Below are 72,089 nucleotides of genomic sequence, written 5' to 3' on the forward strand. Positions count from 1 at the left end.
ACTGCACCAGCTGCACACTTGGGCTTCACCACAAGAAGGACTTTGCCTGGCTTCAACTGGTTCAAGGAGGGACTCCCTGTTTGCTACAGGTGAAGAATTGCTAAACCAGAGTCCCCTGCACCAACTCCTGAAGAAAGCGACCAGCTGACCACTGTCCGGTGGCCAAAAAGGAGTTTGCGCCAGGTGCATTCTGGGAGTTGAAGTCCGCACCCCCCAAGGACCATCACAGAACTTCTGGACCCTTGGGGTGAGCTGTGGACCCCAAAAGAACCTTAAAAGAACATCTGGGTGAAGCCCCAGAAGTTTGGAAAAGATTTGAGAATTTTTGGAAAAAAGCTCCAGAGAGGGACCGACCCGCCGCGGAAATTCTAGCCGGCTTGCCTCAACCGCGACCGGCCTGACTTCGTGGTTCGTCCCGGTAAAGAAAAACATCCAAAAAAGAGACTAAGTCCGAACGTAAAAAGTTGACCGGGACCTCCCAGCCATCGTATCCGAGAAGGGCTCCATGGACGTCGGATCAAGATCCAGGTTTATCCCGGTCGAAGGATTTTCATCTCGAAAAAACGACTACGTCCGAAGGTAAAAGTCTCCACTGAGGAAACCCACATCGCGTATCCGGACAAGGGCTCCAGGAGGTCGGATTCAACTGGCAGGTTCGTCCCGGTGAAGAAAAACTTCAAAATAAAGACTAAGTCAGAAGGTAACTTTTTAACCGAGGCCTCCCGCGACCTGTAGCCGAGCAGGGCTCCATCGCGGTCGGCCTGAAAGTTTGACTTTGCCCCGGTCGAGGTGCAACCAGATGACCCGATTGGCGCTTTTTGTTTCTAAGCGCTAGAAAAGTAATAATTCTTTAAAAATTCATATCTCCGGTTCCCCTGAACCGATTTTTATCGTTTTTGTGTCATTTTAAAGATAAAAATATAAACTATTTTTATAAATTGGTTTTGGATTTTTAAACTGTTTCCTGTGTTTTATTTAATTACTGTTTTGTGATATTTGAATGCTTTACACTTTGTCTCCTAAGTTAAGCCTTGACGCTCGTTGCCAAGCTACCAAGGGTTGAGCTGGGATTAATGTACTGAGACCTAACTGTACCTAGGTGGAGGTTAGTGGCTTGTTGCTAGGTGTAGGTACCTACCTGCCCTACCAATAACCCATTTTCCAACATAATTGGAAGCAGCGACGGGATCCTGTACTTGTGTTCAATATCACGTTACAGTTTTGAGTAAAACAAATTAAAAATCCTTTAAATTGTCCTAGTGCAAAAATTGTTTTTAATTTTTTTTGGATTAATTTCAATTATTGAATTTTTGTAATTTTTCTAAATTCTTGTTTCCAATTTTTGCAAAAAGTTTTTGTTGACACAAAACTAGGGAACCATGGAGCTTGATCTGGCTAGCCTACCCACACTGACAGTAGTCCAGCTTAGGGGGTTGTGTATTGAAAGAGGGTTGCCTGCAACCACTGATCTCAGGAAGCAAATCCTGATCACATCCCTGACAGCATGGGCTGAGGCCCAAGAGGTAGAGTCAGAAGAAGCTCCAGAGGAGGGAGAAAGAAGGGAAGATGCAAGCTCTAACCACTCAGGGGAGGGAAGGCATCTGAGCCCAAGTGAGGATGAGGAAGAACGGTCCTCAGTAAACACAGTCACTAGGGTCAGATCCAAAGCTAGTGGTGGGAAGGGGGTCCTTTCAGGAGGAGAGAACCCATCCATCAGAGAAAGAGAGCTGGAGGCCCAGCTAGCATACATAGCTTTGGAAGCAGAGAAGCTGGCCCTAGAAAAGAAAAAGTGGGCATACAAAGAGAAAAGAGATGGAAGCAGCGATAAAGAAGCTGAGGTGTCCATGGGTGGGCGAGTTTGCCCCATATTACCCAAGGGGGTGGTTCCTGCTTTTATAGAGGGGGATGACATAGATAAGTGGCTGGGGGCCTTTGAGAGGGCACTCCAAATGAGAAGGGTTAGGCCTCAATACTGGGGTTCCCTTTTGTGGGAGTTGGTCCCCAACTCAGGGAGGGATAGGCTTCTGACCTTAAGGGGGGAGGAGGCAGATTCATACCCTAGTATGAAGAGGTGCTTAGCCAAGAAGTTTGGTCTGACCCCAGAGCAATATAGAATGAAGTTCAGGGACACCCAGAAGGTCAGTACCCAGTCTTGGGTTGACTTTGTGGACATTTCACTAAAGGCACTAGAGGGCTGGATTATTGGTAACAAAGTAGATACTTATGAGGGGTTATACAATCTGATCATGAGAGAGCACATCTTGACCAATTGTACCCAAGAAAGGTTACGCCAGCATCTAGTGGACTCTAAGCAGACCAACCCTAGAGAGCTAGGGGAGGCAGCTGATGAGTGGTTGAGAACCAGGGTGGTTGTCAAGTCCCAGGGGGGAGACTCCAAGAAGGGGGGGACAGGTCCCCAAAAACCTAAGGAGGGAGGTGGTAAGCCCACCACAGAGACTCCCTCTGTACCCCAGAACCCTAAGAAGGAGGAGAGTAAATCCCACTCTGACCAGCAGAGACAGTTAGACCCAGGGTTAAAAAAGCTCTTGGACAGTAGGGCTTGCTTTGACTGTCAGCAGACAGGTCACTTCAGAGGAGATGCAGCCTGTCCAAAGAAGGTGGTTAGCACTGGGCTGTCCAGTGTAGCCATAGAGGAGGATTCCTCAGATGATGAAGTCCTCCTAGCATTGTGCTGGGAGACAGGACCAGATGGTAAGCTGGTGATCCCTGAGGGTGGGAGTAGGCACTTCCACCACATTCAAGTGAATGGGATCCCTACCACTGGCCTGAGGGACACCTGTGCCAGTCACACTATAGTGAGTGACCGGTTAGTGACGCCAGACATGTATGTCCCAGGAAAGACAAAGAAAGTCAGGATAGCCACAGGGGAGGTCACCTCCAAACCTGTAGCCATAGTGCCCCTAGAGAGGGAGGGTATCCTTGACTGGATTAGGGTGGTAGTCAGTGCTGACCTCCCCCTAGACTGTATCCTGGGCAATGACCTCCCAGAGGTGAGTCTGGTCACAGATGGGGTGGTCGCCCAGGGCGCCCCCCCAACCCAAAGTCCTGGGGAGTCAGTCCCTACAGTTAGGAGACAGGGGTCCCCAAGAAAAGGAAAGAAGAAAAGGAAGGGTAGGCCACTCTTAAAGAGAGTTCCAGGGAGCCAAGGGCCCTCTGCCCCAGTAAGGGGGGAGCCCAGAGTTGGCACTGGTGAGGCCTCACCTGACCCCAAGGAAGTCCTGAGTAGTCAGGCAGCTGTCCAGATGCAAGGTGTTGCCCCTGCACTGACAGAAGGGAGAGTGGAAAGAGGATGTCTGCCACAGGAGGTGGTAGCCCCCCACTCTAGACAGCAAGAGGGGTGCCAGGACCCCAAAGATGCCCCTAAAGCAGCTCAGCCACCTGTCAGTGGAGAGCTTAGGGTGTGGTTCTGGGTACTGACAGCTGTCAGTAGCCTCTGCTGGGTGCTAGCCTTCCTGGCAGCACTGTACTTGGCCTGGGAGGCAGACCCCAGGGCCAATAGCAAAGTAGGCCCCCTGACCCTGTTGGTCATGGTGGGGTTCCTCAAGTGTTGGGTGACCTCTTTGGGTAAGCTAGGTGTTGCCCTAGCTAAGTTAGGAGTAGGGGAGGTGGGCACCTGACTACCCAAGTTGGCAGAGAGAGAGGAGGAAGACCCCCCTAGAGGAAAGTTTCAGTTTGAGTTGGGTCCTTTTACTGTTGGGATGGCTTCACTACCCATAGGGAGTGACCCTGACAGGAGGATATAAGGCAGAGTAGGCCCTGCAAAGGGACAGCCAGTTTTCTTCACTGTCTTCCTCGCCTAACAAGCCAGGAAGACTCTCCCAGGGTTGGGCTGAGTCTCCTGGGCGTGTGGGCTGGGGGGGGTTGTGTGAGAAAACAGGGCTGATTGCAGAGGCCCCATAACTTTTTGCCCCCATTTTCCTCTTTTTGCTGGTGTTTTCCTGACTTTGATGGTGCCCTGGGTACTGCTAACCAGTCCCAGGGCCTGTGCTCTGTGTAAAATGGATATGCAAATTAGGCTAATTATAATTGGCTAAGTTAACCTACCTATAAGTCCCTAGTATATGGTAGGGCATGTAGGTTTAGGGACCACAGCATAGGTGGTGCACACCTAGGTGCACTGCTGAGGTGCCCAGTGTCATTTTAAAAGCAAGCCTGCCTTGCTGGCTGCTTTTAAATTAAAGTTATATGCAAATTCGACTTTGGAATTAAAGGTACTTCCAAAGTCTTAAACTACCTTATTTTTACATATAAGTCACCCCTAAGGTGTGCCCTATGTGCCCCTAGGGCTGGGTGCCATGTAACTATAAGCAGGGACTTTATTAGAATAGATTTATAAGCCCTGGTGAGGTAAAAACAGCCAAATTCGTTTTTCCCTCATTGAAGTAAATGGCCTTCATAGGCTAGAATGGGCAGACTTTATTTTAAATTTTAAAGTCTCCTTAAATGTTACATACCAAGAATATGGTATCAAATTGATTGTTGTAATAAATCCCACAACTTCCAGTTGTTGGATTTAATATAACTTGTTCAGGTAAAAAGTTTAGACTTTACCTAAAAAGTTGCCAATTTCAGCTCTGCATTGTTTTTGCTGCTGTGCTCTGATTGGCCAGCCTGCAGCAGCTTCTGCCAGGCTGCCTTGATTAGGTGTGAAGTGGCCTGGCTTCACACAAAGGAATGTGCTTGGGGGAGAGAATCTCCCCTCAGCAGATGGTGAGGCAGGAAGGGGGAGGGCTGCCAAACTGGTCTTCAAAGGCAGAGAAGGACATTTGCAGCACCCAGCAACACCCCCACATCCTGCAACCCCAGACAGCTAGGTGCCCCCTTGATTAGATTAGGAGAAGGCAGGAGAGGGGTGTGTTTATGATTTTTAGCCACACCAGTGGGTGGGCTCAGCCAGATGTAACCTCCAAAAATCAGATTCATCCATGTTGGATTTTTAGAGACTGTTGCCTTCTGGGATGGATTTTTGCCACACTTCCCAGGAAGTGGTCATCACAGGGGGACGACCCTGTCCCTGATTGGAGAACCAGGGCCCCCCTGCTTTTCACCCAGGAGCAAGGATAAAACTGGCAGACCTGCACCCACACCTCAGATCCCCTCCAGAATTCAACAAGAAAGGAACTAAATAAGAAGGACTGCCCTGCTGGACCCCTGGCCTGCACCTGGACACTGCACTCAGAAGGACTGCACCAGCTGCACACTTGGGCTTCACCACAAGAAGGACTTTGCCTGGCTTCAACTGGTTCAAGGAGGGACTCCCTGTTTGCTACAGGTGAAAAATTGCTAAACCAGAGTCCCCTGCACCAACTCCTGAAGAAAGCGACCAGCTGACCACTGTCCAGTGGCCAAAAAGGAGTTTGCGCCAGGTGCATTCTGGGAGTTGAAGTCCGCACCCCCCAAGGACCATCACAGAACTTCTGGACCCTTGGGGTGAGCTGTGGACCCCAAAAGAACCTTAAAAGAACATCTGGGTGAAGCCCCAGAAGTTTGGAAAAGATTTGAGAATTTTTGGAAAAAAGCTCCAGAGAGGGACCGACCCGCCGCGGAAATTCTAGCCGGCTTGCCTCAACCGCGACCCGGCCTGACTTCGTGGTTCGTCCCGGTAAAGAAAAACATCCAAAAAAGAGACTAAGTCCGAACGTAAAAAGTTGACCGGGACCTCCCAGCCATCGTATCCGAGAAGGGCTCCATGGACGTCGGATCAAGATCCAGGTTTACCCCGGTCGAAGGATTTTCATCTCGAAAAAATGACTAAGTCCGAAGGTAAAAGTCTCCACCGAGGAAACCCACATCGCGTATCCGGACAAGGGCTCCAGGAGGTCGGATTCAACTGGCAGGTTCGTCCTGGTGAAGAAAAACTTCAAAATAAAGACTAAGGTGGTCATTCTGACCTCGGCGGTAAAAGGCGCCTACCGCCGGTCAGAAATCCTCCATAATCCCGCCGCGGTCGCAGAAACCCGCCACGGTCATTCTGACCCGCAGAAGGCAAACCTCCGAAAATCCGACCGCCACAACAGACCGCCAGACCAGCGGTCGGCGGAAAGGTGGAGGTGACCAAACCTCCACCGTCACGCCAACAGAAATACGCCCATGCCATTACGACCCACGAATCCACGCGGCGGTCATTCAAACGCGGTATTCCATTGGCGGGACACACCGGCGCGGTCAGAATACACACAAACGAACAAAACTCAGCCACATTGGACGATTTGAATCCCACACACCTGATACACATACACACACCACTCCCACACACACAATACAATATAAAACACACACCCACATCACCCACAAACCCCTACGCTTAAAAATTCGTAAAGAAGACAAGAGCGAGACACCAGCATCCAAAACATACCAGCCACAGCCACTCAACACCATCACCCACACACTATCCACACACAAAACAACACACACCACCACACTCAACTCACTTAAATACACATACTCCACCCCACACATCATACACACCACCCCATGGCACCCCAAAGACAACCCCGCTTCACAGACGAAGAACTCATGGTCATGGTGGAGGAAATCGTTCGGGTAGAGCCCCAGCTGTTCGGCACACAGATACAATACACCAGCATTGCCCGGAGGACGGAGCTATGGCAGAGGATTGTCGACAGGGTGAACGCAGTGGGACAGCACCCCAGAAATCGGGAAGACATCAGGAAGCGATGGAACGACCTACGGGGGAAGGTGCGTTCCATGGTATCCAGGCACAACATCGCCGTGCAGAAGACTGGCGGAGGACCCCCACCTCAACCCCCACAATTCACATCATGGGAGGAGGAAGTCTTGAACATCCTGCATCCTGACGGCCTCGCAGGAGTCGGCGGAGGAATGGATACTGGTAAGTTGAAGCTTCAATACTGCTTCCCCCCCACCTGCATGCCAAATCAGACCCCAACGCTCACCCCCATCCTCGAACCCCACCCTCACCCCCACCCCCATCCTCACCCCCACCCTCACCCCCACCACCATCCTCACCCCCACCACCATCCTCACCCCCACCACCATCCTCACCCCCACCCCCAGCACACCTATTCCCCGCCAATGTCTCACCATCACAACCCACACATCCCAAAACCTAGGCCTGCATGCGTCCACTAAGCATGGACACCCATCACCAAAGCATGCCCAATGCATATACACATCCCCCCCACAAGCCACCCTCACCAAAGCCCCCACACACGAATGCCAGCACTTGGGGACACGAGAACCCACAGATACACCCATATGCCACACATTGAAACTATAACCATACCTCTATACCCCTGCAGGACCCGACCGTCAACGCACCGCGGCGGAGGGGCCAGAATTATCCACACCCCCCACCCAAGAGGCCGTCAGCGATGACAGCAGCTCTGTCGATCTGGACACCGATGACCAGCCCGGACCATCGGGGACCTCTGGACAGTCGGTTCCCCTCACACAGGCACAGGCCACTACAGACCCTAACCCCTCTGGGAACACCAGCACAGCTCCCACCCAGCGGGCCCATGCCTCTGTCTCCAGGGCGCGTCAATCTGCGGTGTGTCTACCACTACAGGGCACCCAGGATAACCCACCACCCCAACAACAACAGGGACCTGGGGGCAGTGGTAGTGGGCACACCGGCCAGGGGGCAGAGGCCCAGGGAAACAGGGCAACTCGGCGGGCAGCTGTGCGACCGGGGGGGGAGGAGAGGCCCAGGGAACCCACTCTCCACGAGGTCCTCACCACCATCATGGGAGCATACAACCGCTCCCAGGAGACGATGGCGACGGTACTGGCCCGGTTCCAGGAGATCCAGGTGCTGCAGGTGGAACACTATCGGGGGTACAGGGAGGACATCAGAGCCATCAACACCACCCTGGTTACCATGGTAGGGCTGCTGCAGGACCTCGTAAACAGCAGGGCGGACACTGAACAACACCCAAGGGCCCCTGCCACTAGCCTGGACCAAGAACAGCCATCCACCTCCGCCGGCGCTAGTGGACAGGAGGCCCCCGCACAGCAGCAGCCCACCAGACCCCCACCTCCTGCAGGAGAAGAACCACCCCGCAAGAGGGCCCTGAGATCTCGCAAGAAGACAGAGTAGGATGTCAAGACCCCCGCCAGCAAAGGATACCAACTGATGTCATCCCACTGCCCCACATTGTCACCCTGTCCATCCTTGAACTGCCCATGCTCCATCTCTCCACAGGCCTCTGGACAATGCACCTGTGTGACTGTTACTCTGGACTCTGCCATGGACATTCCTTCACCATAGCCCCCACCCACTTGAAACCACCCATCCCATTTTGAGCACTTCAATAAACACCTATTTTGCACCAAAATATCAGGAGTCTGGCTGTGATTTCAATAGATTGTAATTGACATGACAGTGCAAATATGTCCTTGTACATGGTGAAGTCAACAAACAGCTGCCACAAAGCTGTAGTCCATGGGGAAACGAAGCACAGGACTCGTAGTGGGGACCCCAGATCTGAAATCGGGAGGGAAAAGCCAAAACTCAGTCATCATACACTGGGGCAAATAGACAGGCAGCAGAGATGCTGCAGAGTAGTTAACATTTACTAAATTATCTTTGAAATGTTACCTGTGTCCTATTGGAAGTACTGTTCAATGATTCTGTCCCTGTTGTCTGTTTCAGCCCCGTCGTCTTCCTCCTCGTCACTCTCCTCAGGTTCCACCGCTGCCACAACACCACCGTCTCGACCATCCTCCTGCAGGAAAGGCACCTGGCGGCGCAAAGCCAGGTTGTGAAGCATGCAGCAGGCCACGATGATGTGACACACCTTCTTAGGTGAGTACATTAGGGATCCACCGGTCATATGCAGGCACCTAAACCTGGCCTTTAGGAGGCCAAAGGTGCGTTCGATCACCCTCCTAGTACGCCCATGGGCCTCATTGTACCGTTCCTCTGCCCTGGTCCGGGGATTCCTTACTGGGGTCAGTAGCCACGACAGGTTGGGGTACCCAGAGTCCCCCAATAGCCATACACGGTGTCTCTGTAGCTGTTCCATCACGTAAGGGATGCTGCTATTCCTGAGGATGTAGGCGTCATGCACTGACCCTGGGAATTTGGCATTTACATGCGAGATGTACTGGTCAGCCAAACACACCACCTGGATGTTCATTGAATGGTAATTTTTTCTGTTCCTGTACACCTGCTCCCTGTCTCTTGGGGGAACCAAAGCCACATGGGTCCCATCAATGGCACCAATTACGTTGGGAATATGTCCAAGGGCGTAGAAATCACCCTTCACTGTAGCCAATTCGCCCACCTCAGGGAAAATGATGTAGTTCCTCACGGATTTCATCAGGGCAGACAACACTCTGGATAACACCTTCGAAAACATGGGCTGAGACATCCCGGAAGCAATTCCCACGGTTGTCTGAAATGACCCACTTGCCAAGAAATGTAGTACTGACATGACCTGCACCAGAGGGGGAATCCCTGTGGGTTGGCAGATGGGGGACATCAGGTCGGGCTCCAGCTGGGCACACAGTTCATGGATAGTGGCACGGTTAAGACAGTAGGTCAGGATAATGTGGCGTTCTTCCATTGTCGACAGGTCCACCAGCGGTCGGTACACGGGAGGATTCATACGTCTCCTGCTCAACCCAGCGGACGGTGCCTAGGAAGGACAACATGGAGCACACAGTCAGGCAACCCACAGGTACGTACTCACAGCTAGCACAGTATACGATTCTCTATGCAGTGAATGGCGTGTCTAAGTGGCTATGCAAGGCCTAGGCCTGTGTGACGCAGTTGAAATTGAGCCATGTGGGCCCTGGAAATGGCGGCTGCCTGACCTGTGAAGTGTGACAATGGGATGTGAGGTCAATGCGCAGGACCCCTGTGATCCACGGACAGTGGTTGGACTACATTTAGTAGCTGTATATATTTTGTACATAGTTTATTTATTTATTGGGATTAATGGTGTACATATTTCAATATATCTGCCCGTTTATGATCTCTTCTTTTGGTCTTTGCATTATTTCGGAGGGGGGTGGTTTGTGGGTTGTGACAGTGATCTGTGGGAATGCATTGATGTGTGTGTTGTAGTGGGTGTGGGTGGGTGGGTGTGTGCCGGTAATCTTTTCCCTCCCCTGTGTCGTAGGTGCCGTACTCACCGATGTCTTCCGCGCCGCCGGGCGTGCTCCTGGTATATGAGGAGGAATAGGAGTGCGGGGATGACCTGCAACTCTGGCTCCATACTGCCGGAATCTCGCGTGGAGTGCGTAGAGGTGAGCGTTTTCCCGTTCGTAGTCTGTTTCCGCCGTGTTCTTATCGGCGGTGCTCCCGCCCCGGAAAAGGTGGCAGATTGGTGGGTCGTAATAGGGTGGGCGGTACTTTGTCTGCCGCCGGGCTGTTTGCGGGAACCGCCGCGCTGTTTGTTTGTACCGCTGTGGCGGTCGGAGTGTTAAGTTGGCGGGCTGTGTTGGCGGTTCCCGCCAGGGTCCGAATTGCATATTTTAGACCGCCGGCCTGTTGGCGGCTTGGCCGCCGCTTTATCACCGACCGCCAGGGTCAGAATGAGGGCCTAAGTCAGAAGGTAACTTTTTAACCGAGGCCTCCCGCGACCTGTAGCCGAGCAGGGCTCCATCGCGGTCGGCCTGAAAGTTTGACTTTGCCCCGGTCGAGGTGCAACCAGATGACCCGATTGGCGCTTTTTGTTTCTAAGCGCTAGAAAAGTAATAATTCTTTAAAAATTCATATCTCCGGTTCCCCTCAACCGATTTTAATCGTTTTTGTGTCATTTTAAAGATAAAAATATAAACTATTTTTATAAATTGGTTTTGGATTTTTAAACTGTTTCCTGTGTTTTATTTAATTACTGTTTTGTGATATTTGAATGCTTTACACTTTGTCTCCTAAGTTAAGCCTTGACGCTCGTTGCCAAGCTACCAAGGGTTGAGCTGGGATTAATGTACTGAGACCTAACTGTACCTAGGTGGAGGTTAGTGGCTTGTTGCTAGGTGTAGGTACCTACCTGCCCTACCAATAACCCATTTTCCAACAGAGGGTGCAAAAGAGGATTCTCCGGTTAGAAGAAGTCTTCAGAAGAGCACCAAAGAAGATGGCTGCGGGTTCCTGCATTGTGCAGGAGATGTCCCTCGTTCAGAAGTTGGATGCAGGCTGTTTGCGTCGCTGGATTTGTCCAACAAGCCTTGGTTCAAGCAAGGTTGCGGTTTGCTTCAAAATGACACTGCCTGGACCCAGGCGGGACCTGGGGGTCTCAACTCAGACTGAGTAGGCAGAGGGGGTTCCCAACATTGGAGAGAGCCCACAGATGACCAGGCAGCACCCACGGGAGACTCAGGACATGGGGACAAAGAAGGTGCAAATTGAGGTTGATGCAGCACAACAAAAGAAGGTCCCACGCAACCGGAGAACAACTCAGCAAGTTGTGCGTCATAGGGTGGAGTGCTGGGCTACACTGTGCACAAAGGATTTTTGGAAGAAGTGCTCAGAAGCCCAGGGAGCTAGAGATGACAGGGTGCACAGGTGCACAGCTGTACTTTTGCAATCCGGGAAGGCAAGCTCCTACCTCCTCCAAATTTGGACAGCTGGACCTTAGGACAGTCTGGTTCGTGTTGGTCCACCGCCTGTGTTCCTGGGAGCACGCTTGTCATCAGGAGAGGCATCCAAGAGAACCGATCGTTGTCTTGGAAGGTGCCTGCAGGATAAGGGAAGTGACTCCGTCACTCCACGGGTGATACCTTTGGTTCTTCTGGTGCAGGGTGAAGACAGGGAGTCCTCAGAGCATGCACACCTTAGAAACTGTTGCAAATGCTGGCTGGAGCTGAAGTTGCAGGTCACAGGAGTCGTCTCGGATACTTTGTTGCAGTTATAGCAGTTACTGGAGCAGTCTATGGTTGAGCTGAGAGTCAGAAGCTGAAGCAGAGGATGCAGAGTGTTCCTGCAGGAGTCTTGCAAGCTGCATCTGAAGAGGAACCCACAGGAGAGGCCCTAAATAGCCCTGAGAGGGGGATTGTCTACCTACCCAGGTATGCACCTATCAGGAGGGATCTCTGATGTCACCTGCTGGCACTGACCACTCAGAGATCTCCAGAGTGTCCCCACACCTTGGAAAACAAGATGGCTAATGCCAGGGACACACTGGAGGAGCTCTGGGCACCACCCCTGGGGTGGTGATGGAAAGGGGAGTGGTTACTCCCCTTTCCTTTGCCCAGTTTCACACCAGGGCAGGGACTGGGGGTCCCTGAATGGGTGTGGACTGGCTTATGCATGGAGGGCACCATTTGTGCCCTTCAAAGCATTATCAGAGGCTCTGGGAGGCTACCCCTCCCAAACCTATAACACCTATTTCCAAAGGGAGAGGGTGTAACACCCTCCTCTCAAAGAAAATGCATTGTTCTGCCTTCCTGGGACTGAGCGGCTAAGACCCCAGGAGGGCAGAACCCTGTCTGTGAGGTGGCCTATATGTAGTGCACACGTGTAATAGTATCCTTGCACTCACAAAGTCTGGGGAATTGGCCCTGGACAGCGTGGGGGTACCTTTGCTAGTGCAAGGGTGCCCTCACAGTTAGTAACTTTGCACCTAGCCTTCAGTAAATGAAGGTTAGACATATAGGTGACTCATAAGTTACTTAAGAGCCGTGAAAATGGCTGTGAAATAGTGTGTGTACTATTTCACTCATGCTGCAGTGGCAGTCCTAAAGAAGGGTTTGCCTGAGCTCTTAATGGGTGGCGAAAGAAATGCTGCACCCCATAGGGATCTCCTGGAACCCCAATTCCCTGGGTATCTAGGAACCATATACTAGGGACTTGTAAGGGGTGTCCAGTGTGCCAATTGGAATTGGAACATGAAGTCACTAAACTATAGTGACTAATTTGGAAGCAGAGAGCTCATAAGCAGTGGAGTTCTGGTTAGCAGAACGTCAGTGACACAGTTAAGCACTACTGACAACACACACATTAGGAGGCAACAAACTATGAGCACCGGGGTCCTGGCTAGCCGGATCCCAGTGAGAAAGGCAAAGCATTCTGACAAACAGGCAGAAATTGGGGGTAACATGCAGAGAAAGATGGTACTTTCCTACATTTAGTGCCTATGGAACTGTAATGATAAATCCTCTTTAATGGTAACAACAGATTTACCACTATTACAGTTTTGAATATGCCATTTTTAGAAAGTTGGCATTTTCCTGCTCTTACCCTGTGTGCCTGCAGTGTGTCTCTAATACACGTCTGGGCTGGGGTGACAGCTGTTTTCCTGCATTCTGTCTAGACAGCCTCACACAAAGGAAGGTTAGATGTAACTGAATGGCCATCTGCACATTGGTGGATCATCTAGGGCAGGATGGGAGGGAAGAGCTCACTTACAACTGAATGGGCAGTGTCCTGCTACCCCACAAAGGACTGCTTATCCCCCTGTAGTAAGCCTGAAGCAAGGGCAGGAAGGTAGAACCTCTGTGCACTTCAAACCCCTTCTTTGCTGTCACTCACACTTTAAAGGCACCACTGGGTATAAGAACTGGACATCTGACCCTACCAAATCAGAACACTTCTGGCCTGTGAAGAATTCTGTCAGGAAGAAGGACTGCTCTGCTGTTACAAGGACTGCCAATCAGGAGTGCTGGTCTGGAAGAACTGTTTTTTGTTGTGCTGTTCTGCTGCCTGCTGTCCTGCTGCGGAAGGACTGGATCCATCTCATGTGAACCCAGAGTGACTTAAAGGGCTTGCTGGCTTGCCTCCTGTTCTTCTGAAGTTTCAGGGACACAAAAAACTTCAACCCATCATCACCTCCAGCACCTTCACTTTGCTTGCTGTAAGACTTGCCATGGCAAGTGGTGCCAATCCAGTGCCCTTGGAAGTTGGTATAAAGTGCTGTAACTGCCAAAATCTGAACCAAAGCATCTCCTTCAACACCATATTTTTGCTGGTTGAGGACTCCGTATCACCAGGTGTGAGCTTGATGATGCTGCATTGCTTGCATTACAAATGGTTCACTGATAATGCTTTTCTCCAACTGCACAGATTGGAACTGATGCATTACATGCATCCGAACATAACACTGTTGATGAATTGCCTCCTCTACTCCTCGCATCAAGTCTTCTACGTCAACGCATCCTCCATTCATTGGTACTTTTGCAGCGGGACAAGGTTGGACCCTGTATTCAACCCATGCTCCACCGCGGTCAGCCTATACTTTTAGATTTGACCTGGTCAAGCGTGGCCAGATAGCCTTGGTTGAAGCTTTAAGTTTCTAAGCACTATATTTGCAGATAATCTTTAAAAATTCATATCTCAGCTTCTACCTATTAGATTTTTGGCATCTTGATCTTGTTTTAGTTATAAGAATATAATCAATTTTTCTAACTTAGTGTGGAGTCTTTTGTGGTGTTTTTACTGTGTTACAGTTTGAAGTGTTGCACACATACTTTACAGATTGCCTCTTAAGTTAAGCCTGCCTGCTCTGTGGCAAGCTAACAGAGGGTGAGCACAAGTTAATTTATGCTGTGTGACATGCCCTGACTAGGATTGTGATTCCTGCTTGGACAGTGTGCATATCTCCGTCAACCAGAGACCCAATCTGTAACAGTTTGTAAATTGGTTATGAATTAAAAAAAGATTTTGTGATGTTTGCCACATAACTTTAAAATATTGTCAATAGTGATAAACCCACAAGTGGCGTATCTAGAGAAGTGAGGCTTTTTGTTCCTGTTTGATTCTCCATGACCCCAACAATACAGTATGCTAGAATGTGGGATTTAAAGTCTCTCTGTCAGTCGATATGTCAAAACTATGCTCTGAGAATTTACAGTTTCCTCTCACTTGCCATGGTGAATGGTTGCACAATTTGGTCTCTAGATCGGCCAGCAAAAGTGTAGCCCTTCCAACCTCACGAATGTTTGAAACCTAGACACAAAAGGAAAACTAGGATTTTCTCAATTGAATGAATCCATTACTTTTTATACCTAAAATATCCTGCACATGTCAAGAAATTGAAATTGATTAAATAAGGCTAGCTAATGTTACCACATTTATGTGACAGGAATATTCAGCTTATCTTCTCTTCATTCCTACACTCCTCCCAAATCAAAATGCTGTCTATCATATGGGTGGGATTGACACATGTCTTTAAAATGACTAAAAACTGTAACCATGTGAAAACCCCATTAATAGTTAATTGACTGTACACGGTCCAAGTGTTGATAGGAAAATCTGTGATTGCATTCAAAGTTTAATGTTTGAAGCATATTCTGGACAAGAATATATATATGAATCCAAATATATCTCACCACCCTGAAATTCCATGGGTTTTTAATACTTAGAAATGTCTAGGATTGAAAAGCTTTTCTGGATGCTGGTCGAGTCGGCCTAAGAAGCGCACCTACCCATATCACCTGAAAGTTTGCACGTGAACAACAAAATCTTGATGTTTCCTTGCTGTGATTTGGGGTTTCTCCATTTAAGGGTGTTGATTCAAGTCACACAAATGGAGTACTGTTTTAAACAAAAAAAATGTGGTAATTCTGGTTGGTAGTAATTTGTGGTTCCCCACACATTACTAAATCTTCTCTCACAGAAAGGTAAGACAAATATCTGATTTTAGCCAAGATTTCATGTTTGCATTGCATTCTGACTAAGAAAACTTAGTGGGATTCATGTAAGTCATACCACCCTCGAGTCCCCTGGGTGTCTAAGTTCCCAAGAGTGCCTCAGGCCCAAATAACACTGCTACCCACATCACAATAATGAATGGATTTAAAAGGCAAAATCTTTATGTTTCCCTGTTTTGTTTTGGGGCCTTTCTTGCCACGCCACAATTGTTTGATATTATTTTATGAGGAGCAGTGTGGGAATGCTGGGTTGTGTAGAAACGGTGTGGCTCTCTGAGGATTCCAGAACGTTTCTTCACACAAATGTGAGGAAAGTCTCTGATAATGAACAAAGGGTGACTTCTGAAGTACATTCTGCAGCAGAAAAATAAATAAGATCAGTTTTTATCATAACAAGCGTGGGAACATACAATATTAAAAAAAAATTATTACTAAATTAATTTCTCTCCATTTGTTGGGGTCTAAATGTAAATCAGTGTTCAAGACAGAATACATTTTGGAAAATGCCCTCTGAATCACATGCTATCACATGTAATGTAAAATTCAAAATTGTTTAATAGCTGCATTTTCCTTAGAGCTGGAAGAGAAGTATTTCAGCACAACAAACCTTTTGTTGAAGGTATTTTTAGAAACAAAAAAAACATTTTTTCACATCCTTTATTATTTTTAAAAAAACAAACAAATGTGTTGCATTTTGAATGTGGTATTAGTTCTATGGAGGTGAATCCACAACCCTTGTTACCATTGGAATCCTCAACATACAGGGAAAAGGGACGCAAATTTGGCCTGGATACCATTTGAGAAGAAAAGGTTATGAAGGATTAAGTGCAAACTGCACCATACCTAAAAAAGGATCACCACAGGGCAGAGGGAGTTACCCTGCACGTAAGAGGTTAAAGCTCAACTTCACTCAGCCTAAAACTGACCCAAATCTTTACACCACAACATGAAACCAAGAGCAAGGTATTCACTTTTTTTTTTTTATTAAAAAGTGAAAAGTATCTTTACCTTTACTTTCCTTTTAACTAGGATCATCCTTTTACTATCAGAATACAATCTCACAAAAAGAACACCAACTTTAAAAATCTACTCAGTTCTGAGCTGATAAATACAAATTACAATCAGAACTTTTCAAGCACCATCCTATTCCAGTCACAATAAAACATGATGCTTGTTGTCTCAATCAGGGTCTGTTCTAGAGTCATTATGCCAACTGCTAATAAGAGCAAGGGATGTTGGCCTACAATTTCAAGTCTTGTCAAGTCTCAACACTGCTGCAGGAACCCTTCTAGAGACTCAGAGGTCTTCAGCAATTTATTGTCCTTCTTAACTAAAGTTCTTAAGATCTGTGGCAACAGTCAACTGAAACAAACCATTGTTTAAGAGCCCATCAAATGTCTAATCTCATTCACAATATAAATTTAACTTTGTTCATTCCTGTGACATCCTCATCTGTTAGAGAAACCATGGGTTCCAAGCAATGTGTGCAATTTCACTATAAAAAGAATAGAAAGAGCTACAACAAAAATGCTTTTGGGAGGGGCACTGTTAGAAATTGGGTCTCTATACACTATGTCCAAGTAGGGATCACAATCCTTGTGAGGCTAAGTCCTATACACACTCTAAACTAACCTGTGTTTACCCTCTGGTAGCTTGGCACCGAGCAGTCAGGATTAACATAGGAGGCAATGTGTAAAGCATTTGTGCTACACTTAATTACAGTAACACAGTGAAAGACACCACAAAAAGACTCCACACTAAGTTAGAAAATGAGATTATACTTCTTATAACTAACACAAGATGCCAAAAATCTAATAAGTAGAAATTGAGATATGAATTATTGAAGATTACTACATAAAGAGTCAACTCCATCTTAGAAAAATAGACAGTATTCTTCTGATTAAAACACAATCAAAACAACATCCAATATACAATCAATGATTCATGAGTTATGCACTTTCAAAAGTATTTGAATAAATACAGCAGTTTAGGTACTGCAGGGGACTGGCAATCGCACTAGGCCGGGGTAATGCAGTCAAGTTTCTTGACATATGTAAAGCAGAGTTCTACATGTTGGTTTAACATGTCACTCAAAGTTATGCATGTCTGGCAGGTGCGCCTCGGTAATGTTGTCAAGTTCTTAATGTGTGACAAAAACAGTGCTCCATGTATCGAGCCACTCACAGAGGAGCGCAGTCAGACTGCAGCCACTCCCCAAAACCTCAATGAACACCGAACCTTGTCTTGTTTCCCATAGGCTGGGAGATGGTTTTGCAGATGCAGAGAGTTGTAAGTCCCGAAAGCGGGGACTGTGTTGTTGCTCCCTTCTGGAGCGGCATCGATGTCGCAGGACACAACATAGAGATTGTGTGTTCATGGAGATGGTTGCAGCTTCAGGTTCATCAGGGAGTCCTGGTATCCATGGCAACCCTTCTTGAACCACGCTGGAAGGGTTTCCCTCAGTGCCACTGGAGGGAGCTGCTGCCGTCTGCAATCAGCACGGGTGTTATTTCTTCCTTGTTAAGATTGCAGGTCAGAAGATGAAGTGCTAGACCTTCGTAGGGTCCCTCTACGGTCGGAAATGGGGTTTTGACCTGGGTTGCAAGAATGAAGGGTAGTAGAGCCCAGTTACAGTGCAGAGAGGAAATTGAGCCTTTTCTGTCCCTGAAACTTCTTAACAGGAGGCAAGCTAGACAAGCCCTAGGAGTTTTTGAGGAAATTTTAAGGATTTAGTCCGATATTTATGCTTTTTGCTGCAAAACTGCGCTAGCACAGTTTTGTGGCAAAAAGTTTAGCTCTGGCTTGCGTCATTTAATAACTCCAGCTGGGCGCTGTATTTATTGAATGGCGCAAGCTGACGCCTAACTTGGGCCAGCGTCTTAGAAGAAGACGCTACCTGGGTGGGTGTGGCGGTAGGAAAGGAGGGAGTTGTGCGTCAGAAAATGACACTAGCCTGGTTAGAGGCAAAAAATAATGCCTCTAACCAGACTAGCGCCATTTCGGGGCGCACAACCACCAAAAACATGACTCCTGTCTTAGGAAAGACAGGATTCATGCCCACCACCCCAAATGGCCAGCTCAGGGTACAAGTGTCCCCTGGTCATGGCCTTTGCACCATGTGCCAAGCAAGGGGCCCCAAGTTAGGGCCCCCAATGGCACTTCCAATTTTTTTTTTAAAACATACTTACCTATACTTACCCTACTCTAGTGTGGGTGGGGGTGATTTTGGGGCTTGGGGAGGGCACCTGTGGGCCCATTCCATGGTGTTTATCCATGGAAATTGGTCCACAGGTCCCCTGCCGCCTGGTGTGACCCAGGCATTAAATAATGGTGCAAAGCAAGCTTTGCACCATTATTTAGCCCCTCTTTCCACCTGTGCGTAATTTTAGCACCGAGGGATAAATATGGGGCTATCGGGATAGCACCATTTTGTAGATGGGAACACCTACCTTGTATCCCATTGACGCAAGGTAGGTGCACGCATCTAGAAAATGGTGCAAACTCCTATATTTTGACGCTAGACATTTCTAACATCAAAATATAAATATGGAGTTAGGTTTGTGCTGCATTTGCGTAGGAAAAATGACGCAAATTTGGCACAATTGAAATATAAATATGGGCCTGAGAGGGTAGGTCCAATCCACCCTCTTGTTTCACATTTTTTTATTAGGAAGGATCCCAACATGTAGAAAAATAATATTTGTAGCGACGTTGACAGAATACATCAATAACATTGTACATACAAAGTATTGAGGTACATAGAAATTACACTCTGCTTTTTATACAAGAAAAGGACAGGTATCCCCGTCCCAGTGGAATAATCAGGAAGGGTATTACTAGTAAGGGAGAAGCCAGTCAGAGGGAAGGGGGCAATGTAGCTCTTGGGTCAAATATTCCGTGTGAGTGGTCCAAAGAGGGTGTGGCCGGCCGATGCATAGACGCATAAGGGCAATGGGGGGGGGTCAAAAGACCCAAAGTCGCATAGGTGGTCCAAATAGGTCATTTCTTTTAATGAGAGAGAGAAAGGGCATGGGGGAGGGAAGGTAAGGGCAGTGCTGAGAAGGGGTTTTTGAAGGAGAGCACCAGAAGACGCGCAGAGGATGGCAACAACTCCTGCACTCACCACCACGACAACGCAGCCCACAAAGGCAATGCAGAAAGCAGGAGAGGGTCTTCAGAACCAGGACAACCACCTTGGCCTCAGGGACCTGTACATTATTAGGACCTACATACTGAACCGGCAAGCCATACTACACCTGCTGTACCACACTGAACCACAAATCACAGCCAGCCTGAAGACCGCACACAACATACTACCTGTGACAAAGCTGCTAGCTGTCCTGCACATGTTGGCAAGTGGCTCCTTCCAAAGAACGGGTGCCCTGGTTGCTGGTGTCTCACAGCCATCATTCTCTGCATTCCTGCCAAAGGTGTTAGACGCTATAATCTCCGTGACACCCGCCACATCAGCTTCCCCAACACCCACCAAAAGGAGCAGGATACCAAACAGAGGTTCAATCAAATCCATGGTTACCCCCATGTGCTCGGTGCAATTGACTGTACCCATGTTCGGCTCATAGCACCTGCAGCAACCGAGCACTTACACCGGAATCCCAAACACACACATTCCATTAATGTGCAGGCCATAGTGGACTACCGGGGACTATTCATAAACATTTTGGCCAGGAATCCTGTGAGTGTCCATGACGCTTTCACATTCCAACACAGCAGGATCAATGAACAATTCTAGGATGGACAATATGGAAATGGCCTACTTGTGGGTAAGTCAACAAACCTAGCTATATATACACAACACACCAACCCTGTAGGACACACAAGACATACACCACTACAATAACACATGGCCAGGGTAGCACAGATGTACATGTCACAACACATTTGCACCATGCTGGAGTACAGCCCAATCAGTCCATAGCACAAACACATACACCCACATGTATGTAACACACCCACTACTTGACAGTCACAACATGTGAAGGACAGGTGCAGACATGTACCCTTTGTTAACATAAGAAATACACAGACCACTACAAGTCCCCACAGGTTTCCTACTATGTACACTTCACACACAGTACACCAAACAATGAATAGCACAGCCATGTCAAGGGCAAACACCATGCCCATGTCATGTAAGTTACATATAGGTAGAGATCCCTCAAGTCATGCCGTGCAAATCACTGCCAAAGCAAACATCAAATACCAGACAACTGCTGCCTATACCAACTACATCTCATCAACACATACCTGACTTACTTGTAGTGTGCAGAGGCATCTACCTGACACACTGGCTCACACGCATAGGAAAACAAAATCAATGTCCGTCACATACCATTTGCCAGATTTGTGATAAGTGGCACCACACCTACTGTAGTGCTACCTCACATGCACCACTTACTGACCAACAACACTATCATGTGTGTACCAGATACAATAAATGGCCTACCATGGGGGAGAGTCACTGTCTGACAGTGCAGATCATGGATGTCATAGTGGGACCCTGTAGTAGAAGACAGGACATCACTGACCTCACATGCACTGTGCCAAGGGACACATTTGCTAAGTACCTGAACTCCATTCCATAGCCTGCACTGTGCATGTGTTGACAGTATAAATGCTGATTCGTGTGTTTGAGGATAGGAGAGACGATATTAGTTATGCTGATCATCTTGTAACTATAGGATACACACCCATGGACACCTCAAGGCTGCCACAAACATTAGCTGCCACTCTGGGAAATCTCCTGCATTGTGCAGGAGATGTCCCTCGTTCAGAAGTTGGATGCAGGCTGTTTGCGTCGCTGGATTTGCCCAACAAGCCTTGGTTCAAGCAAGGTTGCGGTTTGCTTCAAAATGGCACTGCCTGGACCCAGGTGGGACCTGGGGGTCTCAACTCAGACTGAGTAGACAGAGGGGGTTCCCAACACTGGAGAGAGCCCACAGATGACCAGGCAGCACCCACGGGAGACTCAGGACATGGGGACAAAGAAGGTGCAAATTGAGGTTGATGCAGCACAACAAAAGAAGGTCCCACGCCACCGGAGAACAACTCAGCAAGTTGTGCGTCATAGGGAGGAGTGCTGGGCTACACTGTGCACAAAGGATTTTTGGAAGAAGTGCTCAGAAGCCCAGGGAGCTAGAGATGACAGGGTGCACAGGTGCACAGCAGTACTTTTGCAATCCGGAAAGGCAAGCTCCTACCTCCTCCAAATTTGGACAGGTGGACCTTAGGACAGTCTGGTTCGTGTTGGTCCACCACCTGTGTTCCTGGGAGCATGCTTGTCATCAGGAGAGGCATCCAAGAGAACCGATCGTTGTCTTGGAAGGTGCCTGCAGGATAAGGGAAGTGACTCCGTCACTCCACGGGTGATACCTTTGGTTCTTCTGGTGCAGGGTGAAGACAGGGAGTCCTCAGAGCATGCACACCTTAGAAACTGTTGCAAATGCTGGGTGGAGCTGAAGTTGCAGGTCACAGGAGTCGTCTCGGATACTTTGTTGCAGTTATAGCAGTTACAGGAGCAGTCTATGGTTGAGCTGAGAGTCAGAAGCTGAAGCAGAGGATGCAGAGTGTTCCTGCAGGAGTCTTGCAAGCTGCATCTGAAGAGGAACCCACAGGAGAGACCCTAAATAGCCCTGAGAGGGGGATTGTCTACCTACCCAGGTATGCACCTATCAGGAGGGATCTCTAATGTCACCTGCTGGCACTGACCACTCAGAGATCTCCAGAGTGTCCCCACACCTTGGAAAACAAGATGGCTAATGCCAGGGACACACTGGAGGAGCTCTGGGCACCACCCCTGGGGTGGTGATGGAAAGGGGAGTGGTTACTCCCCTTTCCTTTGCCCAGTTTCACACCAGGGCAGGGACTGGGGGTCCCTGAATGGGTGTGGACTGGCTTATGCATGGAGGGCACCATTTGTGCCCTTCAAAGCATTATCAGAGGCTCTGGGAGGCTACCCCTCCCAAACCTATAACACCTATTTTCAAAGGGAGAGGGTGTAACACCCTCCTCTCAAAGAAAATGCATTGTTCTGCCTTCCTGGGACTGAGCTGCTCAGACCCCAGGAGGGCAGAACCCTGTCTGTGAGGTGGCCTATATGTAGTGCACACGTGTAATAGTATCCTTGCACTCACAAAGTCTGGGGAATTGGCCCTGGACAGCGTGGGGGTACCTTTGCTAGTGCAAGGGTGCCCTCACAGTTAGTAACTTTGCACCTAGCCTTCAGTAAATGAAGGTTAGACATATAGGTGACTCATAAGTTACTTAAGAGCCGTGAAAATGGCTGTGAAATAGTGTGTGTACTATTTCACTCATGCTGCAGTGGCAGTCCTAAAGAAGGGTTTGCCTGAGCTCTTAATGGGTGGCGAAAGAAATGCTGCACCCCATAGGGATCTCCTGGAACCCCAATTCCCTGGGTATCTAGGAACCATATACTAGGGACTTGTAAGGGGTGTCCAGTGTGCCAATTGGAATTGGAATATGAAGTCACTAAACTATAGTGACTAAATTGGTTAGCAGAACGTCAGTGACACAGTTAAGCACTACTGACAACAAACACATTAGGAGGCAACAAACTATGAGCACCGGGGTCCTGGCTAGCCGGATCCCAGTGAGAAAGGCAAAGCATACTGACAAACAGGCAGAAATTGGGGGTAACATGCAGAGAAAGATGGTACTTTCCTACATTTAGTGCCTATGGAACTGTAATGATAAATCCTCTTTAATGGTAACAACAGATTTACTATTACAGTTTTGAATATGCCATTTTTAGAAAGTTGGCATTTTCCTGCTCTTACCCTGTGTGCCTGCAGTGTGTCTCCAATACACGTCTGGGCTGGGGTGACAGCTGTTTTCCTGCATTCTGTCTAGACAGCCTCACACAAAGGAAGGTTAGATGTAACTGAATGGCCATCTGCACATTGGTGGATCATCTAGGGCAGGATGGGAGGGAAGAGCTCACTTACAACTGAATGGGCAGTGTCCTGCTACCCCACAAAGGACTGCTTATCCCCCTGTAGTAAGCCTGAAGCAAGGGCAGGAAGGTAGAACCTCTGTGCACTTCAAACCCCTTCTTTGCTGTCACTCACACTTTAAAGGCACCACTGGGTATAAGAACTGGACATCTGACCCTACCAAATCAGAACACTTCTGGCCTGTGAAGAATTCTGTCAGGAAGAAGGACTGCTCTGCTGTTACAAGGACTGCCAGTCAGGAGTGCTGGTCTGGAAGAACTGTTTTTTGTTGTGCTGTTCTGCTGCCTGCTGTCCTGCTGAGGAAGGACTGGATCCATCTCACGTGAAGTCAGAGTGACTTAAAGGGCTTGCTGGCTTGCCTCCTGTTCTTCTGAAGTTTCAGGGACACAAAAAACGTCAACCCATCATCACCTCCAGCACCTTCACTTTGCTTGCTGTAAGTCTTGCCAAGCCAAGTGGTGCCAATCCAGTGCCCTTGGAAGTTGGTATAAAGTGCTGTAACTGCCAAAATCTGAACCAAAGCATCTCCTTCAACACCATATTTTTGCTGGTTGAGGACTCCGTATCACCAGGTGTGAGCTTGATGATGACGCATTGCTTGCATTACAAATGGATCACTGATAATGCTTTTCTCCAACTGCACAGATTGGAACTGATGCATTACATGCATCCGAACATAACAATGTTGATGAATTGCCTCCTATACTCCTCGCATCAAGTCTTCTACGTCAACGCATCCTCCATTCATTGGTACTTTTGCAGCGGGACAAGGTTGGACCCTGTATTCAACCCATGCTCCACCGCGGTCAGCCTATACTTTTAGATTTGACCTGGTCAAGCGTGGCCAGATAGCCTTGGTTGAAGCTTTAAGTTTCTAAGCACTATATTTGCAGATAATCTTTAAAAATTCATATCTCAGCTTCTACCTATTAGATTTTTGGCATCTTGATCTTGTTTTAGTTATAAGAATATAATCCATTTTTCCAACTTAGTGTGGAGTCTTTTGTGGTGTTTTTACTGTGTTACAGTTTGAAGTGTTGCACAAATACTTTACAGATTGCCTCTTAAGTTAAGCCTGCCTGCTCTGTGGCAAGCTACCAGAGGGTGAGCACAAGTTAATTTATGCTGTGTATATGACATGCCCTGACTAGGATTGTGGTTCCTGCTTGGACAGTGTGCATATGTCCGTCAACCAGAGACCCAATCTGTAACAGTTTGTAAATTGGTTATGAATTAAAAAAAGATTTTGTGATGTTTGCCACATTACTTTAAAATATTGTCAATAGTGATAAACCCACAAGTGGCGTATCTAGAGAAGTGAGGCTTTTTGTTCCTGTTTGATTCTCCATGACCCCAACAATACAGTATGCTAGAATGTGGGATTTAAAGTCTCTCTGTCAGTCGATATGTCAAAACTATGCTCTGAGAATTTACAGTTTCCTCTCACTTGCCATGGTGAATGGTTGCACAATTTGGTCTCTAGATCGGCCAGCAAAAGTGTAGCCCTTCCAACCCCAGGAATGTTCGAAACCTAGACACAAAAGGAAAACTAGGATTTTCTCAATTGAATGAATCCATTACTTTTTATACCTAAAATATCCTGCACACGTCAAGAAATTGATTAAATAAGGCTAGCTAATGTTACCACATTTATGTGACAGGAATATTCAGCTTATCTTCTCTTCATTCCTACACTCCTCCCAAATCAAAATGCTGTCTATCATATGGGTGGGATTGACACATGTCTTTAAAATGACTAAAAACTGTAACCATGTGAAAACCCCATTAATAGTTAATTGACTGTACACGGTCCAAGTGTTGATAGGAAAATCTGTGATTGCATTCAAAGTTTAATGTTTGAAGCATATTCTGGACAAGAATATATATATGAATCCAAATATATCTCACCACCCTGAAATTCCATGGGTTTTTAATACTTAGAAATGTCTAGGATTGAAAAGCTTTTCTGGATGCTGGTCGAGTCGGCCTAAGATGCGCACCTACCCATATCACCTGAAAGTTTGCATGTGAACAACAAAATCTTGATGTTTCCTTGCTGTGATTTGGGGTTTCTCCATTTAAGGGTGTTGATTCAAGTCACACAAATGGAGTACTGTTTTAAACAAAAAAAATGTGGTAATTCTGGTTGGTAGTAATTTGTGGTTCCCCACACATTACTAAATCTTCTCTCACAGAAAGGTAAGACAAATATCTGATTTTAGCCAAGATTTAATGTTTGCATTGCATTCTTACTAAGAAAACTTAGTGGGATTCATGTAAGTAATACCACCCTAGAGTCCCCTGGGTGTCTAAGTTCCCAAGAGTGCCTCAGGCCCAAATAACACTGCTACCCACATCACAATAATGAATGGATTTAAAAGGCAAAATCTTTATGTTTCCCTGTTTTGTTTTGGGGCCTTTCTTGCCACGCCACAATTGTTTGATATTATTTTATGAGGAGCAGTGTGGGAATGCTGGGTTGTGTAGAAACGGTGTGGCTCTCTGAGGATTCCAGAACGTTTCTTCACACAAATGTGAGGAAAGTCTCTGATAATGAACAAAGGGTGACTTCTGAAGTACATTCTGCAGCAGAAAAAGAAATAAGATCAGTTTTTATCATAACAAGCGTGGGAACATACAATATTAAAAAAAAATTATTACTAAATTAATTTCTCTCCATTTGTTGGGGTCTAAATGTAAATCAGTGTTCAAGACAGAATACATTTTGGAAAATGCCCTCTGAATCACATGCTATCACATGTAATGTAAAATTCAAAATTGTTTAATAGCTGCATTTTCCTTAGAGCTTGAAGAGAAGTATTTCAGCACATCAAACCTTTTGTTGAAGGTATTTTTAGAAACAAAAAAAACATTTTTTCACATCCTTTATTATTTTAAAAAAAACAAACAAATGTGTTGCATTTTGAATGTGGTATTAGTTCTATGGAGTTGAATCCACAACCCTTGTTACCATTGGAATCCTCAACATACAGGGAAAAGGGACGCACATTTGGCCTGGATACCATTTGAGAAGAAAAGGTTATGAAGGATTAAGTGAAAACTGCCCCATACCTAAAAAAGGATCACCACAGGGCAGAGGGAGTTACCCTGCACTTAAGAGGTTAAAGCTCAACTTCACTCAGCCTAAAACTGACCCAAATCTTTACACCACAACATGAAACCAAGAGCAAGGTATTCACTTTTTTTTTTTAATTAAAAAGTGAAAAGTATCTTTACCTTTACTTTCCTTTTAACTAGGGTCATCCTTTTACTCTCAGAATAAAATCTCACAAAAAGAACACCTACTTTAAAAATCTACTCAGTTCTGAGCTGATAAATACAAATTACAATCAGAACTTTTCAAGCACCATCCTATTCCAGTCACAATAAAACATGATGCTTGTCTCAATCAGGGTCTGTTCTAGAGTCATTATGCCAACTGCTAATAAGAGCAAGGGATGTTGGCCTACAATTTCAAGTCTCATCAAGTCTCAACACTGCTGCAGGAACCCTTCTAGAGACTCAGAGGTCTTCAGCAATTTATTGTCTTTCTTACCTAAAGGTCTTAAGATCTGTGGCAACAGTCAACTGAAACAAACCATTGTTTAAGTGCCCATCAAATGTCTAATCTCATTCACAATATAAATTTAACTTTGTTCATTCCTGTGACATCCTCATCTGTTACAGAAACCATGGGTTCCAAGCAATGTGTGCAATGTCACTATAAAAAGAATAGAAAGAGCTACAACAGAAATGCTTTTGGGAGGGGCAATGTTAGAAATTGGGTCTCTATACACTATGTCCAAGTAGGGATCACAATCCTTGTGAGGCTAAGTCCTATACACACTCTAAACTAACCTGTGTTTACCCTCTGGTAGCTTGGCACTGAGCAGTCAGGATTAACATAGGAGGCAATGTGTAAAGCATTTGTGCACCACTTAATTACAGTAACACAGTGAAAGACACCACAAAAAGACTCCACACCAAGTTAGAAAATGAGATTATACTTCTTATAACTAACACAAGATGCCAAAAATCTAATAAGTAGAAATTGAGATATGAATTATTGAAGATTACTACATAAAGAGTCAACTCCATCTTAGAAAAATAGACAGTATTCTTCTGATTAAAACACAATCAAAACAACATCCAATATACAATCAATGATTCATGAGTTATGCACTTTCAAAAGTATTTGAATAAATACAGCAGTTTAGGTACTGCAGGGGACTGGCAATCGCACTAGGCCGGGGTAATGCAGTCAAGTTTCTTGACGTATGTAAAGCAGAGTTCTACATGTTGGTTTAACATGTCACTCAAAGTTATGCATGTCTGGCAGGTGCGCCTCGGTAATGTTGTCAAGTTCTTAATGTGAGAAAAAAACAGTGCTCCATGTATCGAGCCACTCACAGAGGAGCGCAGTCAGACTACAGCCACTCCCCAAAACCTCAATGAACACTGAACCTTGTCTTGTTTCCCATAGGCTGGGAGATGGTTTTGCAGATGCAGAGTGTTGTAAGTCCCGAAAGCGGGGACTGTGTTGTTGCTCCCTTCTGGAGCGGCATCGATGTCGCAGGACACAACATAGAGATTGTGTGTTCATTGAGATGGTTGCAGATTCAGGTTCATCAGGGAGTCCTGGTATCCATGGCAACCCTTCTTGAACCACGCTGGAAGGGTTTCCCTCAGTGCCACTGGAGGGAGCTGCTGCTGTCTGCAATCAGCACGGGTGTTATTTCTTCCTTGTTAAGATTGCAGGTCAGAAGATGAAGTGCTAGACCTTCGTAGGGTCCCTCTACGGTCGGAAATGGGGTTTTGACCTGGGTTGCAAGAATGAAGGGTAGTAGAGCCCAGTTACAGTGCAGAGAGGAAATGGAGCCTTTTCTGTCCCTGAAACTTCTTAACAGGAGGCAAGCTAGACAAGCCCTAGGAGTTTTTGGGGAAATTTTAAGGATTTAGTCCGATATTTATGCTTTTTGCTGCAAAACTGCGCTAGCACAGTTTTGTGGCAAAAAGTTTAGCTCTGGCTTGCGTCATTTAATAACTCCAGCCGGGCGCTGTATTTATTGAATGGCGCAAGCTGACGCCTACCTTGGGCCAGCGTCTTAGAAGAAGACGCTACCTGGGTGGGTGTGGCGGTAGGAAAGGAGGGGGTTGTGCGTCAGAAAATGACACTAGCCTGGTTAGAGGCAAACAATAATGCCTCTAACCAGACTAGTGCCATTTCGGGGCGCACAACCACCAAAAACATGACTCCTGTCTTAGGAAAGACAGGATTCATGCCCACCACCCCAAATGGCCAGCTCAGGGTACAAGTGTCCCCTGGTCATGGCCATTGCACCATGTGCCAAGCAGGGGGCCCCAAGTTAGGGCCCCCAATTGCACTTCCAATTTTTTTTTTAAAACATACTTACCTATACTTACCCTACTCTAGTGTGGGTGTGGGTGATTTTGGGGCTTGGGGAGGGCACCTGTGGGCCCATTCCATGGTGTTTATCCATGGAAATTGGTCCACAGGTCCCCTTCCGCCTGGTCTGACCCAGGCATTAAATAATGGTTCAAAGCAAGCTTTGCACCATTATTTAGCCCCTCTTTCCACCTGTGCGTCATTTTAGCACCGAGGGATAAATATGGGGCTATCGGGATAGCACCATTTTGTAGATGGGAACACCTACCTTGTATCCCATTGACGCAAGGTAGGTGCACGCATCTAGAAAATGGTGCAAACTCCTATATTTTGACGCTAGATGTTTCTAACATCAAAATATAAATATGGAGTTAGGTTTGTGCTGCATTTGCGTAGGAAAAATGACGCAAATTTGGCACAATTGAAATATAAATATGGGCCTGAGAGGGTAGGTCCAATCCACCCTCTTGTTTCACATTTTTTTATTAGGAAGGATCCCAACATGTAGAAAAATAATATTTGTAGCGACGTTGACAGAATACATCAATAACATTGTACATACAAAGTATTGAGGTACATAGAAATTACACTCTGCTTTTTATACAAGAAAAGGACAGGTATCCCCGTCCCATTGGGATAATCAGGAAGGGTATTACTAGTAAGGGAGAAGCCAGTCAGAGGGAAGGGGGCAATGTAGCTCTTGGGTCAAATATTCCGTGTGAGTGGTCCAAAGAGGGTGTGGCCGGCCGATGCATAGACGCATAAGGGCAATGGGGGGGGGGGGGTTCAAAAGACCCAAAGTCGCATAGGTGGTCCAAATAGGTCATTTCTTTTAATGAGAGAGAGAAAGGGCATGGGGGAGGGAAGGTAAGGGCAGTGCTGAGAAGGGGTTTTTGAAGGAGAGCACCAGAAGACGCGCAGAGGATGGCAACAACTCCTGCACTCACCACCACGACAACGCAGCCCACAAAGGCAATGCAGAAAGCAGGAGAGGGTCTTCAGAACCAGGACAACCACCTTGGCCTCAGGGACCTGTACATTATTAGGACCTGCATACTGAACCGGCAAGCCATACTACACCTGCTGTACCACACTGAACCACAAATCACAGCCAGCCTGAAGTCCGCACACAACATACTACCTGTGACAAAGCTGCTAGCTGTCCTGCACATGTTGGCAAGTGGCTCCTTCCAAAGAACGGGTGCCTGGTTGCTGGTGTCTCACAGCGATCATTCTCTGAATTCCTGCCAAAGGTGTGAGACGCTATAATCTCTGTGACACCCGCCACATCAGCTTCCCCAACACCCACCAAAAGGAGCAGGAGACCAAACAGAGGTTCAATCAAATCCATGGTTACCCCCATGTGCTCGGTGCAATTGACTGTACCCATGTTCGGCTCATAGCACCTGCAGCAACCGAGCACTTACACCGGAATCCCAAACACACACATTCCATTAATGTGCAGGCCATAGTGGACTACCGGGGACTATTCATAAACATTTTGGCCAGGAATCCTGTGAGTGTACATGACGCTTTCACATACCAACACAGCAGGATCAATGAACAATTCTAGGATGGACAATATGGAAATGGCCTACTTGTGGGTAAGTCAACAAACCTAGCTATATATACACAACACACCAACCCTGTAGGACACACAAGACATACACCACTACATTAACACATGGCCAGGGTAGCACAGATGTACATGTCACAACACATTTGCACCATGCTGGAGTACAGCCCAATCAGTCCATAGCACAAACACATACACCCACATGTATGTAACACACCCACTACTTGACAGTCACAACATGTGAAGGACAGGTGCAGACATGTACCCTTTGTTAACATAAGAAATACACAGACCACTACAAGTCCCCACAGGTTGCCTACTATGTACACTTCACACACAGTACACCAAACAATGAATAGCACAGCCATGTCAAGGGCAAACACCATGCCCATGTCATGTAAGTTACATATAGGTAGAGATCCCTCAAGTCATGCCGTGCAAATCACTGCCAAAGCAAACATCAAATACCAGACAACTGCTGCCTATACCAACTACATCTCATCAACACATACCTGACTTACTTGTAGTGTGCAGAGGCATCTATCTGACACACTGGCTCACACACATAGGAAAACAAAATCAATGTCTGTCACATACCATTTGCAAAGATTTGTGATAAGTGGCACCACACCTACTGTAGTGCTACCTCACATGCACCACTTACTGACCAACAACACCATCATGTGTGTACCAGATACAATAAATGGCCTACCATGGGGGAGAGTCACTGTCTGACAGTGCAGATCATGGATGTCATAGTGGGACCCTGTAGTAGAAGACAGGACATCACTGACCTCACATGCACTGTGCCAAGGGACACATTTGCTAAGTACCTGAACTCCATTCCATAGCCTGCACTGTGCATGTGTTGACAGTATAAATGCTGATTCGTGTGTTTGAAGATAGGAGAGACAATATTAGTTATGCTGATCATCTTGTAACAATAGGATACACACCCATGGACACCTCAAGGCTGCCACAAACATTAGCTGCCACTCTGGGACATCTCCTGCATTGTGCAGGAGATGTCCCTCGTTCAGAAGTTGGATGCAGGCTGTTTGCGTCGCTGGATTTGTCCAACAAGCCTTGGTTCAAGCAAGGTTGCGGTTTGCTTCAAAATGGCACTGCCTGGACCCAGGCGGGACCTGGGGGTCTCAACTCAGACTGAGTAGGCAGAGGGGGTTCCCAACACTGGAGAGAGGCCACAGATGACCAGGCAGCACCCACGGGAGACTCAGGACATGGGGACAAAGAAGGTGCAAATTGAGGTTGATGCAGCACAACAAAAGAAGGTCCCACACCACCGGAGAACAACTCAGCAAGTTGTGCGTCATAGGGTGGAGTGCTGGGCTACACTGTGCACAAAGGATTTTTGGAAGAAGTGCTCAGAAGCCCAGGGAGCTAGAGATGACAGGGTGCACAGGTGCACAGCGGTACTTTTGCAATCCGGGAAGGCAAGCTCCTACCTCCTCCAAATTTGGACAGCTGGACCTTAGGACAGTCTGGTTCGTGTTGGTCCACCACCTGTGTTCCTGGGAGCACGCTTGTCATCAGGAGAGGCATCCAAGAGAACCGATCGTTGTCTTGGAAGGTGCCTGCAGGATAAGGGAAGTGACTCCGTCACTCCACGGGTGATACCTTTGGTTCTTCTGGTGCAGGGTGAAGACAGGGAGTCCTCAGAGCATGCACACCTTAGAAACTGTTGCAAATGCTGGCTGGAGCAGAAGTTGCAGGTCACAGGAGTCGTCTCAGATACGTTGTTGCAGTTATAGCAGTTACTGGAGCAGTCTATGGTTGAGCTGAGAGTCAGAAGCTGAAGCAGAGGATGCAGAGTGTTCCTGCAGGAGTCTTGCAAGCTGCATCTGAAGAGGAACCCACAGGAGAGACCCTAAATAGCCCTGAGAGGGGGATTGTCTACCTACCCAGGTATGCACCCATCAGGAGGGATCTCTGATGTCACCTGCTGGCACTGACCACTCAGAGATCTCCAGAGTGTCCCCACTCCTTGGAAAACAAGATGGCTAATGCCAGGGACACACTGGAGGAGCTCTGGGCACCACCCCTGGGGTGGTGATGGAAAGGGGAGTGGTTACTCCCCTTTCCTTTGCCCAGTTTCACAAAAGGGCAGGGACTGGAGGTCCCTGAATGGGTGTGGACTGGCTTATGCATGGAGGGCACCATTTGTGCCCTTCAAAGCATTATCAGAGGCTCTGGGAGGCTACCCCTCCCAAACCTATAACACCTATTTCCAAAGGGAGAGGGTGTAACACCCTCCTCTCAAAGAAAATGCATTGTTCTGCCTTCCTGGGACTGAGCTGCTCAGACCCCAGGAGGGCAGAACCCTGTCTGTGAGGTGGCCTATATGTAGTGCACACGTGTAATAGTATCCTTGCACTCACAAAGTCTGGGGAATTGGCCCTGGACAGCGTGGGGGGTACCTTTGCTAGTGCAAGGGTGCCCTCACAGTTAGTAACTTTGCACCTAGCCTTCAGTAAATGAAGGTTAGACATATAGGTGACTCATAAGTTACTTAAGAGCCGTGAAAATGGCTGTGAAATAGTGTGTGTACTATTTCATTCATGCTGCAGTGGCAGTCCTAAAGAAGGGTTTGCCTGAGCTCTTAATGGGTGGCGAAAGAAATGCTGCACCACATAGGGATCTCCTGGAACCCCAATTCCCTGGGTATCTAGGAACCATATACTAGGGACTTGTAAGGGGTGTCCAGTGTGCCAATTGGAATTGGAACATTAAGTCACTAAACTATAGTGACTAATTTGGAAGCAGAGAGCTCATAAGCAGTGGAGTTCTGGTTAGCAGAATGTCAGTGACACAGTTAAGCACTACTGACAACACACACATTAGGAGGCAACAAACTATGAGCACTGTGGTCCTGGCTAGCCGGATCCCAGTGAGAAAGGCAAAGCATACTGACAAACAGGCAGAAATTGGGGGTAACATGCAGAGAAAGATGGTACTTTCCTACATTTAGTGCCTATGGAACTGTAATGATAAATCCTCTTTAATGGTAACAACAGATTTACTATTACAGTTTTGAATATGCCATTTTTAGAAAGTTGGCATTTTCCTGCTCTTACCCTGTGTGCCTGCAGTGTGTCTCCAATACATGTCTGGGCTGGGGTGACAGCTGTTTTCCTGCATTCTGTCTAGACAGCCTCACACAAAGGAAGGTTAGATGTAACTGAATGGCCATCTGCACATTGGTGGATCATCTAGGGCAGGATGGGAGGGAAGAGCTCACTTACAACTGAATGGGCAGTGTCCTGCTACCCCAAAAAGGACTGCTTATCCCCCTGTAGTGAGCCTGAAGCAAGGGCAGGAAGGTAGAACCTCTGCGCACTTCAAACCCCTTCTTTGCTGTCACTCACACTTTAAAGGCACCACTGGGTATAAGAACTGGACATCTGACCCTACCAAATCAGAACACTTCTGGCCTGTGAAGAATTCTGTCAGGAAGACGGACTGCTCTGCTGTTACAAGGACTGCCAGTCAGGAGTGCTGGTCTGGAAGAACTGTTTTTTGTTGTGCTGTTCTGCTGCCTGCTGTCCTGCTGAGGAAGGACTGGATCCATCTCACGTGAACCCAGAGTGACTTAAAGGGCTTGCTGGCTTGCCTCCTGTTCTTCTGAAGTTTCAGGGACACAAAAAACTTCAACCCATCATCACCTCCAGCACCTTCACTTTGCTTGCTGTAAGTCTTGCCAAGCCAAGTGGTGCCAATCCAGTGCCCTTGGAAGTTGGTATAAAGTGCTGTAACTGCCAAAATCTGAACCAAAGCATCTCCTTCAACACCATATTTTTGCTGGTTGAGGACTCCGTATCACCAGGTGTGAGCTTGATGATGACGCATTGCTTGCATTACAAATGGATCACTGATAATGCTTTTCTCCAACTGCACAGATTGGAACTGATGCATTACATGCATCCGAACATAACAATGTTGATGAATTGCCTCCTCTACTCCTCGCATCAAGTCTTCTACGTCAACGCATCCTCCATTCATTGGTACTTTTGCAGCGGGACAAGGTTGGACCCTGTATTCAACCCATGCTCCACCGCGGTCAGCCTATACTTTTAGATTTGACCTGGTCAAGCGTGGCCAGATAGCCTTGGTTGAAGCTTTAAGTTTCTAAGCATTATATTTGCAAATAATCTTTAAAAATTCATATCTCAGCTTCTACCTATTAGATTTTTGGCATCTTGATCTTGTTTTAGTTATAAGAATATAATAAATTTTTCTAACTTAGTGTGGAGTCTTTTGTGGTGTTTTTACTGTGTTACAGTTTGAAGTGTTGCACAAATACTTTACAGATTGCCTCTTAAGTTAAGCCTGCCTGCTCTGTGGCAAGCTACCAGAGGGTGAGCACAAGTTAATTTATGCTGTGTCTATGACATGCCCTGACTAAGATTGTGGTTCCTGCTTGGACAGTGTGCATATCTCCGTCAACCAGAGACCCAATCTGTAACAGTTTGTAAATTGGTTATGAATTAAAAAAAGATTTTGTGATGTTTGCCACATAACTTTAAAATATTGTCAATAGTGATAAACCCACAAGTGGCGTATCTAGAGAAGTGAGGCTTTTTGTTCCTGTTTGATTCTCCATGACCCCAACAATACAGTATGCTAGAATGTGGGATTTAAAGTCTCTCTGTCAGTCGATATGTCAAAACTATGCTCTGAGAATTTACAGTTTCCTCTCACTTGCCATGGTGAATGGTTGCACAATTTGGTCTCTAGATCGGCCAGCAAAAGTGTAGCCCTTCCAACCTCAGGAATGTTTGAAACCTAGACACAAAAGGAAAACTAGGATTTTCTCAATTGAATGAATCCATTACTTTTTATACCTAAAATATATTGCACACGTCAAGAAATTGATTAAATAAGGCTAGCTAATGTTACCACATTTATGTGACAGGAATATTCAGCTTATCTTCTCTTCATTCCTACACTCCTCCCAAATCAAAATGCTGTCTATCATATGGGTGGGATTGACACATGTCTTTAAAATGACTAAAAACTGTAACCATGTGAAAACCCCATTAATAGTTAATTGACTGTACACGGTCCAAGTGTTGATAGGAAAATCTGTGATTGCATTCAAAGTTTAATGTTTGAAGCATATTCTGGACAAGAATATATATATGAATCCAAATATATCTCACCACCCTGAAATTCCATGGATTTTTAATACTTAGAAATGTCTAGGATTGAAAAGCTTTTCTGGATGCTGGTCGAGTCGGCCTAAGAAGCGCACCTACCCATATCACCTGAAAGTTTGCACGTGAACAACAAAATCTTGATGTTTCCTTGCTGTGATTTGGGGTTTCTCCATTTAAGGGTGTTGATTCAAGTCACACAAATGGAGTACTGTTTTAAACAAAAAAAATGTGGTAATTCTGGTTGGTAGTAATTTGTGGTATCCCACACATTACTAAATCTTCTCTCACAGAAAGGTAAGACAAATATCTGATTTTAGCCAAGATTTAATGTTTGCATTGCATTCTGACTAAGAAAACTTAGTGGGATTCATGTAAGTCATACCACCCTCGAGTCCCCTGGGTGTCTAAGTTCCCAAGAGTGCCTCAGGCCCAAATAACACTGCTACCCACATCACAATAATAAATGGATTTAAAAGGCAAAATCTTTATGTTTCCCTGTTTTGTTTTGGGGCCTTTCTTGCCACGCCACAATTGTTTGATATTATTTTATGAGGAGCAGTGTGGGAATGCTGGGTTGTGTAGAAACGGTGTGGCTCTCTGAGGATTCCAGAACGTTTCTTCACACAAATGTGAGGAAAGTCTCTGATAATGAACAAAGGGTGACTTCTGAAGTACATTCTGCAGCAGAAAAAGAAATAAGATCAGTTTTTATCATAACAAGCGTGGGAACATACAATATTAAAACATTTTTTATTACTAAATTAATTTCTCTACATTTGTTGGGGTCTAAATGTAAACCAGTGTTCAAGACAGAATACATTTTGGAAAATGCCCCCTGAATCACATGCTATCACATGTAATGTAAAATTCAAAATTGTTTAATAGCTGCATTTTCCTTAGAGCTGGAAGAGAAGTATTTCAGCACAACAAACCTTTTGTTGAAGGTATTTTTAGAAACAAAAAAAACATTTTTTCACATCCTTTATTATTTTTTTTAAAACAAACAAATGTGTTTCATTTTGAATGTGGTATTAGTTCTATGGAGGTGAATCCACAACCCTTGTTACCATTGGAATCCTCAACATACAGGGAAAAGGTACGCAAATTTGGCCTGGATACCATTTGAGAAAAGGTTATGAAGGATTAAGTGCAAACTGCCCCATACCTAAAAAAGGATCACCACAGGGCAGAGGGAGTTACCCTGCACTTAAGAGGTTAAAGCTCAACTTCACTCAGCCTAAAACTGACCCAAATCTTTACACCACAACATGAAACCAAGAGCAAGGAATTCACTTTTTTTTTTTATTAAAAAGTGAAAAGTATCTTTACCTTTACTTTCCTTTTAACTAGGATCATCCTTTTACTATCAGAATAAAATCTCACAAAAAGAACACCAACTTTAAAAATCTACTCAGTTCTGAGCTGATAAATACAAATTACAATCAGAACTTTTCAAGCACCATCCTATTCCAGTCACAATAAAACATGATGCTTGTTGTCTCAATCAGGGTCTGTTCTAGAGTCATTATGCCAACTGCTAATAAGAGCAAGGGATGTTGGCCTACAATTTCAAGTCTCATCAAGTCTCAACACTGCTGCAGGAACCCTTCTAGAGACTCAGAGGTCTTCAGCAATTTATTGTCCTTCTTACCTAAAGTTCTTAAGATCTGTGGCAACAGTCAACTGAAACAAACCATTGTTTAAGTGCCCATCAAATGTCTAATCTCATTCACAATATAAATTTAACTTTGTTCATTCCTGTGACATCCTCATCTGTTACAGAAACCATGGGTTCCAAGCAATGTGTGCAATGTCACTATAAAAAAAATAGAAAGAGCTACAACAGAAATGCTTTTGGGAGGGCACTGTTAGAAATTGGGTCTCTATACACTATGTCCAAGTAGGGATCACAATCCTTGTGAGGCTAAGTCCTATACACACTCTAAACTAACCTGTGTTTACCCTCTGGTAGCTTGGCACCGAGCAGTCAGGATTAACATAGGAGGCAATGTGTAAAGCATTTGTGCAACACTTAATTACAGTAACACAGTGAAAGACACCACAAAAAGACTCCACACTAAGTTAGAAAATTAGATTATACTTCTTATAACTAAGACAAGATCAAGATGCCAAAAATCTAATAAGTAGAAATTTAGATATTAATTATTGAAGATTACTACATAAAGAGTCAACTCCATCTTAGAAAAATAGACAGTATTCTTCTGATTAAAACACAATCAAAACAACATCCAATATACAATCAATGATTCATGAGTTATGCACTTTCAAAAGTATTTGAATAAATACAGCAGTTTAGGTACTGCAGGGGACTGGCAATCGCACTAGGCCGGGGTAATGCAGTCAAGTTTCTTGACGTATGTAAAGCAGAGTTCTACATGTTGGTTTAACATGTCACTCAAAGTTATGCATGTCTGGCAGGTGCGCCTCGGTAATGTTGTCAAGTTCTTAATGTGTGAAAAAAACAGTGCTCCATGTATCGAGCCACTCACAGAGGAGCGCAGTCAGACTGCAGCCACTCCCCAAAACCTCAATGAACACTGAACCTTGTCTTGTTTCCCATAGGCTGGGAGATGGTTTTGCAGATGCAGAGAGTTGTAAGTCCCGAAAGCGGGGACTGTGTTGTTGCTCCCTTCTGGAGCGGCATCGATGTCGCAGGACACAACGTAGAGATTGTGTGTTCATGGAGATGGTTGCAGCTTCAGGTTCATCAGGGAGTCCTGGTATCCATGGCAACCCTTCTTGAACCACGCTGGAAGGGTTTCCCTCAGTGCCACTGGAGGGAGCTGCTGACGTCTGCAATCAGCACAGGTGTTATTTCTTCCTTGTTAAGATTGCAGGTCAGAAGATGAAGTGCTAGACCTTCGTAGGGTCCCTCTACGGTCGGAAATGGGGTGTTGACCTGGGTTGCAAGAATGAAGGGTAGTAGAGTCCAGTTACAGTGCAGAGAGGAAATGGAACCTTTTCTGTCCCTGAAACTTCTTAACAGGAGGCAAGCTAGACAAGCCCTAGGAGTTTTTGGGGAAATTTTAAGGATTTAGTCCGATATTTATGCTTTTTGCTGCAAAACTGCGCTAGCACAGTTTTGTGGCAAAAAGTTTAGCTCTGGCTTGCGTCATTTAATAACTCCAGCCGGGCGCTGTATTTATTGAATGGCGCAAGCTGACGCCTAACTTGGGCCAGCGTCTTAGAAGAAGACGCTACCTGGGTGGGTGTGGCGGTAGGAAAGGAGGGGGTTGTGCATCAAAAAATGACACTAGCCTGGTTAGAGGCAAAAAATAATGCCTCTAACCAGACTAGCGCCATTTCGGGGTGCACAACCACCAAAAATATGACTCCTGTCTTAGGAAAGACAGGATTCATGCCCACCACCCCAAATGGCCAGCTCAGGGTACAAGTGTCCCCTGGTCATGGCCATTGCACCATGTGCCAAGCAAGGGGCCCCAAGTTTGGGCCCCCAATGGCACTTCTAATTTTTTTTTTTAAACATACTTACCTATACTTACCCTACTCTAGTGTGGGTGGGGGTGATTTTGGGGCTTGGGGAGGGCACCTGTGGGCCCATTCCATGGTGTTTATCCATGGAAATTGGTCCACAGGTCCCCTGCCGCCTGGTCTGACCCAGGCATTAAATAATGGTGCAAAGCAAGCTTTGCACCATTATTTAGCCCCTCTTTCCACCTGTGCGTCATTTTAGCACCAAGGGATAAATATGGGGCTATCGGGATAGCACCATTTTGTAGATGGGAACACCTACCTTGTATCCCATTGACGCAAGGTAGGTGCACGCATCTAGAAAATGGTGCAAACTCCTATATTTTGACGCTAGACGTTTCTAACATCAAAATATAAATATGGAGTTAGGTTTGTGCTGCATTTGCGTAGGAAAAATGACGCAAATTTGGCACAATTTAAATATAAATATGGGCCTGAGAGGGTAGGTCCAATCCACCCTCTTGTTTCACATTTTTTTATTAGGAAGGATCCCAACATGTAGAAAAAGAATATTTGTAGCGACGTTGACAGAATACATCAATAAAATTGTACATACAAAGTATTGAGGTACATAGAAATTACACTCTACTTTTTATACAAGAAAAGGACAGGTATCCCCGTCCCAGTGGGATAATCAGGAAGGGTATTACTAGTAAGGGAGAAGCCAGTCAGAGGGAAGGGGGCAATGTAGCTCTTGGGTCAAATATTCTGTGTGAGTGGTCCAAAGAGGGTGTTTCCGGCCGATGAATTGACGCATAAGGGCAATGGGGGGGGGGTCAAAAGACCCAAAGTCGCATAGGTGGTCCAAATAGGTCATTTTTTTTAATCAGAGAGAGAAAGGGCATGGGGGAGGGGGGAGGGAAGGTAAGGGCAGCGCTGAGAAGGGTTTTTTGAAGGAGAGCACCAGAAGACGCGCAGAGGATGGCAACAACTCCTGCACTCACCACCACGACAACGCAGCCCACAAAGGCAATACAGAAAGCAGGAGAGGGTCTTCAGAACCAGGACAACCACCTTGGCCTCAGGGACCTGTACATTATTAGGACCTACATACTGAACCGGCAAGCCATACTACACCTGCTGTATCACACTGAACCACAAATCACAGCCAGCCTGAAGACCGCACACAACATACTACCTGTGACAAAGCTGCTAGCTGTCCTGCACATGTTGGCAAGTGGCTCCTTCCAAAGAAAGGGTGCCCTGGTTGCTGGTGTCTCACAGCCATCATTCTCTGCATTCCTGCCAAAGGTGTTAGACGCTATAATCTCCGTGACACCCGCCTCATCAGCTTCCCCAACACCCACCAAAAGGAGCAGGAGACCAAACAGAGGTTCAATCAAATCCATGGTTACCCCCATGTGCTCGGTGCAATTGACTGTACCCATGTTAGGCTCATAGCACCTGCAGCAACCGAGCACTTACACCGGAATCCCAAACACACACATTCCATTAATGTGCAGGCCATAGTGGACTACCGGGGACTATTCATAAACATTTTGGCGAGGAATACTGTGAGTGTCCATGACGCTTTCACATTCCAACACAGCAGGATCAATGAACAATTCTAGGATGGACAATATGGAAATGGCCTACTTGTGGGTAAGTCAACAAACCTAGCTATATATACACAACACACCACCCCGGTAGGACACACAAGACATACACCACTACATTAACACATGGCCAGGGTAGCACAGATGTACATGTCACAACACATTTGCACCATGCTGGAGTACAGCCCAATCAGTCCATAGCACAAACACATACACCCACATGTATGTAACACACCCACTACTTGACAGTCACAACATGTGAAGGACAGGTGGAGACATGTACCCTTTGTTCACATAAGAAATACACAGACCACTACAAGTCCCCACAGGTTGCCTACTATGTACACTTCACACCCAGTACACCAAACAATGAATAGCACAGCCATGTCAAGGGCAAACACCATGCCCATGTCATGTAAGTTACATATAGGTAGAGATCCCTCAAGTCATGCCGTGCAAATCACTGCCAAAGCAAACATCAAATACCAGACAACTGCTGCCTATACCAACTACATCTCATCAACACATACCTGACTTTCTTGTAGTGTGCAGAGGCATCTACCTGACACACTGGCTCACACGCATAGGAAAACAAAATCAATGTCCGTCACATACCATTTGCCAGATTTGTGATAAGTGGCACCACACCTACTGTAGTGCTACCTCACATGCACCACTTACTGACCAACAACACCATCATGTGTGTACCAGATACAATAAATGGCCTACCATGGGGGAGAGTCACTGTCTGACAGTGCAGATCATGAATGTCATAGTGGGACCCTGTAGTAGAAGACAGGACATCACTGACCTCACATGCACTGTGCCAAGGGACACATTTGCTAAGTACCTGAACTCCATTCCATAGCCTGCACTGTGCATGTGTTGACATTATAAATGCTGATTCGTGTGTTTGAAGATAGGAGAGACAATATTAGTTATGCTGATCATCTTGTAACAATAGGATACACACCCTTGGACACCTCAAGGCTGCCACAAACATTAGCTGCCACTCTGGATCACCAAGGGACCTATGTAAAAGCCCACAGTGCCATTGTCATGGCCTGCACTGTATGTACAACTTTGCAGATAACAATTTTTTAATGACTTGAAGCCACATTGTAAATTGGCCACCCTCCCATGCAGTATGTAGCATGGAAGGGGTGTGCAACGTGTGTTGCTCTAGGTCTGTCACCACAAGATACATAGCATGGTGATGCTGACTCAGGTGTAGGTGTCACCTAAAGCCTGAGGCAGTGCCAACAACAAGCACCACCCCAGGGGTGCTGTTTGCAGGTTGCAATAATAAAGTCGACTGTTCTTTGAACTCAAATGATTGTGCCACCAATGCATGCTGCATACTGCTGCACACACAGAGAGAGTCAATTGGCCATCAAAACAGCATATGTACAGGGCGGTGTCCCTTACTGCACAGATACATCCACATCCCTAAGGCAGCTAGCCAAGTACCCTGGTGCAAGGTAGGTAGTGTAGGTACATGGCTGCATATGAACAACTGGTGCAGGGACAACAAAGGGTTGCCTAGTAACATGTCACACATGGGGCATTTTTGCATAGTCTGTTGGAGGACAGTGCAGAGATGGAGATGTGTTGTGCATTGTCACTTACCCATTTCAATGGCCCTTAGTGTCGCACATCATCTGTAATGACACATGTCAAAATGGATGGGATGTCTAGGCTCTGTAGTGCTACCAATTTGCCACCACATCTCACTCCATTGTGATGTGAGGATGAGTCATGTCCCCTCTAGTGATAGCACACTGACACAAAGGTGCACTACACAACTCATGGTACATACATACTGACCATCTGTTAGGAATCTAAATCATATGTCCCAAGTCCTTGAGCCAAAGACAAGATTGTCATGTCCAACAACCAGGTGTTGAGAAGACTTTACACCAGGCCGGGAACTCACACCATACCACAAACACATATGAGTTACAACCAACTCAAAATATCAACTCCCATGCTACATGACAAACCTGTTGCAAGCCTTAACAACAACTTGCTCCTTTAATTTTTTGCAGCGGATCAGGGTTATGGCATACAGCCATGGATAATGACCCCATTTCCCAACCCAATCACAGCAGCAGAGCGTGCATATAATGAGGGACATCAGAGGACATAGTCTATTGTTGAGAGGACATTTGGAATCTTGAAGTCAAGATTCAGGTGCCTCGACATCACAGGAGGCAGCCCGCTCTTTGCCCCACACATCGTCTCTAAGATTATAATGACATGTGCTATCCTGCACAACATATGTGTGTGGATAAATGTCCCCTTTTATGAGCAGGTTGATGACCTGCTTGAGGATGAGGACGAGGATGGTGGTGAAGAAAACAAGGGGAACAGCACAACACAGCTGCTGGGATACGCCGCAGACTGCACATAGTTGAGAACTTCTTCACTTAATAATCACTTAACTCACCTTGTACATTTTGTCAATATACACCTCACTTATTCACACAATCCGGCTTTGGTATCTTCAATCTCCACAACATATACCTCAGGATTGTGAGTCGAATCTCAGGGATAATCTTACAAACACTAATCAGAAAAGTATTGTAGCTACATCACATGTGATGCATACGATTGTACTGCTACCATCACACACATCACAAATAGCCTCACCACTTGAATGTGACAACTGAAGGACCCAATCTATGGACCACAACATATGCATTACATCCACGGTGGCAACTTGTACAACAATAGCTCATCACACACAACTACAAGATGTCCAAATAGGAGGTGAACAAGGGCCCCACACATGAGGCAGTGGATGTCAAAATTTGGTAAGACAGTAATGTTTGAACAGACCACTGTCACACCTCAGTGTGAGAGTTGCAATGGCTGCATAGAGCATGTGCGACATGGGGGGGAACATCATTGGTAACAATGGTCATCATGATTAGCCCAGGTCTGACAAGCAATGGAAGAAGTTGGGCCTGTGCAGTACATCTATGGTAATCAGTCCTGCTACAGCCATGGGGCCCAATCCTGACATAGGGCACACATTATCTTACACTTTGCATTGACAAGTCTGTGGAAGGCACATCAGAATGGATGAGAACATATGCAGCTAGGGCTGCAGGTCCACCACACAAAAACAACAACCATTGCTAAATGTAATGAGTTTAATCAAACATTTGTGGACAAAACGTACTTTGGGTAGAATGCAGACAGTATGTGAAATATGTACACATGTCAGACATATGTGTATTCCACACAAAAGTCACCATAAACTCAAGATCTACATATGGAGAAAGTTGTCGGGTAACATATCCTAGGTAGCATTCATCAGCCATCATCAACAATGCCTGAGCTATGAATGCCATCTTAAATGGTATGCTCTGTCAGATAACTAGACACATCACATAAGTAAATACAATTCACAATCGCATACCAGAACTGTTACATAGTACTGACTGCCATACATATATGGATACACTGTTGTCACACATGCATACATATGCACGACGTGAAAATATTTGCATGCTGTTGACTCGGTAACACACACATTGGTGTAGCAGCCCAGTCACACCCAAATCACATTCTTGCATGGACTACCACATGTGGCCATGCACAATATGCCACACTGCAGCATAGCCCATTCCATTTGATTGTTGATACAGGGTGCATCCATAGACAATGGAACAAAATCACGCAATCAGGCATAGAGTAAAAAAATTGACCAAATGCATCAAAAACATCTGAACATGCAAAGTATATGACCCATGGGCCTTTACCGTGAATTCTACCTTCGCACTCAACTCAATGCTGATTTTCTGTTAATTTGACGCATAAAGGTAATGCGTAAAAAAAGATGCGTCTAAAATATTCATGAAAATATCACATGCATCAAATAATTACATGCATAACAGAAAACGTGACTCACGGGGACAGGAATTGAAGGAATAGGAAATCCTATTTACAGGCATGGTACAGTGAGTGTACTTTTTCTTTTCCTTTACAGTCTGTGCCTCTTTTGACTGTGTGGTTGTGTCCTGGAGTTGGTGATGTGTTTTTGTTCATTGTTGTATCTTGTGGTGTCACTCTTGTTGTGTTTTTCATATTTTGGACTGTACTTTGTCCCATTGTCACTATATTTTCTGTGTTTTTTGTGTCTATCATTGTACTTTTACTGTGGAGTGTCTGTCCGGGATAGTTGATAAATTGGGTTAGTTGGGATTAATTTTAGGCCCTTAAGGTCCCTTTCTTTTCATTTTTTTTTTTCCGTTAACCTGTACCTGGTAGATATGTCTGGTAGGGGGAGCTTGACAAGGATGGGAGAGGAGGAGCTTGGAGGCATCATGTGGCTGGTAGCCTACTACCTGCCATCAATGTTGGAGATGGGGGGGGCCGTGTAATCCAAGGTTACCGGACGGAGGCGAGGCAGCTACAGTGGGGCAAGGTGCTCCACCACCTGAAGAGGGTGTTTCACACCATGCGGAAAGAGCACCAGCTCAAGGATCGCTCGGCAGATCTGGTGGTCAGGGAGCAGATCTGCTTGACCATCTTGGTGTGGCGATCGGTGGCCCTGTTGGTGAGTCTCCCATTGGCATACTATTTACTGTTCAGCGCTCTTGAATGACAGTAGCAGATGTGTTGGAGTACTGCATGCAATGCTTGTGGACAGGTTGCATGCAAGCAGAATGAAGTGTAACTGCGCCAGTCTACACATGGAGTTCACATGTTTTACCATTTTATCAATGCAGGTCAGATGTTTGGTAAGTCATGCACAACCATCACTAAGTCACACATTTCAGGGGCCATGGAAACACCTGTGCCCCAGCATAGTGATATATGATACACCAAGACACAGCCAGCCTACCATGTTTGACTGGATTGTGTCAACAAAGTAGGGCAATCCATGTATAGCGCTACATTGTCATCATTTCACACACATGATCCCTGCGATTATGTTAGCAAAGGGGGATTACCCGTCTTAGGGGGCACTGGCAATGGGCCATTTGCTACCATCAGACAACTTTGCCACATCAGTCATGGATTACTCAACGCATGATCATTGCAGACTAATAATTGGCCTGCATGTCCATTACAAAGTGCCTCTGGTTGCCTTGCAGGACAAGCCAAAATACCTGAGTCAATTGTCTTGCAGAACACCAGGGTAGTGTCATGTATTTTCACCCAACTCCCCCTCATACCAGGGAGTTCCATCTTCTATAGACTGGCCACACAAGGTTGTTGCAGGGTGTAGCAATACATGAGTCTCAGGCCCACTGTTAATATGCAGATATGTGGCCCTCAATTACCTGAGTGTCAGTGTCTTTGTGAGTTTGCAGCGGTGTGTCTGTTGTACTTTTTACACCAGGATAACTAGCTCACTCCTCTAAAATAGTACACAATGTAATATATTGTCCACTAGTAATGATAGTGATATGACACTAAGCATGGTTTTCCGTCCATATCTTACAGGTGGACCTTCCCCCTACACCATTGGCGAAGTGGCAAGTTTTGAGGACCCAGATGTATCCAGTAAGTGTGATAATGTCTGTCCTGTGTATTAATTGAGGGTTTGGTGTGAGTGAGTCATTTGTGTTGCACACAATGCTAGAAGTTATAAGCTGTCAAATGATCAGATATCAAAGTAGGCTGGATGGTGAGATTGTGTCCCATTTAAAGGTTCCACATGCACGTGCAGAGAGCCATATCATATGAGCTTTGTGGTACTCAATTGGCAGCATCATGTAAACAAGGTGTTGACAAGCCACATGTAGGCCCATATGTGACTAAGAAGTGCACCACTGTGAGACTTTTGGCACTGGGACACACCATCATTCTCACAACACAGTGATGCACCATTTTGAACACAATTTGGTGCATCCCTGTATTGTAATATGTCTGCGGGACTGGGTGGGCAATTGTTCCCCAGCATGGTGCTCCATATTGTGTACTCTATGTATCTGACACTTATGTGGAATGTAATATGCATGCATGCAGGTCAAGGCCAGATGTGTGCTGGCATGGATATGAGTGTGTAGTATTGGCAGATCAGGTATTGATGGTTGTCTACACCTGGACACATGAATGTAGATGTGATAGACCTATGGATACCAGCGTCCTAGTTGGCAGCCCTCCTAACATATGGTTCACTCCCTGACTCCATGTATGTTTGGGTATGTCTTGGTGGATGACCAGGACAGTTGAGATGATGGATTGCACGGCCATCCCCCGTGAAGCAGAGGGGGAGAGGAACAAAAAATTTGTAGATAGATGTGATGTCATATTGTTACCAACCGCATCCCCTACTTTCAATAACTTATTCAAGTTGCTAGTGATGTATGGTTGAAAATTGACACAGATGATGAGGAATATTGCCCCTTATCTATGTGAAGTTGATGCTGCTTTTGCATTCATACACATGGCATCAAATCAATGCACACCTAATTTGGTTTGGTTCCTAATCTTGTTGTATGTCGCTTTGCTGTCAATGAAATGTGGCTAAGGCAGCATTGTTGTTATATTTATGAGGGCCATTGTTTTATCCGGAATGTGAGTTGGAGTGATTGTGCAATTAGATGTAGAATGTAAGGTAATAATCTGTACATACTCCACACAATGCTGACACTAATCATTGCCTGTCTCAATTTAACAGCTGCCAACATGAACAATAAGGAACTGTGGGCATTTCAGAAGAGGTCAGTCCACTATAGGCACATCCCGGCAGTAGAATCTGGGTTCTGGAGGATTGCATGCCGCTATCGCAGGGAGCGAATGTAGGAAAGTACCATCTTTCTTGGCATGTTATGCCCAATTTCTGCCTGTTTGTCAGTATGTTTTGCCCGTCTCACTGGGATCCTGCTAGCCAGGACCCCAGTGCTCATAGTTTGTGGCCTATATGTGTGTTGTCAGTATGCTTAACTGTGTCACTGAAGTTCTGCTAACCAGAACTCCAGGGCTTATGCTCTCTCTACTTACCAACTTTGTCACTATACTTTAGTGACTCCATATTCCAATTTTGATTGGCACACTGGACCCCCCTTATCAGACCCTGGTATATGGTACCTAGGTACCCAGGGCATTGGGGTTCCAGGAGATCCTTATGGGCTGCATCATTTCCTTTGCCACCCATAAGGAGTTCATACAAACCTTTCATCAGGACTGCTACTGCAGCCTGAATGAAATAGTGCACACACTATTTCACAGCCATTTTCACTGCACTAAGATAACTTATGTGTCACCTATATGTCTAACCTTCATTTACTGAAGGCTAGGTGCAAAGTAACTGTGTGTAAGGGCACCCTTGCACTATCAAAGGTGTCCCCACATTGTCCAGGGCCAATTGCCCGGACTTCGTGAGTGCAGAGACACTATTATACGTGTGAACTACATATATGTCAATACATATATGTAGCTTCACAATGGTAACTCGTAATATGGCCATGTGAGGAGTCTACGTTAATGGAATTGTCCCCCCAATCCAAATCTGATATTGCAGGGCCAATCCCATGCACCCTGGGGGCTCCACCATGGATCCCCAGTGCTGCCGAACCAGCTCTCTGAGGTTTCCACTGCAGCCCCAGCTGCTGCCACCTCACAGACAGGTTTCTGCCCTCCTTGGGATTGAGCATATCAATCCCAGGAAGGCAGAACAATGCATTTCCTTTAGGAGAATTATGTTACACCCTCTCCCATTGGAAATAGGTATTACATGCATGGGAGGGGTATCCTCCCAGAGCCTCTATAAATGCTTTAATGGACACAAACGGTGCCCTCCTTGCATAATCCAGTCTACACCGGTTCAGGGACCCCCAGTCCCTGCTCTGGCGTGAAACTGGACAAAGGAAAGGGGAGTGACCACTCCCCTGTCCATCATGACCCCAAGGGTGGTGCTCAGAGCTCCTCCAGAGTGTCCCTGGTGGAGCCATCTTAGATTCCAAGGTTTGGGGACCCTCTGGAGACCTATGAGTGGCCAGTGCCAGCAGGTGACATCAGAGACCCCTCCTGGTAGGTGCATACCAGGGTAGATAGCCAACCCCCCTATCAGGACTATTTAGGGTCTCTCCTCTGGGTGTTTCCTCAGATTTGGTTTGCAAGATTCCTCCAGGACTCCTCTGGATCCTCTGCTTCAGCTTCTGACCGTTGGATCAACCATAGACTGCTCCAGGAACCACTGTAACTGCAACAAAGTATCCAGGATGACTCCAGTGAACTGCAACTTCAGCTCCAGCCAGCATTTGCAACAGTTTCCAAGGTGTGCACATTCTGAGGTCTGCCTGTGTTCACCCTGCACCAGAACAGAAGGAATCTCCCGTGGAGTTATGGCGTCACTTCCCTGCTTCTGCAGGCACCCTTCTGCGACGACGACCGGTACTCTCAGACTCCTCTCCTGATGACGAGAGTGCTCCCTGGGACACAGGTGGTAGACCAAAGTGACCCAGACTGTCCAAAGGTCCAAAGGTCCAGCTGTCCTAATTTCGTGGAGGTAAGAGCTTGCCTCCCCATGCTGCAACAGTATCCCTGTGCACCAAGTGTTCTGCTGCTCCTTGGGCTTCTGTGCACTTCTTCGAAGAATTATTTGTGCACAGCGTAGCCCAGATCCCCAGCACTCCATCCTGCGATGCACAGCTCCCTGAGTTGTTCTCTGGCAGCATGGGACCTTCTTGTGTAGTGCTGCAGTGACTGCACTTTGCATCTTCTTTGTCCCCATGTTCTGGGACTCCCGTGGGTTCTGCCAGGTGTTCTGAGGGCTCTCTGAAGTGCTGAGAGCCCCCTCTCTCTCCTCAGTCTGATATGAGACCCCAAGGTCCCTCCTGGGTCCAGGCAGCTCCTTTTTGATGCAAACTGCGTACTTGCTTGAACCAAGGCTTGCTGGCGGAATCCAACAATGCAATCAGCCTGCATCCAACAATTCGACGTGGGACATCACCTGCACCAAACAGGAACCCGCAGCCATCTTCTTTGGTGCTCTTCTGTACTTTTCTTCTTACCAGAGAATGCACTTTTGCACCATCTTCTAGGTTGGCAGGGGCTCCTGTCCTTCCTGGACTCCTCTTCGACTTCTAGGCTTTGTCTCCTTTCTCCACAGTTATTCAGGTCCAGGAATCCATTGGTTGTTGCTTGCAGTTTTGCTTGGTTCTTGCACAATCTCTTATGACGATGTAGTGTGTCCTGAGGAAACTTGCTGTACTTTAGTCCTGCTTTCCTGGGCTTTAGGGTGGGGTACTTTACTTACCTTTGGTGCTTTCCTACACTCCTAGCACCCATCTACACACTACACTTGCCTAGGTGGGAATTCGTCATTCCCATGCCACTATTTTAGTACATGGTTTATGTTACCCCTAGGATCATTGCAATTTAATGTATTTTCTACTGTTTGCACTATTCTATGAATGTTTACTTACCTGATTTTGGTTACTAGTCTATATATTGTGTATAATGCTTACCTCCAGAAATAGTATTGCCTCTAAGATATTTTTGGCCTTGAGTCACTAAAATAAAGTACCTCTATATTTGGTAACGCTGAGTATTGTCTTTGATTGTGTATAAGTACTGTGTAACTATAGTGGTATTGCATGAGCTTTGCATGTCTCCTAGTTCAGCCTAAGCAGCTCTGCTACAGCTACCTCTAGACAGCCTAAGCTGCTAGAACACTGCCTATATTCCACTAATAATGGGATAACTGGACCTGGTATAAGGTGTAAGTACCTTAGGTACCTACTACAAACCAGGCCAGCCTCCTACAGTGATCCACGGGGGAATGGAGGGCATTCACCCAAGGGGGATCCACACTGGTCACACAGAGAGGACCAAGCTCAAGGGTCCCCTGGGCATGGCCATTGCACCAAGTGTCATGTAGGGGGGCCCATTTCAGGGCCACTAATGGTACTTTAAAAAAGAAATTAAAATACTTATCTCTAATTACCTATACTTACCTGGGATGGGGTCCCCCATCCAGTGGTGTCCCTCTGGTATGGATGGGGCTTGGGGAGGGCACCTGTGGGCTTTTTCCATAGTGTTTGACAATGTGTTAGACTTGGAATCCTTGGCATGGTCTCCCCAAATTTTTTGCCTCTACTTTCCAGGTTGTTTTCTGTGTGCTGAACTCTGTTTTTACTGTTTTGTTTGCTCTGGACACTTTACCACTGCTGACCTGTGCTAAAGTGTATGTGTTCCCTGTATAAATTATATGTGCACATTGGCTTATCCATTATTGGCATATTTGATTTAGTAGTAAGTCCCTAGTAAAGTGCAATAGAGATGATCAGGGCCTCTAAATCAAATGCTACTAGTGGGCCTGCAGCACTGGTTGTGCCATCATATTAGTAGCCCTGAAAACATGGCTCAGACCTACCACTGCAGTGCCTGTGAGTGCAGTTTTAAACTGCCAATTCAACTTGGCAAGTGTACCCACTTGCCAGGCCTAAACCTTCCCTTTTTATACATGTAAGGCACCCCTAAGGGAGGCCCTAGGTAACCCCATGGGCAGTGTGCAATGTATGTTGAAGATGGGATATGTACTTATGTGTTTTACATGCCCTGACAGTGAAATACTGCCAAATTCAGTTTTCACTGTTGCAAGGCCTATCTCTCTCAGAGGTTAACATGGGGGCTGCCTTTAAATATTCTTAAAACGCAGATTCTCTTTGGGAGCAGATAGATATGTGGAGTTTTGTAAAACTGTAAGTCTTGCCTAACTTATCAGGCAAGTGGCAAGAGTGGGGGGAAATGTAAAGCTCCCCTCCAACCTTTCCCTGTGGTTAGTACCCCCTTTGAGAGGGTTGGTATTGACATTGTGGGGCCTCTGGATCCCAGGACAGCCATGGGCAACAGGTTTATCCTGCTCTTGGTGGACCATGTCACCTGATACCCAGATGCTATGTCAGGAATAAGGCCATGCTCGGTCCAGGTCTCGCCCGAAACTCCGCTGCGCGACTCTGCGGCACTTTATGCGTGCCACTTGTCATCCCCTCTTGTTCCAAAGGTGGCCTTCAGCGTCGCCTGCCCTGTGGCAAAGCTCATAGAGCTGCAGGTTCAGGACATTGGTGGTCAAAATGTACTTATCAGTGCTATTCCATGAAGGGACTACAATTCCCATGTTTTTAGAGGCAGCAGCTATCTTGGGGAGTGGCAGGCCTATAAAGCCCAGCCACACCCAAACACGTGGCTCAATATTTTGAAGACTTCGATGCAGCCAGACCTCGTGGGGATTTCTCTGGAGAAGAGCAGAGTTCCTGAATGGCAGAGTGTCATCCAACTGAAGTATCCTTGCTTCCATGGTTCATTCAAAAACGAGTAGGTCGTACTCGTAGCGGTAAGGCCTTGATGAATCCAAGTTTGGAGGAAGTTGTTTCTTCCAAAAGGTAAAGCACCCCTTAGCATAACGAGCAAAGCGTTTTCAGTTTCTAGAGTACAGCGGCCTTGGCGCAACGATCAAAGGCATTTCAGAGCACAGGTGTAAAGCGCTCTTTGCACAGCAATTCCAGTGATTCAGTTCACAGATGTAAAGCGCTCTTGGCATAATAGTTCCAGCTCTTCAGTTCACAGATGTAAAGCGCTCTTGGCACGACAATTCAAGCGCTTCAGTTCACAGAGGTAAAGCGCTCTTGGCACGACAATTCAGGCGCTTCAGTTCACAGATGTAAAGCGATCTTAGCATGACAATTCCAGCGCGTCAGTTAAAAGAAGTAAAGCGTTCTTGGCACGGCAATTCAAATCAAATCAAATCAAAAACATTTATAAAGCGCGCTACTCACCCGTGAGGGTCTCAAGGCGCTAGGTGGAGGGGGTTACTGCTGATCGAAGAGCCAGGTCTTGAGCTGCCTCCAGAATGCGAGGTTGGCGGGGAGGGAATTCCATGTCTTGGCCGCCAGGTAGGAGAAGGATTTCCCACCTGCCGTGGTGCGGCGGATGCGAGGGACGGCGGCGAGTGCGAGGTTGGCGGAGCGAAGTTGACGGGTGGGCGTGTAGAAACTGAGGCGACGGTTGAGGTATTCGGGTCCCTTGTAGTGGAGGGCTCTGTGTGCGTGGGTGAGGAGCCGGAAGGTGATCCTTTTGTTGACGGGAAGCCAGTGCAGGTGTCTCAGGTGGACGGAGATGTGGCTGTTGCGGGGTATGTCGAGGACGAGGCGGGCGGAGGCGTTTTGTATTTGCTGCAGATGTTTCTGGAGTTTAGCGGTGGTTCCTGCGTATAGGGTGTTTTCGTAGTCCAGGCGGCTTGTGAGGAGGGCGTGGGTCACAGTCTTTCTGGTGTCGGCGGGGATCCAGCGGAAGATCTTTCGGAGCATGCGGAGGGTGAGGAAGCAGGAAGATGATACGGTGTTGACTTGTTTGGTCATGGTGAGAAGCGGGTCCAGGATGAATCTGAGGTTGCGTGCGTGGTCTGAGGGGGTTGGTGCAGTGCCTAGGGCCATGGGCCACCAAGAGTCGTCCCAGGCGGACGGGGTGTTTCCGAGGATTAGGATTTCTGTTTTTTCTGAGTTCAGTTTCAGACGGCTGAGTTTCATCCATTCTGCGACGTCTTTCATTCCATCTTGTAGGATGGTCTTGGCGCCAGTGGGGTCCTTGGTGAGGGAAAGTATCAGCTGAGTGTCGTCGGTGTAGGAGGTGATGTTGATGTTGTGTTTGCGTACGATGTCGGTGAGGGGGCTCATGTAGACATTGAAGAGAGTCGGGCTGAGCAAGGAGCCTTGTGGGACGCCGCAGATGATCTCTGTGGGGTCTGAGCGGAACGGAGGGAGGTAGACCCTTTGGGAGCGGTTAGAGAGGTAAGAGGTGATCCAGTCCAGGGCCAGTCCTTGGATACCGGTGGAGCACAGGCGGGATGTTAGGGTTCGGTGGCAGATGGTGTCGAAGGCAGCCGAGAGGTCGAGGAGGATGAGGGCGACTGTTTCTCCGTTGTCCATCAGAGTTCTGATGTCGTCTGTGACTGAGATGAGGGCGGTTTCTGTGCTGTGACTGGTTCGGAATCCGGACTGAGAGGGGTCGAGTAGGTTGTTGCAATTCAAGCGCTTCAGTTCACAGATGTAAAGTGCTCTTGGCATGACAATCAAAGTGATTTAGGCCACTTGAGTAAAAGCGCCCCCTTAGTGTAATGAGCGTAGCGCTTTAAGGCAAGACAAGTAAAAGCACTTCCTGGTATTATAAGTAAAGCGCTTCAGGTTCAATGAGTAAAAACTTTTCGGTCTTTATAGTTGTGAATGTGAAAGTATTTTTGGAGATAAGCAAATCATAGTTTTCATTGTTCTTTGAAAAGCTTAAGATGTGAAAAGCATATTTAATTCTTTGAGATTTTCTAGGTCATGATCAAAGGTTTATGTTGTGAATGAGAGATGTTACAGAATTGATATTCTGAGTGTAATCATAGTCCAAAGCTCTTGCCATCTCTTGTTTTCTGAGGTCGTAGTTTATTCTTGTTACATGTTTCAAAGAAGGGGCTTTGCCCTCAATTCAAAAGGGGTCTCCATCTGATATCTTGAAGACGCATTAGGTCAAGAGTCTATTGATAAGTTGCATTTCTATGAATGAGTAAATGCATATTTGTTCTAACCTTTTCTTTTCAGATCTCTCTCCCTGCTGTTCCCTACCCTAATTCCCTTCCCCGCCAACTGGCTTCATCATAACTATGTGCTATAATAGCTTTCTGAGTTGGTGAAGCCGGAAGGTGGGCCTTTTGTTCAGCGACGTGCATATCCCGAGGAAAGGACACTGTGACATGCCATTCCTCTGAGATCGATCACTGCTCCTGTGGTAGGGTGTGCATTGATGGGGGTTTTTACCCACATTGGGTTCCCCAAGGAGAGGGGTCCGATAGTGGTACCAACTTCATATCAACATTTAAGAAGTCTCTGGGGAAGGTGTGTGGGGTAACGTACAAGTTCACCACACCTTTCCAACCCAAAGCAATGGCCTGGTTGAGAGATTCAGCCACACCTTAAAGGTCATAATAATGGGCCTGTCAGAGCCCTTGAGGCGGAAGTGGGAAGTCCTCTTTCCATGCCTTCTGTTCGCTTATAGGGAGGTGCCTCAAAAGGGCTTGGCTTCAGTCCTTTTGAGCTGTTGTATGACCACCCTGTGAGGGGACTTTGAGTCTGGTCAAGGAGGCTTTGGAGAAAGCCCCTAATAAACCCCCCAGAATGTAGTCAGTTACATGCTGGCTCTGAGAAACCAGAGTCCTCGCTTCAGGAGTCTTGCCCAGGAGAACCTGGAAGCAAGCCATAAAGACATGAAACTCCGGTATGACCAGTGGTTGAGTTTCAACCTGGTCAGAAAGTGTGGGTGATGGCGTCAGTGGAGCCTAGGGTGCTCCAGGACAAGGGGACTGGGTCATTTGGCGTGGTGGAGTGCAAGAGTGAAAGCACCTACCTGGTGGACTTGCACACTCCCAGGAACCCTATAAGGCTCCTGCATGTGAACCGGCTCAAGCCACACTTTGAGCGGACTGTATTGTTCATGTTCCTAGCAACATATGATGGGGTTGAGGTAGAGAGTGAACCTCTTCCTAACCTCCTGTCTGCAGGAGAAAAAGATGGGTCTGTGGAGGGAGTGATCCTCTCCCCCTCTCTGACCCCAGAGCAGCAGAGGGACTGTCGCCAGGTGTTGGGTCAGTTTTCCTCACTGTTCTCCCTGATCCCAGGGGTCACACACCTGTGTACACACGATGTGGACACTGGGGACTGTCCTCCTGTTCAACATGAAGTTTATAGAGTGACTGACAGGGTAAGGGCTAACATTATAGAGGAAGTCTCTAAAATGTTAGCGTTGGGGGTTATTGAGTTTTCCAGCAGCCCTTAGGCCAGCCCCGTGGTTTTGGTCTCAAAGCCTGCTGCTCCTGGTGCCACTCCCGAACTCCGGTTCTGTGTGGAATACCGGGAACTCAATGTGGTCACTAAGACTGACGTGCACCCCATCCTCCGAGCTGATGAGCTCATTGACCAGTTGGGAGCTGCTAAGTACCTAAGTACGTTTGATCTTACCTCTGGTATTGGCAGATCGCCCTGACTGAGGGGGCTAAAGATAGGTCTGCATTCTCCACACCAGGCGGACACTACCAGTTTAGGGTGATGCCCTTTGGAATTAAGAATTCCCCTGCCACCTTTCAAAGGTTGGTCAACCAGGTGTTGGCTGGACTGAATGATTTCAGTGCCACCTACCTGGATGAAATTGCTGTCCTAAGTTCCACATGGGAGGAACACTTGCAAAACATTGGAGGCCCTGCAAAAGGCAGGCCTCACTATTAAGACAAGCAAGTGCCAAATAGGGTAGGGTTCTGTGGTGTACTTGGGACACCAGTTGGGGAGTGGCTAGGTGGTACCCCTACACCCAAGATTGAAACCATTCTGGCTTGGGAGCCCCCCAAGATCCAGACTGAGGTGAGAGCCTTTTTAGGTCTCACAGGATACTATAGGAGGTTTGTCAAGGGGTATAGCAGAATTGTTGCTCCCTTGACTGAGTTAACTTCCAAAAAGCAGACAAGAAATGCGATCTGGGCTATCTTGCCAGACAGCTTTTGATGCCCTGAAGGCTGCCATGTGCACAGCACCTGTTCAGAAGGCACCTGACTATTCCAAGGAATTTGTTGTAAAAACAGATGCCTCAGAGCATGGTATTGGAGCAGTACTCTCACAGTTTAATGAAGAGGGCCTAGATCAACCTGTAGCCTTTATTAGCAGGATGTTACTTCCCAGGGAATGTAGGTGGAGTACAATTGAGTGTGAAGCTTTTGCTGTGGTCTGGGCACTGAAGAAGCTAAGACCCTACTTGTTTGGGACTCACTTTTGGGATCAGACAAACCACAGGTCCCTCAGGTGGTTAATGCAAATGAGGGGTGAGAATCCCAAATTGTTGATGTGGTCCATCTCCCAACAGGGAACGGACTTTACGGTGGAACACTGCCCTGGCACCAACCACGCCAATGCTGAAGGTCTGTCCAGATTCTTCCGCCTTAGTGATGAGAACTCCCATGAGGTTGGGTAGTTGCTACCCACTTTCAGCTGGGAGGGACACTTGTTAGACTTGGCATCATTGGCATGGTCCCCCTTACCTTTTTGCCTCTACTTCTCAGGTTGTTTCCAGGTGCTGGACTCTGTTTTTGTTGTTTTGTTTGCTCTGGACACTTTACCACTGCTGACCATTGCTAAAGCGTAAGTGTTCCCTGTTCAGATTATGGCCCTCATTACAACCCTGACGGTCGGTGATAAAGTGGCGGTAATACCGCCAACAGGCTGGTGGTAACCAAAATGGAATTATGACCACGGGGAAACCGCTCAGAGAGACAGCCGCTTTAACACACCAACCATCATGGCGGTAGCAACAAGGACCACAGTGGTAACCGCCAACAGCCAGGCGAAAGACAATGTACCACCCACTGCATTATGACCAGCCTATCCTTTTTCCAGGGCATTACCAACTACATCAATAGCACGGCGGAAACAGAACACAGAAGTCAATAGACTCACCTCTGGAGACACAGGGAACAACCACGACGCCATGGAGCCCGAGTTGCACATATTTCCCATGCTCATCTACCTTTTCCTGCATTACGAACACCAACGAACCACGGTAAGTACTGCCGCCTAGCACACAAGGGAGGGGGGAGGAAAAAGAGAATGACACACACACATACGTAACACGTAACACCACCACCCCCACCCTAACCCCATACACACAACCAGATACAGTGACAATACATATCCACCCTGTGCACCTCAGGAATAATGCAAGGACTTTGGGCCAGATGTAGCAACCCTTTTGCGAGTCGCAAACGGCGAAAATCGCCGTTTGCGACTCGCAAACGTGGGTTTGCAATGCACAAATGCATATTGCGAGTCGTTACCGACTCGCAATATGCATTTGCGACTCGCAAATAGGAAGGGGTGTTCCCTTCCTATTTGCGAGTCGGAGTGGTATGCAACTCCATTTGCGACCGCGTACGCGGTCGCAAATGGAGTCGCAGTTACCATCCACTTGAAGTGGATGGTAACCCACTCGCAAACGGGAAGGGGTCCCCATGGGACCCCTTCCCCTTTGTGAATGGACCCCAAATTATTTTTTCAGGGCAGGGAGTGGTCCAAGGGACCACTCCCTGCCCTGAAAAAAACGAAACAAAAGGTTTCGGATGTTTTTGAAATGCAGCTCGTTTTCCTGTGAGGAAAACGGGCTGCACTTAAAAAAAAAAAAAAAACTTTATTTAAAAGGCAGGTCGCTAACATGGAGGCCTGCTGACGTCAGCAGGCCTCCATGTTAGCGAGTGCCTATACTCGCAATGGGGTCGCAAACTGCGACCCACCTCATAAATATTTATGAGGTGGGTCTTTGCGACCCCATTGCGAGTTGCAGAAGGTGTCTGAGACACCTTTCTGCATGTCAAATTGCGACTTGCAATTTGCGAGTCACACAGACTCGCAAATTGCAAGTCGCAATTCGATTTTTTCCTACATCTGGCCCAAAATGATTTGAAGAAAGTGATTGTAATACGATTAAAGAACATGAATAGGTGCATTAAATTACAAATGTATATACATATTTAAAAATGGAGGGACACTGCCCAGTCTTCAATATCCGTAGCCCAAAGTGCCAGAACACATGGGCCAAGGCCCCACTTCACTCCTGCAACAACACAGAGAGAACACTGCAGGGGCATTAGGTTGAAGATACACAAGCACCTCAGGGGGACGGGGAATGGGGGGGAACCTCAGCCGGAAGATGGTACAACACCACTGGTCCTGGAGGGGGATACATGCCCTGTGCGGTGTCCTGGGGAGTGCAAGGCCACAGTCTCTGAAGTGGGTTGTTTGCCCACTGCTTGGTCCTGGGGAGTGCAAGTCCACAGTCTCTCAAGTGGGTGGTTTGCCCACTGCTTGGTCTTGGGGAGTGCAAAGCCACAGTCTGTCTCTCAAGTGGGTGGTTTGCCCACTGCTTGGTCCTGGAGAGTGCAAAGCCACAGTCTCTCTAGTGGGTGGTTTGCCCACTGCTTGGTCCTGGGGAGTGCAAGGGCACAGTCTCTCTAGTGGATGTCTTCTCCACTGGTTCTGGAGGGGACATTGTGCCCAGTGTGCTTCATCCTGTGAAGGATGCGGTGAGTGGATGGGTCTTCCACTGGTTCTGGAGTAGGCATTGTGCCCAGTGTGCTTCATCCTGGGAAGGATGTGGTGGATGGATGGCTTCTTCCACTGGTTCTGGAGTAGGCATTGTGCCCAGTGTGCTTCATCCTGGGAAGGATGTGGTGGATGGATGGCTTCTTCCACTGGTTCTGGAGGGGGCATTGTACCCAGTGTGCTTCATCCTGGGAAGGATGGGGTGAGTGGATGGCTTCTCCACTGGTTCTGGAGGGGGCATTGCGCCCTGTAATGCAGATCTTGGGGAGTGCAAGGTCACAGTCTCTCACCTGGGTGTCAGACCCACTGGATTTGCAGGGACCAGGACGCACAACAACCAATGGAGGCAGAACTACACACTGTCCTGCCGGCGGTGACATCTTCTTAGTGGTGGCAGTGGCAGGGCTGGTGTCAGTGCTGGCAGTGGTGGGGGGAGGCTCTAACCCATCCCCTGCAGCCTCAGACAGCTGCCAACTGGGGCTGCTGGTGCTGGCAGTGGTGCTGGTGGTGGTGCTGGTGGCGGTGCAGGCAGTGGTGGGGGGAAGATCCAGCCCATCCCCTGCAGCCTCATACAGCTGCCCATTGTGGCTGGTGCTTCTGGCAGTGGTGTTATTGGTGGTGCTGGTGGCGGTGCTGGTGTCGGTGCAGGCAGTGGTGGGGGGTGGCTCCAGCCCATCCCCTGCAGCCTCGGATGGCTACCCACTGGGCTGCTGGTGCTGGCAGTGGTGCTGGCAGCAGTGCTGGCAGTGGGGGGGGAGGCTCCAGCCCATCCCCTGCAGCCTTGGATGGCTGCCCACTGGGCTGCTGGTGCTGGCAGTGGTGCTGGTGGCAGTGCTGGTGGCGGTGCTGGTGGCGGTGCTGGCAGTGGTGGGGGGAGGCTTCAGCCCTTCCCATGCAGCCTCAGATGGCTGAACCACTATGGTTGGTGGTGGGGGTTCCGAATGCGTCCCGGCACCTGGCCTCCTGTCCTTCCTGCCTGCTGGTGCAGGCCCCTTGTCCTTCCTGTTAGCAGCTGGGGATTTCTCTTCGCTCTTTCCTGTCGCAACTGGTGGTGCCTCCTTGCCCTTCCTATAATCTGCTGGCAGTGCCTCCTTGCCCTTCCATGTCCCAGGTGCCCTTCCTTCATGCACCTGGTGCAGGCACCCTGTCAGTGTTGCTGCCTGGTGCCCGGGATCCTCTCCCACCTGCAGTAGCTGTCAACACTACTGTCCCCTGGACTGGGTGGCTGAAGTGCTTGCCTGGGTTTTCTTTACCCTTGCCTGACATGAAGGACGGGGGAAAGAGGGGTAGGAAAGAGGCCAATGGTGGAGAGGAAAAGCTTCTTTGGGACTTTGGGGCGGGAAGAGGGTGAAGGTTTGGGAGTGGAGGAAGAGGAAGTGTTTGTAGGAGGTGTCTGTCTGCTGTGTTTGGATGCAGGTGCATGGGCTGGATGCTGTTGTGGGGTGGATGGCTGTTGGGTGTCTGAGTGCTTGTGTTTGTGTACCTTGGGAGGAGGGGGCACAGACAAAGTGGGAGAGGACACAGAGAACGTGTGCATTGAAGTGGGGGTGGTGACTTCCAGTGAAGGACGTGTAGTGATAAGGGTGATGGTGATGGGGGTAGTGGATGAGGATGTGGTGCATTCAGGTGTAAGTGTAGACGCTACTGGGAGGGAGGTGGACGACGAGGAGGAGGGGGACACAGTGGAGGCAGTGGATGTTGGTATGTCTGCATCTGGATGGTGTTTGTGTGAGTGCCTGTGTGATGATGTGTGGTACTTGTGTTTGCCTGAACCACTCCTGTATGCTGTCCTGGGTGCATGCTGGTCTGCCTGTGTGCTTGGGATAGGTTGGGGTTGAGGGGAATGGGACTGGGAAGAGGAGGTTGGAGGGGAGGCTAGAAACAGGTACAATGGCTGTCATCAGGGAGGAAGCCAGAGCCTGGATTGATCTCTGCTGGGCCGCCATGCCAGAGTGACTTCCCTCCAGGAATGCATTTGTTTGTTGCAAATTGCCTGCCAGCCCCTGGATGGCATTAACAATGGTAGACTGCCCAACATAGTTGCATCGCAGGAGGTCAAAGCCTCCTCACTCAGGGCAGCAGGGATCATTAGGGCAGGGCCTGAGGTGCCTGGGGAGAAGGAGATGCCCTCCCTCCTGGGTAAGCGGACACGGAAAACACACTGAGGGGCTGCTGGGAGGGCAGTGCTGGTACAGGATGTGGCAGCTGTATCTGTAGTTGGGGTGGGCACAGAGTTTCCGCCACCACCAGGGAACTTCCATTGGAGGAGGTATCACTGTCAGAACTGACCCCTCCAGTCTCCACTTTGGTGCTCCCCTCTCCCTCCGTCTCACTGGTGCCCTCACCGTTGGTGGATTGGGTCTCCCGGGCCCTGTGGGATGCAGCTCTTCCCATCACCGGTGCCTCTGCTCCTCCGCGAGATGATGCTAATGCACATAAGGACAGGGTGACAAAACAAAAAGGGGGGAGAGACAAAGGATACCCTTGGTCAATGGTGGCAACAACACCACCTTTGGCGTACACGACACACACACACAGGGAACAGCCCTACGCACTAGGCAATGCACTACTAGTCACAATGCTAGTCACCAGCCCATGGACAGGGATACCTAATGCCAAATGCAGCATACCTGAGACCCACAGACCCTTGCCCAGTAGTGGAGGCCTACTAGCTTGGTTGGAGGAGGTTGACATCAGACCCTGCCCAACATGGGCCCTACCCTGCACTGGCCGGCCTGGCTGGGGCACCCACAGGCCCACATCCCCTACCTGGATGCCACCCCACCAAGCGCAAGTAGTATATTGGGGCACTGTACTCACCCCCTTATGACTGCTGTGATGCCGCCAAGTGCCCATCTAGCTCCGGATAGGCCACCGCCAGTATGCGGGCCATCAGGGCGGTCATGGTTCGATGGGTACCCCTTCCTCATTGGGAGGCCATCCCCAGCTGGGCCTCTGCCGTCTTCCATGCCCAGCGTCTCAGGTCCTCCCACCGTTTGCGACAGTGGGTGCTCCACCTGCCGTCGACCTCCAGGGTCCGTACGTCCTAGGTGATGGCACGCCATATACCCTTTTTGGATGGGAGCTGACTTGCAGAGAAATACACATAGGAAAAGGTATCAGTCAGACCATCCTACCTGTTACACTCATGGCCCACCATAGCCCTCACATTCCCTTACACACAGACATTGCCCACCATACATGCAGCACGCTGCCCAGGGCCCTTACCCCAACCCCCCCCATACGAGGCCCTCACACACAGCACTCCATACATTCATGCCCCATTCATCGTGCTCACAGTGTGCTCGCCTGTTGGTCTGGAGGCCCATACAGCATTCGGTACAGGGGTAGGACCCCATCCACCAGTCTCTCCAACTCCGCAGCGGTGAAGGCAGGGGCCCTTTCCCCAGTGACACAAGCCATGGTCAGTTCCAGACACAGGTCACAGCAGCACTTGCAGTGTAGGTCGTCTCCTGTTGAAGAAATAAAAAATGGCGGTCACGTTTGCGTTGGTGCTTACCGTCAGCTCCGGCGTACATCCAAATTGGCCACTGTAACCCACAGGGCCCAATGGGATCCAATGAGGATTTACATGGTGGTTTTCTACCGCTTCTGGCAATGGTGCACAACATCAGCGGGATTACCACATTTCCACCTGCCCCTCCACACAGGACAGGAGGATGCCATTTCAAGGGGGGGCAGGCCATGACACCTAACAGAGTCACGGTACACATAGGCACCATTTGGGCCTATACAACAGTATTGTGTTACAGGTCAGTTTTGCTGCTATTCAGCACAGCCTAATGCACTTTAGTGGTGGTGGGGGGGGGTTGCTGTTATTGTATTTTACTGTTTTTATGTGTATTATATGATCTCACAGAATAAGGCATTTTATGAATGGCGTTTTAGACGTTGTTTGCAAAATAAGGGGTTCAACGTAACCAACGGAAGGCCCGGGCAGATATTTTTTGCATGTTGGCAGGAAGGGATAGGGGTCGGGCTCCAGCTAAGGGATTTCTGTTGATGACGATATTTACGAAATGGTATCCACATCACATTGCCAGTCACAAGGCAGCTTAGAAAGGTACCATGACATCCTTTAAAGGGGGCCCGCATATCTTTACATTTTATGCCAATGGCCTAAACAATAAACGTAAAGCCCAGGCAATTGAAAACTGGATAAAAGTCCACTCTCCACATTTATTTTTAATCAGGAGACCCATTTCCAAGATTAAAAGGTACTAAAATATAGAATATTGAGGGGTGGGCTGGCTATCAATGTATATCATCAGCAAACGCCGCTCACAATAGGTGGCAATTTATCTGAATATGATTTTTCCCATGCAGGTGGTCTTTTCCCAAATAGACAAGGATGGTCAATGAACTTTAATTAATGGGTTGGTTAATAACTGTAGACTGACTGTGGCCATGAACTATGCTCCCATTATGGACAATCCTGCCCCAGTCCTCAAATTTACTCAGGCGTCATTAACTATTCCCTGTATTGTTATTATTGGTGGTGATTTTAAGTTTTTAATGAACCTCCGTATTAGACTCTTCATCTCTTACATATAGACAGAATAACCTAAGGTGGCCAAAGCTATCTTTGAGTGAAATTTTTGAATTTAACTTATTTGTGGCAGGAGAACTACATGACAGTACAGTAGAATTCCTGTGCCTTAGGCAGATATAATCTGGCTGCCAGATTAGATTACATTTTGTCCTCTCGTGAATTAGAATTAAGAAAATATATCCAGATGCCGCACAGTGTCTCAGACCACTCCTTGGTGGAAATGGCGACTTTGGGGATAACGGTTGAGCAGTCGGTTCCGAGGTGGCATCTCAATAGTCAATCTTGAAAATGAAGAATGGCACAAAGAATGAAATAATGAGATAACCAGCTATTTCACAATAAACGGGGGCTCGGCCAGTGTGGACTAGTTCTGGGAAGCATTTAAGGCGACAATACGGAGTCAAATAACTTCGCAGGCCATTGTGCACAGAAGGGCATTTGGAGCTCATCGTGCCAAACTGGAGTCTGCTCTTCGTCAAGCAAATCAGGTATACATGTGCAATAAGAACAGTGTCACAAAGCTGCACTTAAACAGGCAAGAGCGAATATGCATCATTATTTTTATGAGTGGTGTTATGCTGGCAGCACTTCCTATCTTCAAAAGGTGTACGAAGACAACGAGTACTCCAGTAAATTTCTGACTTAGCAGGCACGTGAGCACCGTATGCAGAAGAAGATATCCTCCCTATTTGACAGTGAAACCAAAACTAAGTTGATGTAGCCTGATGAAATCTATAGGAAATTCTTTGTGCCCTACATAGCACTTTATGGTATGCAACAACAGGTCGATGAGGCTCAACTCACAAGGTTTTTATCACGGCTTCCCCTCCCAAGCTAGGTATTATCCAGGCTGATGACGCAGAAAAAGAAGGACGACATATATTCATATATCATGTAACCAAAATCGTATAATGTAGTGTGATTTTAGTAAAGAAAATAATGTACGAGGGAAATTGTGCCCTCGGGGTAGTTCGCCATTATTATAAGCAAGCTTTATTAATCATGAAGAATTGAAAAATGTAGTAATCCGTCATAATTGCAAATGTGTGCTATGATTTCTTGTTGAAACTGTTTTATGCTTAGCTTAAATTTAGTAGAGGCTTTGGCCTAGTTGCCTGGTCTCAAATTCAAACTGTGTGGCTTTTATTTGAATTAACCAAACGTATATTTTACTTTAAGGTTGTATTTTTCCAGTAGAGATGACTAATACACTTATCTTCAAGGTTTCGTGCTAGGCCGGTTTCATCCCCTTTGACACAAGGAAGTCTCTGCAGGTGCGGACAATAAGAGTACTGATACCGAAATAATTGGCAAACTTTGTTGCAACTTGTGTTCCAAGGCTCCAAGGACAATGTATGCATAAATGAGTAATAGGAGAAAGACATTTTTCATTGGTCAAATGGAAGCCACCCTATGAACCCTCCAATGGAAGACCCTGCAGAATTTGGAATGTTTCTTACTTGAACCCACCGGACAAAGAGAAGTCAGCCATTTTCCTTGATGCCAATTTCAAGCCAAATGCCAGACTCCATCTTAGACGACATCCCGATGCCCCTTTCTCTATTCCAGAGGAAGAGACTTTAAGAATTCTCACCCTAGAGACTTTAACTTTGATTTGCCCCGTCTTGCCCATGCAGTAACTTTGCCCCATTCTCCGTGCTGCTGCAAGGAAACTTGCCCTTAACTTTGCCCCCTTTGAAATCTGCCACATGCTGATCGGACCGGTACCTGAAGGACGAAGACTTTCTTGAATGCTGATTCTGTTTGGTAATTATGAAAGGATAATTGTATTATGCATTGTGTCTTTCCTTTTAGGTACCAACTGCTATTTTGATAGGGCCCAAGCTAGAAGTTTTCCAAATTTGTGTTGACTAAATTCGTTTTGCATGAAGCCCCACATGCCAATGCTAATTAGAGATTAGTTGAGGGTTTTCATTTGATGCACCATGTTGAATTGAGATCTTGTTATGCTGACCGATGTATGAAATTAGTCAAATTCAGTTACTTATATTAGTGATTTGCATTGCTATAAACGAGTGCATTATAATACAGATTTTGCGTAGATTGCGTTTCTTCCACCGTTATGGACAGCTAGTAATGTTCGTATACATATATCGTTTGGTTTTGAGACTTATCTACATTGTGCTAGCTTTGTTAATATAGGGAAATAAACTCATTAACTTTTAATAAACTGGTGTGGTTATTCATGACTGAAAGGTCATGGTGTGTCAAAATACCAACTGTTATTGATTCCTAATGTGTTATTTCGATCTATTAATTGAGTATTGGATATAGATTACAATAGTTATTGATTATTGATCTAAGTGAGCCGACTATTCTAGGATGAGGAGAGCCCAACTCGGCTAAAAGGTTCACCGACCTCCAACGTGTCCAAGTACAGGTAATTTATAAGGGCTGGATGCGTTATCAGTAGATGGTAGCAGAGATTGATGGTTTCGCCCTTTGGGACCTCATCCGAACAATAGACGGAGTTAAGTTAGAATTTTCTTTGATAAAACAAGTTGGAGAAATGATGATGCCCTAAGTCCCCAATGACTTTCGCGGAATCTCGGAGCTTGCGAATGGAGGACATGGAGGTGTGAGAATGTTTTCGGCGTTTCTATTGATGGTATGAGTGAAGTTAGGGTTTTGCGCTTGCACAGCTTATTGCAGCAGATTAATTGTGAAGTTTGTGAGGATTTTAGGGGTGTTACGAACTCCAGGTGAAATTTTAAGAGGAGTGGTACTCCAAAGTGTGAGAGTAGGGAAGTCGTCGAACTTCACATGTGTGTGGCGCTTTGTGCAGAAAAATTGCCCACGTGGTTGTTGATGTTGAGACGGGCCCTGCGAGGTCAAGAGACTCCGGAGTATGTTGAAAAGTGTATGAGACACTTGATTGAGTCGGTACGAATATTGAGGCATGAAAGAAAAATTTTCGACTTTGAGATTTGACGAATTCTAAGGCGCGCTAGAATAGTTCATTGATCAGTTGAGAGTAAAGTATGCGGGTCAAATTTTGCTTGCGAAAGTGGGAAACCGAGAAAGATGGAATAACTGCTGAGGCTAGTGAAAAATCCCTAAGGTTTCTGACGCGATTGTATTACCTTTCCTGTAGTAAACCGACAGATTTGTTTTCTTCTTTTTGGTTAGTGCTCGCGATATATTGCAGAAATTAGTTTTGAGTGAAGCTGAATGAAGGAGGACAAGCCGCAGGACTTTGTCAGCCGCAGTGTGTGAGTGTGACGTCACTAGGAGCCGCGCTGGGATAGGTTGGTTGGCGAGAAGGGTTGTGCACGGATTGGACGCAGTCCGTGAAGCGCAATTGTTGGGGAAAGGCAAGCGAAGAGTATTCCGGGAATTAAAGTCACTTATTGATTACATATTTTAGAAAAATAAAAAGCATTTGAGAGTGCCATGAGGGGAGATGTATATATTAAAGCAAATGTAGGAGAAGAAACACCGCCTGAGGGTACACCAGGTTACATTGTGATTGACGAAAAGGGTATAGCACCATGTCTTTGGCTAAAGCAATGGTGCAAATTAACAGAAAAGCATGGAAGGTGTAGTGTTCTTTATCCATGGGTCGCTTAATCTAAGAGTTTTGGAGAATCTAAGATTCGCGCTATACGACATGAAAGTACCTCCAAGACCAGCACAGTTTGAGGCACTAGCAATTTGGGAGTTGATAGCTAGAAACCAACAACAAAAGCAGTTTGAGACAAGAGTGAGAAAAGTAGAAAAGACACTAGCGGATGCTAGATGGGATAGCACACAAAAGGTTTGGAGATCAGACGTACTGCAGGGAATTGTTTCCAGCAATTACTGATGAAGCAGAGACGGAAGGAAGGAAAGTTACCTATAAAACAAACAGGAGTCAGTCCAGAGATAGAGAAAACAACAGAAATTCGAAAAGGTCAGACGAGTCAGACGATGAGGAGTTCATTATACAATTACTAAATGATCGTCCACCACCATATGTGGAAAGTGAAAAAGGCTCAAGCATTAGTACTGCCCCTCCAGAACCAATACAAGGTAATGTGACACCGAATTTGGGAATATCACAGAGGCAAAGCAGTTCCAATATGCCTTTCTCACCACAAATCCCACAAATTCAGAGAATATATCCCGACGTGCCTAAATTGAAACCTGTCGATAATTATCAGCCACAGGTTCAAAGGCACTGCTGTGATGAGCATAACCTGGGAATGACTTCTGATTTAGTGGCCCAGGGAGAACAAAATTATCAAAGACCGACATTGATTCAAGCCCAATCAACACAATTTTTGATGCCTCAAAAGCAGGTACAAGAAGTGCTGAGGTACACTCGAGTAACAGAGAGCCAGTTAGGTATGCCAGCAATGATGAACCATAATGTGGGGATTAACATGCCACAGAATTCGGGGAACAGACAGAATCCAGATGCAATATCTCTGCCTATCACTGTGGGTCCGCCAGTGCCATTGTATATACAGGCAAACCCAAATGTATGCGATCAAGGGGTAATGATACAAAGTGAGACGGGGAGAAGATGCATAGAAAACACTCCAGAAACAACTCCGATAATGACACTGCCAAATGGATCTGGGTCCTTGTCGGAATTTAGTCCAATTCCAATTTGTGCTCCGTCGACTGTGGTAAGGTCAAAACCATCACTAATAGTACCGCTAACTTCAAAGACTGAAACGTTACAGCAACCATCAGTTGCAGTTGATTTAAGTGCTACATTGATGGGACTGAACGCACAACAGCTAACGCAATGGTTCAACAGTCTGAACTCCCCACAGAGTACATCCAGCGGGAAGGGAGAAGAGTACCTGAATAAAATAAGATTGGGCATGGAAGCAGATGAACTAGTAGAGGGAACGATGGGTCTGAACAGGTTAGAATCACACACAGAAGAAGAGCTGAGATACATGTGCCCTAGGATTACAAGAGAAGTGAGCAGCATACATAAGAAGTTACAAGAAATTGCAGACAGAAACAAGATCGATATAGGTAAGACTAAACACTTGAGCAAAAGTTACAGGCTAGACTTTGAGACAAAAGATTTTGAACACATGAGATCCGCAGGGATGAAAACACACCTTAAGGAGATACTGCAGAGTGCGCAGGTCTGGAGATGTCTAGATAAGTGGGAAAGTAGATGGGTTAAGAAAAAGGACAAAAAGAAAGAAAGTACCCCAGATCGGAATGAAAAAGCACAACAGAATGACGACCTGATAACCATGTTGCCAATGAGAGAAACAGCAGGGGGAAAACTTGTACATGTACCATGGCACAGGTGCGATATTCAATCCTTTACGGATGATTTCCCTAAATTAAGAGAGAAACCGATTGAATGGTATCAGCAAACAGATAGATTTGTGAAACTCGCAAAATGTCTCTGGGAAGACCTGAATACCTTATTTAAAATTGTGGTTCCGGCAGATTTATGGGACGATTGTAAAAGGGATGTAGGTTGGCCGACGATTGAACCAGAAAGAGATAGAGACACTGATGCACCATCACCTACGGTAATGAGTTTATACCATAAGGTGATTGAGCACTTGAAAACCAAGGTTGCGTCGAAAAATGTGGATTGGCAGAGGATTGACAGAAAGGCGCAAGAGGTTAAAGAGTCGATACATGCATATTATGAGAGATTGTTGAAAGCATTTAAAAATTACAGTGGTACGGAAACGATTGAGGCAAAGGACATGCTCCATTTTGTGTTCAGATTTGTGGAAGGGCTGAGACCTGAAATCAGCCAAATGATTAAGATGCATTTGATTTGTTGGCAGTCACAATAGATCGATGAAGTGTTGAACTATGCAAAATACTGCAGTGATGAGATTGAGACAAAACAGAAAAGGTTGAAAGAGAAGGTGATGGTGATGCAGCTTAGAGCAGCTCAGACAGGTTTGCAAGGTTTTCAACAACAGATGCCGCAGCAGCAACAGCAGGGAAATGCTATGTTTCAGCCGCAGATGAGAGGCAGAGGCCGAGGAGGTTTTGTGAATAATGGTCCTGATTTAAATACTGTTATGATTCCAAATGGTATACAGGCAATGAAGAAGGTGATGCCATGTCACACGTGCGGAATCGTCGGGCATTGGAAACGGGAGTGCCCAATAATGGTGCAGGAAGGTATAGGTCAGCAAAACAATGATGTCAATGCATTTCAGAATATGAGAGGACCAAAATTGAGAGGTCCAAATCCAAATTTTCAAAATAATGTAAATCAGATGCAGGGTTTACAACCCATACAACCGCAGCAGGTGCAAATGCCCCGTGCACAAATGGCACAGTTGCAGCCAATGCAACAGCAGTTTCCTATGGTACCTAATCAGCAAATGCAAATACCCTTAGCACCAATGAATCAGCAACAAGTAATGCTTCCTCAACAGGTCGCGGGTCAAGGAATGAACCAAAATGACACAGTGCACCAATTCCCATTACACAGTGAGAATGGAATAAACGAGGCATGGGAGAGTGAAAGTTCAGATGAGGAGTGAAATTGTATGCTTGCCGCATCTTTGGAAGTTGATCAAAAGGGTCCGTAGGTGGAGGGAAGAGTTATGGGTCACCGCGTTTCATTCTTGGTTGACACAGGAGCTACACGCTCTACTGTTAGGAGCATCGAAGTACCAAATTTGACCCTTTCAGGGAGAACAGTTCAAGTAGTGGGAGTAGCAAATAGGTACCTGACGAACCCAATCACAGATCCAGTGCAAGTCAGAATTGGTAACTATCAAGGGTCACATAAATTTGTGGTGTGTGACTCAAGCCTGATATTACTATTAGGGAGAGACTTAGGGGCATATTTATACTCTGTTTGCGCCGGATTTGCGTCGTTTTTTTAGACGCAAATCCGACGCAAAACTAACTCCATATTTATACTTTGGCGTTAGACCCGTCTAGCGCCAAAGATCTAGGAGTTTGCGTCATTTTTTAGCGTGGACACCTTCCTTGCATTAATGATATGCAAGGTAGGCGTTCCCATCTAAAAAATGACTCCGAGGCATGTGCCCCGTATTTACACTCCCGGGCAAAAATGACGCCCGGGAGTGGGCGGGTCAAAAAAAATGACGTCCAGCCGCTTTAGCGTAATTTTTTTACGCCTTTGTCAGGGCAGGCGTTAAGGGACCTGTGGGCTCGGAAGGAGCCCAGAGGTGCCCTCCCATGCCCCCAGGGACACCCCCTGCCACCCTTGCCCACCCCAGGAGGACGCGCAAGGATGGAGGGACCCATCCCAGGGAACTTAAGGTAAGTTCAGGTAAGTATTTTTTTATTTATTTTTGGGTGGCATAGGGGGCCTGATTTGTGTCCCCCTACATGCCACTATGCCCAATGACCATGCCCAGGGTACATAAGTCCCCTGGGCATGGCCATTGGGCAAGGGGGCATGACTCCTGTCTTTGCTAAGACAGGAGTCATTTAAATGGGGGTTGGGAGTCAAAAAAAATGGCGCTAATCGGGTTGAGGCGAAAATTTTGCCTCAGCCTAACTTGCCCCCTTTTTGGGCGCCCAAGCTCCATTTTCCCCTACGCCGGCGCTGCCTGGTGTAAGTCATTTTTTTTGACGCACACCAGGCAGCTCCGCCGGGTAACGTCATTCCATAAATAAGGCGCCCGCATGGTGCTTTGGAATGGCGTGAGTTACAGGAAACAGTTGGAAATGAAGTGCGGGATATGACAGGGAAAGAAGTAGGATTGGTCAAAGGAGTAGAACCAGTGAAAGTGACTGTAAAACCCAATGTAACTTTTCCCCAGACACCACAATACCATATGGCGCAAGACACCCTCATGAAAGTCGCCCAACTCATTGATGAGTTTGCAAAACATGGAGTACTGAAAGAAGTGTTAAGTAGTCCATATAATTCACCAATTATGGGACTGATAAAACCGAGTGGAAAGGTCCGGATTGTTCAGGATTTGAGGAAAATAAATGACATAATAGTCAAGTGTTGTCCCGTAGTACCAAATCCAGCTGTGATAATGTTTCAAGTTCCCTGTGATGCTGAGTGGTTTTCAGTCATCGACTTGTCACAAGCATTCTTTTCAGTGCCTCTTCATGAGGACAGCCAATTTCTCTTTTGTTTCAAATTCCTAGACAGAGGCCCTCATTCTGACCCTGGCGGTCAAAGACCGCCAGGGCGGAGGACCCCGGGAGCACCGCCGACAGGCCGGCGGTGCTCCAATGGGGATTCCGACCGTGGCGGTAAAGCCGCGGTCGGACCGGCACCACTGGCGGGCTCCCGCCAGTGTACCGCCGCCCCATTGAATCCTCCACGGCGGCGCAGCTTGCTGCACCGCCGTGGGGATTCCGACCCCCCCTACCGCCATCCAGATCCCGGCGGTCCGACCGCCGGGATCCGGATGGCGGTAGGGGGGGTCGCGGGGCCCCTGGGGGCCCCTGCAGTGCCCATGCCACTGGCATGGGCATTGCAGGGGCCCCCGTAAGAGGGCCCCTACATGTATTTCACTGTCTGCTGCGCAGACAGTGAAATACGCGACGGGTGCAACTGCACCCGTCGCACAGCTTCCACTCCGCCGGCTCGATTCCGAGCCGGCTTCATCGTGGAAGCCTCTTTCCCGCTGGGCTGGCGGGCGGTCTGAAGGCGACCGCCCGCCA

The sequence above is a fragment of the Pleurodeles waltl genome, chromosome 10 (genome assembly GCF_031143425.1).
Source record: "Pleurodeles waltl isolate 20211129_DDA chromosome 10, aPleWal1.hap1.20221129, whole genome shotgun sequence".
Classification (NCBI taxonomy): Eukaryota; Metazoa; Chordata; class Amphibia; order Caudata; family Salamandridae; genus Pleurodeles; species Pleurodeles waltl.